General features: G+C 36.5%; 1 pseudogene; it reads right to left on the reverse strand.

Moving 5' to 3' along the window:
• Window positions 1–22,854: 22,854 nt before the first annotated feature.
• Window positions 22,855–47,491, reverse strand: LOC118618123 (annotated as a pseudogene).
• Window positions 47,492–72,089: the final 24,598 nt, after the last annotated feature.

Below are 72,089 nucleotides of genomic sequence, written 5' to 3' on the forward strand. Positions count from 1 at the left end.
ATGTTTTTCTTAGATGGTAATATTCATTGAAAGTACCAGAGCTGAAATGTCTTGATTCATAGATGCAAATATCTTGCATTTACAGAAGTGATTATTATTTAAGATATTTTTGCTCAGTTTATGGCATGTAATTTTTTATGTGAAACATACTATTATTAGTAAGATTGTCAGATATATAGAGGAATAAAATATGTTATACAGATGGTGTTAGAGAAGTATAGAGAAGACATTTGTCATAAAAGAGGATATTGGCTTTCTCCTAAAAGGATAATCAGAAGGTAAAATTAAACAACACTGAAGAAAATTCTTGGCCAATGAGAATAATTTAATGAATAAAATAAAATAAAATAAAATAAAATATGATCTATTTCTGGGTTTAAATCTACTATTTGGAAAGGGAGAAAGAATACAAGTAAGTCCAACGTGGAGAAAGATTTAGATAGACTTCAAAATCAAACTATTCAAATCATGTTTGAGAAAATAACTTCAAAGTTTTGGGGAGATTTATTTTTAACTAGTTCTTCAATGTAAGTCTCAAATTATTTTTGAAATAGTCAAAGTGCTAATTGTAAAGATACTATTTGGTTTGTGCAGAATAGTGGTGAGGTACACAGTATTAAAATAAGTTTGTGCCAAATTAGAGAAAACCTTAGCACCTTCGAAGTATTTTTTAAAACTACATTCAATGAGTTTCTATTGAAAGATTTGACCATGCCTAAGCATGACAAAAGTAAAATCTAAATTTAACTCAAAGATTAATCTGTCAGAGGCAAATCTGTTAAGTGACAATGAAACCTAGAGAATTAAAAATAATAATATTAATAATTAGAGTCTGAAGGATTGTGCTAGGAGACCGATCTGTCAGCAGGATGCTTGACCAATTTATTTAAACTACCATTTAGACTAAAATTATTCTTTCAATGTTAACATCAAATGGGACAGTATATGAGGGCACAGTCTGTGAAAATATATTCTTATAAAAATATAATTATTAGTTTTATGGAGATGAAAAATCCATGACTGGGAATTTAAAAGATTAGTTTGTTTTGGGGACCATATCAATAAAAGGCTACATGAGGATAAAAAGGAAAAAAAAAAGATGGAAAGAATATTAGCAAATTTATTCCTAGATGTAAAATAAGAATTTATATTGAATAAAATTGTTCAGTTATCCCTGAATACTAAATGTAATGTACACTGAGTTCAAGAGCATATAACACTATGAATGAGATTGTGATTTTCATCAATATGTGAAGAAGTTATTATGGCCAGGCCATAACTGGACATTTACAGAATTTACAGACGTAGCTTGTCAGAAGGATAGAAATGATTTAGACTGCACTGTTGAGAATGCAGTGATTTGGAGGTCATGTTGGATACTGGAACTCATCTGACTTGCTTACTCCTTCTCAATTCAAGTTGGCCTCTTCAAGCAGATATTCTTGATTGAATTGTATTTTCTTTCTTTCTTTCTTTCTTTCTTTCTTTCTTTCTTTCTTTCTTTCTTTCTTTCTTTCTTTCTTTCTTTCTTTCTTTTTTTTCATTAACATTGGTTTTAATTGAAAAGCATATTGCTGCCATGGCTGGTTTGGCTCAGCAGTTAGAGTGTTGGCCTACAAACCAGAGAGGCCTGGGTTCGGTTTCCCCTAAGGGCATGTACCTTGGTTGCAGTGTGTCCCCAGCCCTGATGGGGTCTTGTGGGTGGCAACGACTCGATGTGTCCCTCTCACATCAATGTTTCTTTCTCTCTCTTCCTCTCTCTCTCCCTCCCACTCTATCTGAAGATAAATGCAAAAATGTTCTCAGGTGAGGATGAAAAAAAAAAAAAAAAAAGAAAGAAAAGCATATTGCTGCCAAGAAAACTTAAATATTTTTTCCATTGGTCAGTCTTATAGCATTTCACCTTTTAAAAAAATTATTATACATTGCCACTTTTCCAATTTAATCACCTTTTTCACAATTCAAATTTGTCCTTAAGGCATAGAAAGTTCTTCATAATTTCCTTAAAAAACAAACAAACGAAAACTATGAAATACCTTGACAGCGAAGAAGGAAGCTTTGAGAAGACCGGCTTAAACTGAATGCCCTCGTGCTTCCCTATGCCTTTACAACACTCTCTGGTGGACTGACAAGGTAAACAAAATGAGGAATACTGATTTTATAATAGGTTAGTATAAAATTATAAAACCATGGCTGTAAAAAAGTAGAAATTTTAAAAAATTGTAAAGGTTGCATATTTTATCACAATCTGTGAATTTACAATTTCTTATGAATAAACTTATAATAAAAATATATCTTGAAAATTCTATATACATATCACATTTACATAAACATATTAATATATAAATGTACCATACATATATAAAACAGAGAAAATTGTAGTGTTAAAGTATTGAATCTATAAATATACATATAATGGTGACATGTCCACTTTTAAAAACTTTCATGGAAATTAAAATAACATTAATAAAATTGCTTATCAAATCATCAAAAACTACAATTTGCTCTGGTAAAATATTATCATTGACTAACAATATTTATCTGACTAAAATATGTATGAACAAGAAAATATATTTTGCTACTTAAATAATTATGGAGATTAAAAAGTATAAAATCATTAGAAAGAATAAGAAATATCTAATTATGGAAAATATGAAAGAATACATTTTGGGACAAGTGCTACATCTAACAGACAAAATTAACACTATCATAGGGTAATCAAAACCATCCTGTTTTCCAATTGAATATGCCTAATTTATTTTATAAGAATTTTGTAGATTCCCTTTCCATTTTGAATGAATGAACAAATCAGATAATTGCTTGGTGGTTTGTTTCACTTTGCTTGTACAGGCAAAAGATATGCAAATATGAAACCACTATGTAAAACAGCAAAGTAAATTATATCCTTGGTTAAATACTTCCTATGCATTTAGTAGCAGAACATTATCATAAGCATTAATTCAGGGACAAAATACATATTTTGTAACATAACAAATAAAAGAATAAAAATGCTAAATACTGAGAATTTCTTAGTTTTGTAACTGTAGAGGACTCTCCATTGAGGGAAAAACCATATGTATATTTGACACAATCATTTAAAGGTATAAACCAGATATCAGAGATACAGTGTATATCTTCTCAATGGCAATGACATTTAAGCAATGAAGATACAAAATTTTGGAGATGGTTACAGTAGTCATTACACCATAAGTGATAGGTAGTTTTTGTTCTCATAGAAAATTACTTTTGGCAGCAGCAACACCCCATTTTAAGTTAAGTCTGGTGAGCTGAGTGAAATGCCTACAATATTCTAGGTCCAGGCTTCATGAACCAACAAGCAGAAGAGCTCTTCAGTCCATGCTACTTTTTCAAAATAGTTTATTTTTTGATGTTTTTTTAAAAATATGTTTATATTGATTTTTTTTTAAGAAAGAGTGAGAGAGAGATAGAAACATCAATGTGAGAGAGAAACATTCATCAGCTGCCTCTTGTACGCCCCCTACTGGGGATTGAGCCCACAACCCCGTATGTGCCTGGACTGGGAATCGATCTGGGATCTCTCAGTCCATGGGGCAATGTTCAATCCACTGAGTTACACTGGCCAGGCCTTTCTCAAAATCATTACCAAATCCAGCATTTTCCAACATATTCTTCTTCATGAGACTTCACACAAACTAAAATAGAATAAAACAGTTCATAAAAATTTGGAAGATATTCATACGCCATTCTCCTTTCGGAAATCTAAACAGGAGCACACATACACACATCTAATTATAGGTATAGCTTTATAACTACATATCTATAGTTATATACAGTAATAGTTTAGTTATAGTTATGGTTATATGCATGGCCTACAGTAAACAAACCTCCTGATTTTTGTTTTACCAAAATTTCTCAAACTTTTTTGCTAACATATTCTTTCTGCTACCCCAAAAGTACACTTAGAAATTTGGCAAATGTTCAAGTAAACATTAATAACAGCCAGTGAATCCGACAACACTGATGGAAACAAACTTTTAATTCAGGCCAGGATGAACCGAAACTGCCCTGCTTGGGGGGAAATCCTACTGAGAGACCAAAGTGACCTCAAGAACACATTAGAAGAATTCAGAAAAGTTTAGCAGCTTAGATGGTCACATCCTGCTTCTTGAATCCTAGCAGTCTGTACATAATGGTTGCTCAATAAATTTAATTAATTTCATCACAGTAATTTAATTTAAAATAATGAATATATTAATCTCCTGAATTTGTTCTGAATTAATGTTGAAAAAATATATCTTTCACCAGAAATTTTATCAGCATGTGTCCTAAAATAGGTAAGTTTAATTAAGATCAAAGACTGTAAAAAAACTTAGCAGATTGTTTTATTTCATTCTTACCTAATACCTATAGCAAATATGTTACATTTCTAACTTGTTAAATTATTTTAAAAGTATTTACATAAAGAGACAATTCTCTGGAACGATTATTTATAAAGTCATTTCATCCGGCCAGTGTGGCTCAGTGGTTGAGCATCCACCATGCACCAAGAGGTTGCCGGTTCAATTCCCAGTCAGGGCACATGCCCAGGTTATGGTCCTTGAACTCCGGTGGGTGGGTGTGCAGGCGGTGGCCAGTCTATATTCTCTCTCATCAATGTTTCTATCTCTCTCTCCCTCTTCCTTCTCTCTCTCTAAAAATCAATAAAGAAAACTAAATAAAATCATTTCATCTTTCAAAGAAGCTGGAGCTGAGCATGTTGCCTGGCATGAGGAACCACAGAGAGACAGTGCCCACTACTGTGCAGTCAGCTATTAGAATGGCACTTCCCCTGTACAGGCGAAAGGTTACATTTGATAACATTGTTTGACTTTGTTGCTTATATGGTTTTGGAAAGTAAGCCTGTGTTTTAGACCTTTTCATGTGAACAATTTCCTCACCAATATAGAATCTCAAGAACTGACTAGTTAAGAATCCTTAAATATAAGCTTAAATATTTGTCTGTGTACAAATTTTAGAGAAAATAACCCCCTTCCCTGAATATGAATGACCTCCCTTCAAAAACAAATGCTTATATTTTAGATTTAAGCTTTCATTTCATGTATATAAATTCTTATTGACAAGCGGTTTCCGTTCGAGTTCAGCGTGCACCCCTCTCCTGGCTGAACTGAATAGATGTCGAAGAATAAAGAACCCAGAGACTGAGCTTCAGGGCAACGGAGGTCAATTTCATTACACAATATTGTTAAGAAAGCTGTTAGTTTTACAGGGCAATTCTTATCTATGACACACTGTAGGCAAAAGGTTAAATACATATTGTAAATTAAAAAAAAATAAAATTGTTTCACATTAAGATAGATTCATATGATGATATGTGCTGTTATGAATTTTAAAAAGTGAAAGAAAATTATACAGGTAATTTGTGCTTTAGATTAATTCATTTTACCACATTGAACTTCCAAGATGGAATAAATGGTATTTTTAGCACATTTAAAGTAAAACATTAAGTCTACCACTGCGTTCTTGCTGGATACTAACTTTCATTGCTCCTATTGTGCGCTTTGTTCTGAAGGATCTGAAATGATCATGGCTATTATCACAACATGATTACAAAAGAATATAACAATTTTAAAAAATCATAGGCAATTTTAAAGCAGCTTTTAAAAAAGTGTTGAGTATTTGTAAGCATCTGTATCTTCACCAACTTGTCAAGTTGTGAAATGCGGAATTATCTATGTGAATTATTTCTTGGAGATCAGGAAAAGAATGTCACCAAAATTGTTCAGATTGCCTATTTATTTTGACCGTATTTAAATTGACCAGTTCAAGTAGAAATCAGCTTGACTTTGGCCTTAGTTTTATTGACAGAGTTTGAATATGCAACAACCTCTCCATAAAAATAAAATTTCTTTTGAACACACAAAATACAATCTATACATAATCTATTATATTATGCTGGAATATAATGGATTGCTATGTATATAGTAGGTAATATTTATAAAAATATAAAGAATTATAGATTTGATATTATTTGAGGGGCATAGAGTACCTTAATTTTGGAATTGATGTTTTTAGATAAAATGAAAGCATTTACACTTAAACAAAGTCTTGTTGAGAATGAACATTTTGCATCCATTTATTTATCTCATTTATTGCATTTAAACCACTGCATCACACCTGTTTTTAGCACCTGGCATTGGTTTCTTTGTAAAACATAACTACCTATCATTTTTGAACAAGCAAAAAGAAATGATTTATTAAGCATGATGAAATTGTAGTCTGTATCTAGATTCATCATGAAATTACAGGTATGTCAATATAAATTTGATGTTGTGAGTTGAAAGGTTTAAAATGCCACAAGCTATTTTCTTGATGTTAAGAAAGAATAACTATCCAGGTGTGGTGATATTTTCAGTTAACGTTTCTGCAGAGGTAATTAAGGGCTTATCAAATTATGACAAAAATTTAATCATATGTTAGATCACAAAGAACTAATCTAAATCTTTCCTCAAGGAAGTTTGTTAAAGTCAGTTTGAATGAACGAGTGTTCAAAACTGAGCTTTGCCGTGTGGGTTGTATCTATCACCATTTTTCTTAATGTCACCAAGCGCTTCTCCATGATGCTGGTGTTTGATAGATGGTCTCTTACACACGACTGCAATGTGCACGTCAATTCATTTGGCCAACCAATCAGCTAATCCTTTCATGTGACTCAAGTTTATTTTCAGTCTAAGTATGTACCTTTTGTTCTCATTGAAATGCACAGTGAAAATGCAATATTCTGTTTTGGTTTAATACTTCCAATGGAAGTCTTTATAGAAGGAAACACATTGCTAAATATTAAAAAGGATTATGATCATTTGAGATACAATTTGATATTAATATATTCATTTAGGGTGCATTTAAATTGTTGGAATTGTGTTGGACGGCTGGAAACAGGTCAATTGAGCTCAACCTTGTGAAAGCTCTCTGGACAGGATCACGGATCACGTAGCAGGTATCTGATCATTTGTGCCGAATGAAAGAACTAGGTAAACAATAATTCAATACAATTTTAAAAGATGTCTATGTAATGACAAAGATCCCAATTATTCAGAGGAATAGCAAATTTATCAGAATTTTTGTTACTTGGCATAAAAATACATACTTTGGGAAATAGCTATTTATTTTACCAAATTTTTCAGCTTAGATTTCAATATTTAACATCATGTGGTGGTTACTTGTGAAACAGCATAATTAGGCATTTCAGTTTTATATAACATGAGACTCTGGAATTAAAAAAGAAGACATTAAAATCAATGACCATTCCCTTTGGGGGAATTTAGTAACGACTAGAAATTTTAGTTATATCTCCCACTCTAGAGCATCACTGGGAGCTGAAATTATTCCTTAAAGGCAAAGTATTACATTCAATTTGGATCCTAATTCTGGTCAGCATTTTGCTATCAACAATATGTCAGAAAGGGGGTAAGTGAGTGGACTTTCCTTTGTATTTTTCTCCATTTTTGCTTGAAGAAAGTTACATTGCATGAATTCTTGAAAAGCATGGAGGAGACAGAAGCTCCTCAGTGTGATGGACAGCAGTGATTCCAACAGTTTTATCATATTAATGTAAGTCCTGAGAGACACTCTCCAAAAGAACAAAATGTCTTCTTAGAAAGCAGTAGATGCTACCCCATTTGAAGATTTAAATACACATTAACATATTAAGAGTTCATTGCAGGCATTCAATAAATTATTGAAAGGTACCTGGGAAGTACTGATGTAAATAAATATACAAAGGATACATTTGGGGATCAATATTAAGTTATGACATTTATTAAGATATCATTAGTATTCTAATATTTTCAAAAGTAGCTGTCTCACAAATAGCTGCCAGTTTATAATTAACTAGAGTGCTGTAAAAAAGCAAAATACTCTAAGTCTGTGAACTCCTTCCTATTGCTGTTTTATTTATACTGTTTATGAAGGTAAATTACTTGTTTGAAGTACTACTCTTGAACCTGTCTGGGTCTCTATGGGGAAGTACTCCTGTGAATCCTCTTTTATTGGTACTGATTGATCTTTCGTCCTGGGGATGAGATCTGCAAGGTTAAAACGTTCTGCTTTCTAAGGGCAGAGTCAATCTGATTTGAGAATAGAGGGAGAGCTTGTAGTAAGAAGCAAACCTAATGAAAATTACCTCTTTTAAAACCAACTCTGAACAGCGTGCCCAGGGCAGCTGCATTTCTATAAGGAGCTGTGTAATGCTGTCCATTCTATTTCAGCTCCGAAAACAATTCCAAAGATAACATCTAACAGGAGTTTGGATCCAGTTTGTCATCAGGGAGAAAGTTTACTTCCTACTTCCCCTGCCCAACATTCAGTTTTGGTTAAGAAACAAAAGTTCTGTTTATTCTGATGTTATTTTAATTCAGGAGAATAATTCATTTTAAGTTTACAAATAATGTTTTCTGAACGTATTTCTCCGCTCTGATGGGAATGCATACCATATTTTCTGATCATCATTTTAGTGGGACCATCAGAAACTAAAGGACAAAATATATCTGATTTTTACGCCTTTAATAACATTGAAACAGTAATCTTTAGCCCTATTGAAAAATTGTTTTGAAAACTTAATGAAAGTTATGATTATTCTTTCTAAGGGGAAAAAATGCACTTGTAACCCAATTTCATGAGTTACTAAGACCTAAGATTAAGAAAGAAAAGAGGAAGAGAGGAGGGAGTGGCATGAACCCTACTCATTCTATTTTCTCTTTCTTATTTCCATCCTCAGTAGAGGGGAGAGAGAGAGAGAGAGAGAGAGAAAGAGAGAGAGACTGATGGATGTACAGATAGATACATATATAGATACATACATAGATATATACATAGATAGATATGTACACATACATACTCCCCATACTTACCAGTTTTTCTAATTAATATTTACAATATTAATTATAAATACATAGCAGAAAATGTCCCACCTCTCCCCCATCTTTCTCCTCTTTTTCCCACTGCTAATTTCCACTGAATCCAACCCCACCCCCTTATTGATCTCTGTTCAATTTGGGACATTCAGTATGAAGGCTTTTTATAATAATAATAATAATAATAATAATAATAATAAATAAAACAGGTCATCATTTTCAACTTTTTTTCTATAATTTAAAAATCTCATTCTTTACTCTCAAGTGGATACATTAATATATTTTCCAAACAATTTTCCTGAGTGTAAGTCTTTTATGTTCAATGACACTATAATGTTCAATAGAGGCTATGAGCACAGTTTGCTTTATAGCAATGACTTGGAGGTAAAATGAGGAATTGAAGTCTGATCCTGGAATTCAGCCATGACTATCAGCTATGGAAATCCATGAAACCAAATTCTCTATTCCATTATCCGTAGTGAGGTTCCAATTGGGAAAAAAAAAAATAAGTGTGCTAAATTTTTCTTTAAACAGTACATTTCTATCAAATGTTTATATTTAATGTAAATTTCAGTGCCTAGCAGACCATTTCACAAGACATTTGGATGGGAATTTGATCTCTGCTATAGAGGTATATAAAATTCTTTAGGGATTGGTTTATTTCCTTCTCTTTCATTTGTTGAAAGGTATTTCAAAATACCTTAGGTTATTTAAAGACAATAGACACCTCTTAAAAAGTGAAATAGGTTCTGGCCAGTGTGGCTCAGCTGGTTGGGTACCATCCCATGTACCAGAAGGTCGCCGGAGATCAGTCAGGGCACACGCCTGGGCTTTGAGCTCAACCCCCAGTTGGGGGTGTGCAGAAGGCAGCTGATTGGCCTTCCACTCTCACATCAATGTTTCTCTCTCCCTCCCTCTTCTTTCCTCTCTCTTTACCAATCAATTAAAAATTGGCTATATCTATATATTTTCAAATCTTATTGTCAAATTTACACATATTTCACATTTGACATGACTTCTCGTAAACACTTGACCTACTTAACCTTAATCTTCAAACAATTTTTGACTTGAGCATTACTGGTCTTCTAATTCTTCAGTTGTTCTGCTATTTTGCAGTTTCTATCTAATATTACCACTCCCAAATTGTCTTGTTTTAATGCTGTTGTCTTACCCCTAAGTGGCTCTTTACTCCCAAAGCAATTTGTATTAGTTTTAAAATGCCATTTATCTTCCTGATTTTGTTATTTCTGCAAGCCAGTCCTATTATCAGTTATTTTTCTTAAAATGCATTTACTCACTTCAGTCACCTATTAAAAACCTGTCTATAACTTAATGGGGATTAGTTTGTTTAGTAAGTGATTAGAGTGATGAATATATTATTAGACTGGTATTATGTTTTCTTTTATTATTCTTTCTTCCTCTTTAAAATTAATTGAAAATATAATCTTTTCATGGATATTTTCTTGATTTAATAGGGTTAAAGAATTAGATTGTTTTTCACTTTGTGATTTAATATGAATTGCTAATGTTGCAACTGTAACCTTGTAGTGATGAAATATCACAGTGGTTGAGTACAGGAAGTCCTCCCTTAAAGTCATTGAAAGTTTCTTGGAAACTGACTAAGCGCAATGAAATATAATGAAAACAATTTTATCGTAGCCTAATTGCTATACATTAAGTGCTAAATTTTACTACATATTTCTGAACATGAAAACATCACCAAATTTCTAAACAAAGATCCAAAACATTTCTCATATTAAACATTAAAATAAATGTGATATATATATATATCTATATATCTAGATAGATAGATGATAGATAGATAGATAGAAAGATAGATAGATAGATAGATAGATAGATAGATAGATAGATAGATAGATACTTAAGAAAGATTAACAAAAAGAAGTAATTGTTTTCCAAACTTGCTCCAGTTCAGAGTTCAGGGGGCCCAGAGCCCATCCTGCAACTCAGGGACACACTGGGGACACAAGGGCCCTTCTGTCCCAGGACCACTCACACCGCCTCCCCCCTCACTCAGACCGGGACAAGGTAGACACGCGAGGCACAGCGCATGCACAGCTTTGGGAAGCGGGAGGACACTGGAGTCTGTGGAGAAAACCTACACAGAAGTGGGGAGAACGTGCAGAGCCCACACAGGCAAGGACTCCTGCTGGGAATTAATTATTTTTTCCTCATCAACATTATAATAAAATGTTCTTGAACAAAATGACGTTATTTAAGGACCTCTGTATATTGCACATTCTATCTGGTTAAACCACACATGTTAATGATGATTCACAGAGAAGTTGATGATAATCACAGTAAGTCACTAATCATGTGGCATGTTCTTGCCTCACTGAACTAACATCAGTTATCCGTTACGAATTCATAAATAAAAATAAACTAAAACTTAGGTCACTAGTAATTTAATAAATGCCCTTTTATAATTCTTTACTCTTAATTATCATTATAGACTGTTGCATTAATTGTAGTAATGTATATGAAATAATATATCCATTTCCAATTTAAATTCTCAATTAAATTATAGGTAAAAAATTATATAACTTTTCTTAATAGAAGCAAGAAAGACCCTCTTTAGGGGAGCACAGATCCATCACCTTTCCCTGAATCTACTCCCACGTATGGCCCATATTACAGATCTTCACTTTATCCCCTGAAATGTGTAATGGAAGGTAATTCACCCGTAATTAGATGCCAGGAAATATATAACAGAAAGTATTATGGAGGAAAAAATGTCTTTTCAAATAGGTACACCTACTTTCTAAATGAGTAAAGTTAGGGAACTTCTAACTCTCAGGTAAATCAGAAAACATGCAAATTGCTTCTTTAAATTCTTTTCTACTAAAATGGATAGTAAGTGTCAGAATAACCTTGTACTTGGAGAAAAAAAATTATACTGAGATAAAGTGTTAAATTTCAGAGCAACTCATTTCTAAACATTTCCAAGTACATCAGCATGCGTTGGCTGAAAAATACCAGCTTATATTTAGTTCTTAATAATACAAAGAGTACATAAATAACAAGGAGACAAATAATACATATAAATAAATGTGATTAAAAGTTTTTCTTTTTAACCCTAGCCAGTTTGGCTCAGTGGTTGGAATGTTGGCCCATGGACCAAAGAATCTTGGGTACAATTCCAGTCAAAGGAATGTACCTGAGTTGCAGGTTTGATCCTCAGCCAGAGTTGGGGTCTGTGGAAGGCAACCAATCGATGTCTCTCTCTTTCTCTCTGTCTCTCTCTTCCCTCTCCCCTTTTCCCTCCCTCCCTTCCACTCTACTTAAAATCAATGAGAAAAAAAAATCCTCCAATGAGGATAAATAACAACAAAAATGTTTTCTTTTTGTAAATAAGAGTTAAAATGTGTAGGAATGAAATGACCTTTGGAATAAGACAAATGACCTTGGGATTGTAAACCTGTTTCTAGCAATCATTAGGCATAACATTATGGGTTAAATATTTAAACACCTAGAGATTTTGTTTCCTTAACTATAAAATATACATAACACCTACCTTTCAGAACAATGTGAGAATTAAATATTATATGTATATATGTCCTCAAAAACTTTCAGTTATTATTATTTAGTTAATAGAAATTTCAAGAATAAGTATTTGTGAGTGAAAATATGTATCCCCAAATTGACAAAAGCAATGATCATTATTTGAACGTACATAGGTATGTATATGTTGAGCAATGTGTGTTTAAATTAAATTTTTTTTTTTTCATAGAGTGAGAGAGAAACAACGATGTGACAGCCAACACTGATCAGCTGCCTCTTACACATCCCCACCAGGGATTGAGCCCACAACCCAGGCATGCGTCCTGACTAGGAATTGAACTGACAGCTCTTTGGTGCATGGGACAATGCCTAACCAACCGAGCCACACTGAACAGGGCAACATACTTGCCTTAAAGTATTAGGAAAAACCCCAGCTGTTAGCAGTGAAACAGCATCAGAATGTTACTGCTGATTGGACCTTGGTTCAACAACCTCCGTACTTGAGTTCTGGCAAAGAAAGAATTCAGAACCATGATTCAGATACAAGCAAAAATTTATTTTGAAGGTCACAGAGGAAGAAGCAGCGAACTGTGGGAGAAGTGAGCCACCTGGGCTGCATGGGCTCAGGAAACAAGTTATAGAGGCAAAAGAAGAGCTCTTGGAGCTTAGGAAAAAGAAAGTCAGAGAGAATGCCCCCGGGGAAAGGAGGGGTGGGCATCCTCTGGAGAGAAAGAAAGAGTGGGTCCCAACAGTGTTTATCTCCTCTTAGGGGAGGCCCCAGGGAGGATCTCAATGGAATATTTATCAGCTTTCCAGGTATGTCCTTTCAGCGTTGTGGTCTCTACTGATTGGTCAGTGCAGGGCAGGGGTCATAGCAATTGCAGCTGGTCCTGATGTCAACCATGATGTCATCTTGCCTGGCATTGCTGCTTTTCTGGGCCTGGAGCTGAAACACAACTGAGGCCTAGACGTTATCTCTAGTTTGACCAAACCTCTGTCTCTGTGATCAATAGACCTAAGGCTTTGTTCTAAAGATTTTTTGAGGGTTCATGCAAGGGCTTGTGTGGGAGTCATGTGAGGCTATTCTCTGGCCCCTCTTTCCTCCTCTAAGGCGTCTACCACATGACCGGCAGCATGCTAGGGCACCAAAGGTCAGGAAATGGTTTGAACTGCATGACCAGATGTATGAAAGTTCAGGGGGTCTAACTTGCATTACCAGCAATGTGCTAGGGGAGGAAAGGTAACTCTAGGAGTGAGGTCTTTGTTTTCCCAGTTTTGTCTGTTGCTAGGTACCTGGGGCTTTCTGCTCTGATGACATCCCATACCTGGCCGATCGATCCACTTCCGATGCCTAACTGCCTGCTGCACAACCATCACGCCAACGTATATTTTTATAAAAGATTGCAGATTTGAAAGTAGCTGGTTGTTTAGATTCAGAAAAAATGAAATGCCTGTTCAATCTATCTAAAGCTACTTAGAATAAAAAAGAAGATTTTAACAGGAAAAGAGTACTTCATGAAGAAAATTCACATTGTTCGCAAAATTGTCTCACAAAAATGGATTAAGCTATAAATGTAGGCTTTCTGGTGGTTTAGAGAGATATATGTTATTTCATGAACTAGCATAGTAGGGAATTGAATATAATTATAAACTCAGACTAGCAAAATATTCTTTTCAGATGCCTGTAGGGCTTTTCTGTGTCCCCCCTCCACCCACCCCAGTATAAGTCACAAGTATGGAAACAGAAGAATTCTAGTAGCCAGTACAATCTAATGAATATGCCTTTACTGTACATGTTCAGGTACATGTTACTACATTACGGTCAATGAGAGCTGAAATATAACAGGATTCACAGACTCTGGTTAAGAGGTCAAAGTGTGCAGACTCAAAAATGCTGATTTGGGGAGCTAAGGGTGAGGGCAAGCCTGTTTTGCATGTGTGTGTGTGGGTTGGTGGTATGGTACATGGTGTGCTGCTATGTGTAAATTAAATAACAGAGGCATTTTCTTTTTTTTTTTTTATCCTCACCCGAGGACATTCTTCCATTTTTTTGCACAGATAGAGTGGGAGGGAGAGAGAGGAAGAGAGAGAGAGAGAGAAACATCGACGTGAAGGGACACATCGAGTGGCTGCCACCCACACGACCAACCAGGGCCGGGGACAAACTGCAACCGAGGTATGTGCCCTTAGCGGGAATTGAACCTGGGTCTCTCCGGACCGCAGGTCGATGCTCTAACTGCTGAGCCAAACCGGCCAGGGCAACAGAGGCATTTTCTAGACTCTTCCTCAGATTATGATGTGCCCTGAAGAGTGGGGTCCAGTATCCAGGATACTGGAAGTTACCAGAGATCTGAAGAGCAAAGATGAGGTTTGGGCAATGTTGGTTAAACATGCTGGGTGGCGAGTGGAGCATGGCTCCAGAGAGAGATGAATCTACTTAAAAACAAGACTGTAACAAAGGAGCTCAAGGAGGGGAAGAGAATGGCAACTAGAGAACGCTGTGGGGAGGGGTGACCCCTCACATAACATTGTTGGAGAACAGGCAACAGCCACTCAACTATCTGTCAGTTAAAATACTTATCCAAAAGAACATTTTCTTTGTTTATGCCATAGCAAAGATAACTTCGTGCTACTTTCTTAGGTAAACAGAAATATGCATCTTATGAATAAGGCATAACTTAATTATTAGTATGGAAGTTTAAACTCACTGTGCTGAAGAACTAACTTGGGGGAAAAAGCATTCACGTCTAATCTTTTACTATATCAACATAGTACTTCCACATTAATTTCGGGCTGTGAAAAACCCAGTAAATTATGACTCAATAGGAAATAGCAAGATGAACACATTGTGGCTCAAAAAATTTTTTTAAAAAAGGGAAAAAGAAGGTAATACTGTACAGAATATTGACAAATTATAATAGTTTAATAGCATGGTGCAATTTAGGATAAACTGACCAGAGATCTGGAATAAATCTAATAAATAAATTCAAATAGTTTTGAAAACATCTTTGCATGTATCTATTATTCATGTGGGGATCAATGTACTCATCTACGGTTTGTCGAATTATCGTGAATGCCACAACTAGAAATTAATGCAACCCCTACTCAAAGGGGTTACATTTTGGTTTCTAGATATGTTTCTATGTTGGCTTGGAGTGCAGTCACGTTTGAATGTAAAATTAGAAAAAGTAGATAGAAAATATGTTATATATGAGAGATTTGGACTTTTACACTCAAAATGAATTGATCTATATGGTTTTGCTTTTGGAATTTGAGTTAAGTATGGTAAATGAGAGGGCTTCGGCAGGTGCCTGTTAGCTGGATAGCCCACGTCCCATTGTTCTGAGTCTCCCGAGCAAGGACCCCGCTGCCAGGTGTGTTTCAGTCTTCCTCACGCACCTGCAAATCGCCTGCTCTCACTCCTCACCTCTAACCCTCCCCACTTTCTCCTTTGTCCATAAATGTCGTACATACCCAATTTTGCCTCTCTTTTTGGATTTTTCATGGAACTATCATGCCTATGTGAGTTCCCCATGCACATATTATTAAACTTTGAATTTCTCTTGTTAAAAAAAATTATGTTTGATGTTAATATTTTTGGACATTATTAGGACTGTATGGGTTATGATATTAACATGAAGTTAGTAAACCAGGGTTAAATAACTGTCAATACCTGGAATTTCTAAAGCTGTAGATAATCATATCATTGAAATAATGGAGCATGCACTCAGATCTATTCTATATGAAATGTGTCCAGTAGGACAAAGATTTGTATTCTTTGATTTCTCAACTACAGAGTTGATGTGTCATAGTAACAGAACATCTGGAAACAATTGCTTCTTGCATGTATTACACTAATTGGATGGTGCTTTTATGATAATTAAAGGTAATCAATATTTTCTGTTATTGAAAACCATGATGAAAATGGCATGTTGTATGTAATGATATGTGGTATGTCATATGAAAGAGAAGTGAGGCTGGTAGCTAAAAAGACAAGGGAAAAAGAAAGGGAGAGATCTTCAAAGAAATTGGTGATAAAAGTGATATAAAGCAAGTAAAAGGACAATCTTAGACTTAAGAGCACTTGTAGCATAAAAGTAGAAAACAGGAAACTCTTTGCATTGGGACAGTCTATATATGCAGGAAAATGGTAGCAAGTACATTCAAAGGTGCATAATTTCAAATACGAGGTCACTCATGGGATGGGTCCTAAACATGTCTGTTAGCAATTGATTCTCCTCTTTGTGGCTATGCGAAGACAACAGGTTCTTTCATCTTGAGGGGCTATTGTCCTTGAGAACGTTGTTATTATCAGCACCCTGCCTGTGGAAGGAAAAAGGACATGTGGAGGTGTGACATCGGCTTCTTAACCACCTTGTCCAAGAAAAATCTCAGCAGTGTCCTCATAGTCCATCGACGGAACCCAGAATGTGGTCACACCTAACTGTGAGACGCTGGGAATGTGATTGGGGAGAGTAATTGGGTTGTTCGTGAAAATATAAGTTTCAGCCACAGTGACATAAAAAGGGCAAGTACCTTGGAGATGTCACAAGGGTAAAAACTACATCAATCAAGACCAGATGGACCTCTATAAATACAAATGAGGAACAACTTTCCGATATGAACTGGACAATATAAAAAATGACACAGGTTATAACAGGAATGGATATGGAGTCTGGTGATCTGAGTTCAAATCTAAACTGCTTAGATTATTATTTGTTTTTGATCATCTCAGAACCTATATGTAACATAACAGTTGTCTATAATTTTGAAGTGTTCTCCAAATCAAATCATTGATACATCCACGTGTTTGCTTTTCTTTAAACAAAAATGTGATATATAAAGATAAAGTTTTAATGAAAGTGAGATTAGGGAAAATATTGTCAACAACTGAAGAATTCTCTCTGTCCTTGGAGCACTGATACTTCCTCACAAGTGGCCTTAAAATAGTCCTGCTTGATGTGGATAAAAGTGGACCCGAGTAAATTTTGCCTTATCGCAACATGTTCTCTGAATGTTAGGTGTTCCCCGGTTGCATCTGAAATGATACAGGCATGAGACCTTCTCTTTGCCTGTTTTCCTCTGTGCCCATCATTCAGGTCTTTATACTATTCCTCACTCAAGAATCCCAGGGCCACCTGAGGGGTGGCAAGTCCTGGGTTTGGGGCAGGGAAGAGGGTGTGCCTGAGACATCCTGCTATTTCCAGAAGGCAATGTGTCTCTAAAGAAACATTTCCTTTTTTAAAGAAAAGAATGGCTAAGGTTTAGTCTGAGGAAGGAAATACAAAATGTGAATTAGCAAGGTCTAAAGAAAAAACTGAAGTTCAATGATATGTGCACAAAATATAAGAGGCATTCAGATCAAACTGAAATCCACGTAAGCTGAAATTCATGCTAATATGTTATGTAAGACAAGATGTGTAAAAACACAGAAGTTGAATGTGAATGTGTGTGTTGTTTAGTAATATTACAGATTGTTAGAACAATGTTACTTTCTGTAAAAAATAGGCTCCAGAACATGTGTGTTCTTAGAAGGTGAGATGGGAGGAGCGGACCATGAACTCGATGTAGACATTCAGGACCTTGGATGATGGATCATCTTTTTAATATTATTTTTTAAAATTTTTATTGTTGAGAGTATTACAGATGTCCCCTATTTTCCCCCATTGCCTCCCTCCTCCCGGTTCCCATTGCACCCCAGGCCTTCACACCCTATTGGTCATCTTTAATACCTGGCTTCCAAAATTGCCCTAGAGTTTATCTCCATTGCAGTCAGTGATCAGGGTAAACAAGGATGGATGAGGACGTGGGGAAGCTTATATGATCCATTCCAATCAGTGGTAGATGTGACTTTTATTTTAAACCCACCGACTAACGATGCAAGGGAAGCTGGGAAATATAGATTTACTCCATGCCCAGGAAGAGTAGGGCATTATGAACAGCTAAGAATCTTTGCCACATTATGATCTACATAATTGGAAGAAGAGGAAGCAGGAGGATGAAGGGAAGGAGGAGGAGGAGGAGGAGGAGGAGAAGGAGAGGAGGAGGAGGAGAATGAGAATGGTGATGATGCCGCATATTTGTTCTAGATAAAAACATTGAATGTACGACATTGCTAATTATTGGTATTATAAAAAAGGTGTTGAGTAATTAATATTTTTGAATTTTGAATTATTTGGAAATAATATATATGGTTATAACTCCACAGAGTTAATGTACCCATACTATTAAGATTATGAGATGTTAAAGTTTTTCAGGGGAAAAATAAAGACCAAATAAAGGTTTTAAATCAATTAAACTGTAATTTTAGAGTATGATGACCCAAGATAAAGTAATTTCTGAAAGCAAGCTATGTGCTATTTACCCAGGAGCCACGAGTTAATTGTAATTAGGAAATTTCACATTGGCCATGCAGGTGGTAGAAGGGCGCCAGATGGAGGGATGTGGGTAGCTCATTAAAATGTGAAATCATAAACTTGCAAGATTAGTTTTTTTGTGTGAAAAAAACTGAAAACTCTTTACTGTCCTTATTTTTTGTGTGATTATTTTGTCCTATAACATAAAGTTTAGGAAGCAGATGTGTTTTTGAATAAATACTTACAGTATCTACATTTAAACCATGCCTCTCCTCATTTCTGCTTTTACAGGATTTGGGCTATGTAGAATTCCTGTGAATGACACTTAAACGTATGCATCTGATCAATCATGAAAATATATCCCACGGTATTCTATTTATTCTTCTTCTTGACATCTTTTATTCCTTCCTCAATCTGTCAGCATAATCCTCTAGATCCCTTTCAACTAACCCTGTCAAAACTTGTTTTCACCTGAACACATTTGCATTCATTAGTGAGCTCTCTTGTATTCCTAATTAAACTATCATCTCCTTCAGGGAAAGAAACGTATTTCTATGTTAACGCATGGTTCAACTGTCCAGTAAAATGCCACCAATCCTCAAAGATTCCTCTTTATTCTGATTGATATTTTATTGTTTGTACTTTCATATTATTGACTCAGATGTTTGTGTGGTATCTCCAAGTCTTATTTTATCTGCAGAGAGGAAAAATATCAAGCTTTTGTCCTAATAATATTTATGTATATCCCTAATAAAATAACAAAATCTTATAAAATAAATATACAAATGAAACATTATGAAAATTGTAACTAAAAGTAACTTTGTGCAGGGTACTGCCAAGGATATTTGCATTGCTCTGTGAAGTTTCAAAGCCATGTCATCTCTGACAAACCTTTATCCTTCTATATCGTTTGATCTTTACATGCAACATAGTTTGACAATGTACATAGAACACACTCATTTTAATCACACAATATCTGAATATATTTGAAATCTAAAAACAAAACAAAATCAAAGGAAAGGTCATTTAAGACAATAACTTGTTTTGTAAGTTATAGAACATTGGTTTATTTACAAAATACTTTGTGACTCAAATTCTATCATGAAATGACAGAAAAATTAAGTTATTTAAACTATATATGTGTGATAATACCATGCCTGTTTTATCTTTAATTTATACACTATCAGATTTAATTACCAAAATTTTAAGTATTAATAATTATTGCAATGACTGTTAGTCTTTAGAAAATTTTAAATTGTTGTGTTATCTAATTAGATAATTCTAAGTTATTAATTGTACTTGTAGAAATTCTTCTTGGTAAACTTCTCGACTTTATTGGCCAATCCACATATGTATCAGTCAGTGTGCAGTCACGAGACAAAAATGTGCCGTTAATTTAAACATTTAGAATTTAATGTAAAGAATGCTTAGCAATAAAAGGAGGCTAGCTATTAAAGGGATAAAAAAGGACTCTTGGGATAAATAAATAGCAAATACACATAGCATGTACTGCCTTGAGGACAAGTAAATATGAAGAAACTTAGAACTGAAACAAACTAAAGTATCAGACCTCATTTTAGAAGGCAAATCTAATCCAGGAACACACAACCAGTGATCAAGAAACTTGCCAGAGGGTGTGGTGTGGCCCACTGGGAGCAGAGAAACTCATTGGAGGAGGCCAGCAGGGTAGAGACTTTTCACTCTGTTCTGGCTGAGGTCAGCACCACTTGGTCTCCAGCACAACCTTCTGCTTACAGCAGCCCTATAGGAAAAAGGCTACCAGCCCACTCATTTGCTTTGCCTGGTAGTGTCCCTTCAGCGCCCTCTTTTGACAAAAGCCAACATTGCATGAGTAGGGCAAAAAGTGAATTTGCAGCTGTGAGGAAATATAAATGAGCACAGATCACTTCTTTGGCTACTAAGCTACTCTATGCACCTTTCTATACCCACTTAAGTTTTATTTAACATTCTGCTATCTTTCATAGAGGTGAAGAAGCTCTCACAGTCCCTACAGTCACCAGATCTATCTCTGACTGTATCAATTACTCTTCAAATCCAATCACAGTCCCATTGAATATTTTAAAGTTAACCTCCAATAACTTATTTATAAAATAGTAGGGAAGAAAGATGACAGAATACATAGTTGACAAAGATGTACACATACACCTGAAACTAATATGAAATAATATTGAATGCAAACTATGATTGAAAATTTTAAAAATATATGTACACATAACAAGAAAAGAGCAAATAAACTGTTGCAGACTTTGTTTATGACTTTTTCTCCTATTGAGTCCTTGTTTCTCTTGCCTTTAGTCAGGCCCTCAGTGGGACTCAACCCAAACCTTCATTTCTGAAGGGTTTGAGTCCTTTATAATCCTGAATTTGGGATGCTGTAATTTTTTATCAGTTGTAATTACTGGGCACAGAAGCATTAAGAGGAAGTCCACAGAATTCCCTGGGTTCCAGACATCATCCTTTGGTCTTTGTTTTTTTTTTTAAACAAACCAATCAATACCCTTTGGTAATTGTGGTCAATCACTTCAGCTAGTAAATTAGTACTTTGTGTATGTATGTTGGTTTAGGAACACAAGGACCCTGAAATGGCTAGTTGGCAGTCTCACTTTATTTTAATTCTATTTATTTTTTATATAATTAATTAATTTATTTTTGTTACAGATGTTTCTCCTTTTCCCCCCACTGATACCCCCCTCCCCAACTCTCTCGCCCTGACCCCAGCTTTGTTGTCCATGTCTATTGTTCATGGATACAGGCATGTAATTTCTGTGGTTTATCTCACCCCCACTCCCTCTTTTGGGGATTGTCAGTACCCCACTTCCACATCTCTGGGACTACCCCGTTCCTCAGACTGTTATGTTCATTATATTCCACAAATAAGTGGAATCATATGACATTTGTCTTGGCTTGTTTTGCTTAGGATAATACTCTCCAGGTCCTTCCATGTAGTCTCAAAGGATAAGGGATCTTTCTTTCTTACAGCTGCACAGTACTCCATTGTGTATATGTACCACAGCTTTTTTATCCATTTGTCTACTGATAGATATTTAGGCTGATTCCAGATCTTAGCTATTGTAAATAGTGCTGCTACAAACATGGGGGTACATATATTCTTTCTGATTGGTGTTTCCGGCTTCTTAGGGTATATTCCTAGAAGTGGGATCACTGGGTCAAATGGCAGCTCAATTGTGTGTGTGTGTGTGTGTGTGTGTCTACACATTTAGTTTTATTGTAACAAAACAACTTGTACACTTTTAACGTTTAAAACTGAGCATCATCTTTTCTTTCCAGTGAAACAAAAAGAAATTTGAAAAACAAACAGGAACAAAATTACAATAGAGAAATGTCAATTCCGAATAAGATCCTACAGGTTCCGCTGATTCTCCCATCAAGTGGCAGGGCTCAAGTCATCATTAGGAGAGAATTTTAAAAGTGTCATCTTAGCCTGCAAGGATGTCCGTTAAACATCACAATTAAACATGCCAAAGGAGAAGCCATGTTGTCAAAATGCCCACTTAACCCACCCAAACATCTCAAACCCACCCTTTGCTGACCTTCTATAATCCCCAATTTTTTAAAGTTTTTTTTTTTTCTTTTTTTAAACAAGAGAAAGTAGACAGATGCATGTTGGTAAATGCTCACTGTCCATATTCAGATAGACACAGTGTAATCTCAGAGCCCAATGTACAGAGAAAGGAGGGAAAAGCTAGAAATCTGTGCACTACTGCACAGGGCCCAGCACCCTCCAGCTTCCAGCAGAGCTAAGGGAGCAGAAGCTTTTTCTTTTTTTACCACAGAGCACAATGGTGTTGATTCCATAAACTTTCTTGAGACAAGAAGGTTTAAAAATGAATTTGGAACAGAAAGGGGCAGAGATTCTTTTTCCACTGTATTCTGCTCAAAGTACATCCCCCCAAATAAGGTAAGAACCATGATGTAAAGCAGAGAAAAGAGACCTCAAAAACAGGGTGACTGAGCACAGGAAGGGGCAGGGGGGGAGAAGAGGCTGCAACTTGCTCCCAGGGACAGGAGAAAATTAAAAAAGGTTGGAATTCATCAGTGTTCCATTAGTCATCTTCTTCATCTTCGTCTCCTTCCTCCCTCTCATCATCCTCTTCATCTTCTTTACCTTCATCCTCATCACCTTCTTCATCAATATATTCCAACCCTTCCTATTCTTCATCCTCCTCCTCCTCCTGTTCGCCTTCCCCTTCTTCATCATGCATGTCAGGAACCAAGTAGTACTGCAATGGATTTGGCCAAATGTCATCTTTGATGTCTTCTCCTAACTCACCTGCACCTGCAGCAGAGTGGTCAGTAAACCAGGTAAAGAAGCTCTGTTCCTCATGCTGTCTCCTCCCGCTGGCTTTACTCTGTGTTTGACTTGAACGTTTCATCAAATCCTTTCCAGATTTCCATTTGATTTCAGTGGACTTTGAAGATGGATCACTACTCTCATTCAGATAAAATTCTTTGGAGAGAACTTTATTTTTGAAGTAAGGATTTTCATCAAAATAAAAATCTCTTCTGTAACCTGATTTAATATCTTCAAATTCTGTCACTTCAACTCTTGTCAAATAAAGCAGCGCCTCTTCATCTTCTTCCCCAAGCAGTGCAGACACTTGTGGATGGTTGACAAATGTTGTTACCCCAAAATTTGAGATTTTGGAGATCAATTCTGACCTCTTCTGAGAAAATGGTTGGCGGGGTTTGTTATATTTCTGTTCTACTTTCAAAATCTCCTCACTGGCTTGTCCATTAAGTCTGTCTATTCCATTTTGTACTTCATCAATATGTTCAATTGCTTCTTGCTGCTCTTTTTCTCCCTTGGGCAATTCCTGAGGGGCTGACTTCTTCCCTGCTTGGGGGCAGGAGGCAGTCACGGTTTCTTCCTTTGAGCTGGCAGCGAAGACTGGCGTTTGGGGCCATGCTCTGAGGAGAGTCGGAGAATGAGAAGAAAGGGGAATCCCACGGCAGGAAGAAGCTCTGAGAACCAGCAGTTCAAATTTTAATTTTTTGAGGTAGCACCATATTGTTTTCCACAGCGGCTGCACCAGTCTGCATTCCCACCAGCGGTGTACTAGAGTCCCCTTTTCTCCACACCCTCGCCAACACTTGTTTGATGATTTGTTGATGGCGGCCATTCTGACAGGTGTGAGGTGATACCTCATTGTTGTTTTAATTTGTATCTCTCTGATGATTAGTGATGTTGAGCATTTCTTCATATGTCTCTTAGCCATTTGTATGTTCTGTTTGGAGAGGTGTCTATTTAGCTCCTCTGCTCATTTTTTAATTGGGTTATTTGTCTTCCTTTTGTTGAGCTTTATGAGCACTCTACATATATTGGAAATTAACCCATTATCTGATGTATTATTGGCAATTATGCTCTCCCAGAGAGTAGGTTACTTTTCCATTTTGGTGGTTGTTTCTTTTGCTGTGCAGAAGCTTTTGAGTTTGATGTAGTCCAATGTATTCATTTTCTCCTTTGTTTCTGTTGCCTTAGGTGATGTATCAGTGCTGCGTATGGTGTCTAAAATTTTGATGCCTACATTTTCTTCTAGGATTTTTATGGATTCATGAGTCACATTTAAGTCTTTTATTCATTTTGAGTTTATTCTTGTGTATGGTGTAGTTTCATTTTTTTTGCCTGTAGCTGTCCAATTTTCCCAACACCATTTATTAAAGAGGCTGTCTTTACTCCATTGTATGCTCTTGCCACCTTTGTCAAATATTAATTGAGCATATTGTCTTGGGTCCATTTCTGGGTTCTCTATTCTATTACATTGATCTATCTGCCTGTTCTTGTGCCAGTATCAGGCTGTTTTGATCACAGTGGCTTTGTAGTATAACCTGAAATCAGGTAATGTGATCCCTCCAACTTTGTTCTTCTTTTTCAAGATTGTTGTGGCCATTCGAGGACTTTTTTTGTTTCATATGAACTTTTGAGGTACTTGTTCCAGTTCTGTGAAGTATATCATTGGTATTTTGATGGGGATTGTATTGAATCTATAAATTGCTTTGGGTAGTATGGACATTTTAATTATGTTAATTCTTCCAATCCATGAACAAGTATGTGCTTCCACATTTTTATATCTCCCTCTATTTCTTTTTTCAATGACCTATAGTTTTCTGTGAATAGGTCCTTTATTTCTTTGGTTAAGTTTATTCCTAGGTATCTTAATTTTTTTGCTGCGATGGTAAATGGGATTGTTCTTTTAATTTCTCTTTCTATGACTTCATCATTGGTATATAAGAATGCCATCGATTTCTTGACGTTAATTTTGTATCCTGCTACTTTGCCAAATTCATTTATTAATTCCAGTAAATATTTGATGGAGTCTTTGGGGTTTTCTACGTATAGTATCATGCCATCTATGAATAATGACAGTTTCACTTCCTCCTTTCCAATTTGGATCCCTTTTATGTTTTCTTCCTGTCTGATTGCTGTGCCTAAGACTTTCAGGACTATGTTAAATAAGAGTGTTGAAAGCGGGCATCCTTGTCTTGTTCCTGTTCTTAAGGGAAATGCTTTTAGTTTTTGCCCACTGAGTATGATATTGGCTGTATAGGTCTTTCATATATGGCCTTTATTATGTCGAGATGTGATCCCTCTATTCCCAGATTGCTGAGCATTTTTATCAGAAATGGGTGCTGGATTTTGTTGAATGCTTTTCAGCATCTATTGATATGATCATATGATTTTTATCTTTTATTTTGTTGATGTGGTGTGTCACATTTATTGATTTGCAAATATTGTACCATCTTTGCATCCCTGGGATGAACCCCACTTGATCATGGTGAATAATTTTTTTTGATGCATTGCTGGATTCGATTTGCTAGTATTTTGTTCAGGATTTTGGAATCTATGTTCATGAGGAATATTGGCCTGTAGTTTTCTTTCTTTGTAGTGTCTTTTTCTGGTTTTGGAATTAGAATTATGCTGGCCTCATAAACGAGTTTGGAAGTCTTCCTTCTTCTTGAATTTTTTGAAATAGTTTGAGGTGAATGGGTATTAGTTCTCCTTTGAATGTTCAGTAAAATTCCCCCATGAAGCTATCTGGGCCTGGGATTTTGTTAGCTGGGAGAGTCTTGATTATATCTTCAATTTTTTTTTGTTCTTATTGGTCTGTTCAAGTTTTCTATCTCTTCCCAGTCCAGTTTTGGGAGAGTATGAGTTTCTAGAAATTTATCCATTTCTCTTAGATTGTCAAATTTGTTGCCATATAATTGTTCATAATATTTGTTAACAATCCTTTTTATTTCTGTGGTGTCAGTTATTATTTCTCCTCTTTCTTTTCTGATTTTGTGTATTTGGGTTCTCTCTCTTTGTTTCTTAGTGAGTCTAGCTAAGGGTCCATCAATCTTGTTTATCTTTTTAAAGAGCCAGCTCTTTGTTTCATTGATAATTTGAATTTTTTTATTTTATTTTTTTTTTGGTCTCCATGTCATTTATTTCTGCTCTGATCTTTACTATTTCCTTCCTTCTACTTGCTCTGGGGTTTTCTTTATGTTTGCTTTCTAGTTCTTTAAGTTGTGAGGTTAGATATTCTTTTAGAGGTTTTCTTGTTTCTTGAGGTAGGCCTGTAGTGCTTTGAACTTCCCTCTCAGAAGTGCTTTTGCTGCGTCCCATAAATTTTATGTTGTTGTGTGTTCATTTTCACTGGTTTCCAGGAAGTTTTTAATTTTTTCCTTGATCTCCATGGTAACCCACTCATTGTTCAATACCATGCTATTGAGCCTCCATGTTTTCAAATGTCTTTGCATGTTTTGTTGCAACTGATTTCTAGTTTCATGCCATTGTGATCTGAGAAGGTGCTTGATATGATTTCAATCTTCTTGAACTTGTAGAGACTTAGTTTGTGCCCTAACATGTGGTCTATCCTTGAGAATGTTCTATGTGCACTTGAGAAGAATGTGAATTCTGCCGTTTTGGGGTATAATTCTCTGTAGATATCTATGAAATCCATTTGATCTAGCACTTCGTTTTGAGTCTATGTTTCCTTGTTAATTTTTGTCTACATGATCTATCCAGTGATGTCAGTGGGGTGTTGAAGTCTCCTGCTATGATTGTATTGATGTTGATTTTTCCTTGAACTCCTCCAGAAGATTTTTAATATATGTTGGTGCTTCTATATTGGGTGCATATATGTTTACCAAGGTTATAACTTCCTGTTGGATAGATCCCTTCAATATTATGTAGTGGCCTTCTTTGTCTCTACTTATGGTCTTCATTTTGAAATCTACTTTATCAGATATGAGTATTGCTACCCCAGCTTTTCTTTGCTTTCCGTCTGCTTAAAAGATTTTTTTCCATCCCTTCACTTTCAACCTATGTGAGTCTTATGTTGTGAAGAGGGTCTCTTGCAAGCAACATATATATGAGTCATACTTTCTTATCCTATCCGCTACTCTGTGTTTTTTTTTTTTTTTTTTTTTATCAGAACCTTCAATCCATTTACATTTAAAGTGATTATTGATATGTACTTATTTATTGGCATTTTTGTTTAGTGTGGTTATATATTTTTTCCTGTTTCTTCTACTAATTACAGCAGTCTTTTTAGCATATCTTGCAGTGCTGGTTTGGTGTTAATATATTCCCTTAGCCTTTTTTGTCTGGGAAGCTCTTTATTTGACCTTCTGTTTTGACTGATATCCTTGTTGGATAGAGTAGTCTTGGATTCAGATCCTTGTTTTTCATGACCTTGATTACTTCATGCCACTCCTTTCTGGCCTGTTGTGATTCTGTTGAGAAGTCAGCTGAGAGCCTTATGGGGGTTCCTTTGTAGGTAACCTGTTGCTTATCTCTTGCAGCCTTTAGGATTCTCTTTTTGTCTTTAATTGTTGGCATTTTAATTACTATGTGTCTTGGTGTGGGCCTGTTTGGGTTCTACTTACTTGGGACTCTCTGTGCTTCTTGAACTTGAATGCTTCTTCCTTCACCAAGTTAGGAAAGTTTTCTGTCACTATTTCTTCAAATTTATTCTCTAACCCTTCCCATTTTCTTTCTCTTTGGGGACTCCTATGATGCGAATGATATTACATTTCCTGTTGTCCCACAGTTCTCTTAAACTATCTTCCTGTTTTTTACTTTTTTTCTTTTGGTTTTCTGATTGGTTGATTTTTCTTCCCTGTCTTCTTATCACTGATCTGGTCTCAGCTTCCTCTACTCTGCTGGCTAGTCCTTCCAATGTGTTCTTTATTTCTGCTGTGTCATTCTTTATTTCCACTTGGTTGGTTTTCAATGTTTTTATATCTTTACTCATGGTACTAATGTCCTTACTCATGCTGTTGAGCTTCCTCAAGATCATGGCTCTGAACTCTACCTCTGATAATTTGCTTAGCTGCATTTCATTGATCTCATCTTTGATAGAGTTCTCTTGTTCTTTCATTTGGGATTTGTTTCTTTGTTTCACCATTTGGCTATCTCAGTGGGTTTTGGAGCCTGCTAAATATTCCCTGTGGGTGTTGGTATTCTGCTATTTGTGGCTCCCTCTACTGAGTTTGCATGAGCCTGGGCAGGCCCACGTTAAACATGACTGTCAAGTCTTACTTTCCTGGGTAGATTTGCAAGCCCAGGAAAGGTTCAGTTATTCTCTAGCTTTTTCCTGGAGGCTAGTAGTCTCAGTTACTCAATGCCTTGGAATGTAGCAGTGGTGTTCTGCATAAGAGGATTTCCAGAGGGTGGGATAGATGCTGGTTTTTAATGAGCCTCAATTTGCATTTCTTCTCCTTACCTGGGAAAGGCTGAATCTCTGACTGGGGAGGGGCTGCTTCTTTTCCCCACAGCTCTGGGAAGGAGAACACTGGCCACTGTCATCTGTGGTCACAATTCAGCAAGAACTCTGAGTGCCCTCCCTATTCTGGTTGTCCTCACAGAATTCCAGCCCAGTCTGTCCTCCCTCTGCCATAGCCCCCAGGTGAGTGGCTGTGGCTATTTTAGTGCAATGTCTGGCTCTCTGCACTGTGGAGCGGGCTTGGTCTTTATTCCCCAAGGGCGCTGCTCACAGCTAAGACTGTTGCTGTCTGGTGGCTCCCAGCCTGCCACCCTCTCGCACTTCTGCAGATCCTACCAGTGTCCCTTGTTATATGGTCCTGTCCTGCTGTTTTTCTGTTGCCTTTTTCCTGAGAATTTGTCTTTATTTCAGTTGTGATTCCCATTTGGTCCTGGGAGATCGTCTGTGTAGCTTCTATTTACTCCGCCTCCATTTTCACATCCTCTAAACCTATTTTGTGCACAGCTGGGTCACACAGGCCTCTCTGTTGCCTCCACACCCTGCAGGTCCTGGGGGTATCTGGATTGCATAGTCCCTTTGGGGATCCTGCTCTCTGACTATGTTATGGGCTACTGGGTCACACAGGCCTCTCTGGTGTTTTAGCACTCCACAGGTCCCATGGGTAACTGGATGGTACAGTTCCTGCTGGGTCGCACAGGCCTCTCTGGTGCCCCTGCACCTTGCAGCTCCTGTGGGCAGGCAGCTGGATCGCACCAGTCCCTCTTGGGCTCCACCTTCCCACTGCTTTTGTGGGCTGCTGGACTGCAGAGACCTCTGTGGAGCACCAGGTCTGTTGCTGGGGGTATATCTCGACTCTGATCGGGCTGCTACTATGGGGGATGGTGCTGGGCTCTGGGTTGTTTGCGGCTTCCATGGCCAGAATCTTGGGAGCTCCACTACTGTGCACTGATCTGTGTTGACACAGAGTGTCTACTGGTCCGATGGTGCCAGGTGCACTGGTGGGATCAGGTTGCTGGGCCCGAGCTGCTCCCACTGCCTCCTCCCAGGAAAGACCTGGGATCTTTGAAAATGGTGGGACCTCTCTGCGGCACAGGGAGAAGCACCCTAAAGGGCTGCTTACCAGGGTAGCTGGCTGCTCCCGTCCACAGCACAGGAACCTTCTGCTCAGCGTCTCTGCACTGCTTGGGTTTGGTCATCCACCTTCATGTCCACTCACACCCTCTCACACACTAGCTCACTCTCTCACACACTCACCCTCCCTCTGGTCCTGCCTGCCACCATCTTCTCATTTTATTTCAATTCTTGACACTATTACAGATGTCCCTATTTTCATTCCCTTCCCCCCCCTCCACCCAGCCCTTGCCCCTTCTTCTCTCTGGCCATCACCAGGCAGTCCAGTTTTAAAATTCAACCCAATTGTTCTTAGACATCTAATGCTAGCATTTTTCTCATTGGAAGCTAAGAGGTCTAAACCAAGAGAATACAAATTTACCAGGATGGGAAGAAAAAGAAAAGAAAAAAGGTGCCTGGGTATTATAGTTAGATAAATCATTTCTCTTTAATAAAAACAAACAAACAAAACACTGTAATAGTTTAATGTTTGATAGAGAAACCATTTCTACTTCTAGTCCTAGATTTCTATACTTGTGTATTTGTCTACAGGTGAGCGTTATAGTTATCTCTGGTTCAAAAGTATGCAATGTAAGAATGAACCCAATTTTTTAGTCTTTCTTCCAACTGGTGCCAAAACTGAGTTTTTAAAATAAACCATTAAATATCTGTGTTAATCCATCAGACTGTGGATTGTGGGACTGAAAGCAAAGGTAGTTAATCCCAGAGACACGTGACTATCATTGTACTTTCTTCATCGTAAAATAAGTTATTGATCACAATGCTATAAAAAATGCTATAATGGTGGTGAAGACCATCCATAAGTTCATGGGGAGAGTTCCACAAAGAAGTATCTATTAGTTCTCTCTTACTGTTAGTAGAAAATTGCCATACATTTAGTGATTTAAAAAATGAGATTTCTTACCTTTCCAGTTCTGTAGGTCAGAATATGAAATAGATTTCACTGGGCAAAAAAATTAAGGAGGTTCTAGGGAGAAATCCATTCTTGCTTATTTCAGTTGTTGGCAGGAATTAGTTCTTGTGTTTCTGAGACCAAGATCCCCATTTGCTTCCCAACTCTAGGGTCATCCATGGTTGCTAGAGGCGGCCTCCGTTCCTGCGCATGGTCTCTGCCTCCAGTTCTAATGCCAGCCATTCTTATGGCCCATCCTTTCCACTCTTCTTCCATGGCCACATCTCTGACTGCAGCTGAAGAAGTACTGTGCTTTTGAGAACTCATACCATTAAATTGGACCTAACCAGATGCTCCCGAAAAGTCTCCATCAAAAGGTCTATAAATCTAATCATATCTGGACATTCATTTATGACTGAAAATTCTATTATGATCTTGTAGTCGGTTGACTTTTTTTCAATGTCCAAAGTAAATATAGGTATCTTTTCTTCCCTCTCATTAAAGCTACTATTCTTTCTCTCAGTCTATTATCTGATGACCTATTTTATGTCACCGAGGAAAGAGAAGCTATCAAATGTGAGTTCTCTCCTTTAATCACTCCCAAGTCTACAAAACCAGCAACTTTTGAACACATCATTTTGTACTTTATACCAGGTACAATGGAGAACGTATTTTTCCTCTTAGCAAGACATCACCCCTACTCATACCCTATATTCAGAGACAACGAGCATATACTTCAGATGGTTCAGATAATGGGATCTTATTGATCTACTTTGAGAATAGTTAAGGGGATAGTTATCTATATAATTCTAAGGAACCTTTGGTAAGGTGTGTATAGATGTATGGAAACAAACAGTGAATGTTGAGCCCTCCCCCACCCCCCACCCCACCCCACCTCACCATGTGACCAGTAACAATAAAAAGCCATGGCCACTCCTAGAGTCTAAGGGAAAGAAATCATGTCACTCTCCTCATTAACACTCAGTGAAGAAGGGTCCACACTGCAGGAGCTGTGATCATAGAGGATTAAAGCCTCTTCCAGAGGTACAACAATAAAGCAGGGAGAGGAGAGAGGAAGAAATATCCTGACTTCTCTTTCCTCTTGTTTTTTGATATCTTAAAAAGCTTCTCATTGGCTGAATCCAGTTTGAAGTCTGTCAGAAAGGGAGTCTAGGTGATAGACTTTGTGAAAATATGCTCTTAGGGTACAGAACAGTATCAGAAAAAAAGAGAGAATGAGTAAGGATGAAGAAAATTAGGAATAACAAGCACCATACACTTGTTTGGCCATTCAGCATTCATTTCCTTGTGTTAAGAGAAAGATATACTCGTTGTTAATATAAGATAAAACCAAGTTTCTACCAGCCACCATATTATAAATGGCAATTCACTCGCATGCCCAGTTGGAATTAAACTGCAAAATGAGTCACCACCAAACATGGGTTTCTAGAAGGAAGAAAGTGGGAAAACCAATTACTATCAAATACATAGCACAGCTACATTTTGTGCTTTAGTAATTCATCTCGAAAGTGAGATTAGCATAACTTGCTCCTATTACCAAGTCTCTGTTCTTTTACCATTTGCCACGAAGTAGGTTTCTTTACCTGAGAGGGTGATCTAAATGGTCCTCCTGAAACAAAGTAGATATTAAGCTTTCTTGCTTATATCAGTAAGATTACCTTTGCCTTTTATTCTTTGACATGGAAGTCCTATGAAGCACTTCAATGAGTTACCTGATTTCCAAGCATGATTCCTCTTCCCCACACCACCTAGCAGCACAGCCAGCACGTTCAGCCAGCAGTCTCAGCACAACCCACTACTTTATCAGCGACTTTACATTAAGGAACATGTCTTTTTGTATATCTACAACTCTCCCTCTCCCTAAAGTTTAAAGCAATATTTGCTTGGTTGGTAAACTAAACCAAACAATAGTTGACATGAATTGATGATACTCAAAATCTGGTTCTCTCCTGGGAGAGCCATAGATCACACGCCTGGTTGTTGTAGCTTCACATCCAGATAGTGCATTTTACAAACAGACAGACAAACGCAAACTGGGAAGTAGTTTCAAATTAGCGTTTTGTAAATATATTAAAAAGTGTTATCGTTAATTTAAAATAGATATTAAATTGCAGTGTTCACGCACTGTAAAATAAAAGTGTTGGATCTATAAAAGGAAAGTTAATGTTTACATTTTTATATCTCATAAATTATTTTCAAAACATATTGGACCCTGTTCTATAGTGTTGCTTGCTTAATTGCTGATCATAGAAACAGCTTTGGAAACATAGGCCTTGAAATCAGCAGGACCTTTATTAAAATAGAAGTCTACCTATGTGTGTAAAGACACATTTCAAAGACAGAAATAGTACTTGGGATTATTCATTTTAAGAAAGATTCCCTATAAGATTATTTTAGTCAATGTAGAGTAAAAATAAATGTGTTAATTTAATTATAATTCAATATTTTGAGCAAAGAATTCATTGTTTTGTACAGAATTATTTCCTAATACTTTCTGAAAAGATGATATAAATAGTACACAATTTCTTGCTTTTTAGAAATTAGACATTGCATTTAAGTACTTATCATTTTTCTCAGTCAAAATATATATGCAGGTGCTTTAAGCAAACCAGAGATATGCAAATCTAGCTTTTCTCAGAAAAGATAAACCAGGACTATATTTTTAAAAAGTAACTCCTAATCTTATAAAAAATTAGAAAGAGGATTGTTTTAGAATTTACTTTAATATCATTTGATTGGCATAGTTTAAATGTCAAATTTTTGTTTAAATATAGCATTTCAACCCTTTTGCTAAAATGAAACATTATGATAAATACTGCATTGTTTGATTCTCTTTTCTTCTGTTTACTCTGTGGAGCTCCTAGTAATTACTTCAAATCAAAAGCAATGATGTGAGGCAGGAGAAAGAGGAAAGGAGGAGGTAAGTGGGGGGTGGGATATCTGTAATACTTTCAACAATAAAGATCTAAAAAAATTTTTTTCTTTATTGATTTTAGAGAGAGAGGAAGGGAGAGGGCGAGAGAGATAAAAACATCAATGAGAGAGAACGTTGATTGGCTGCCTCCTGCATGCCCCCACTGGGGATCATATATGTACATATACATATACATATACATATACATATACATATTCCTATTGTATTTTATCTGTTACTAAAAGGAAATAAACTACTTGATACATAGATAAATCTTGAAAACACTACAATAAGTGAAAGAAGCCAGACACAGAAGACCACATATACTATAATTCCATTTACATGAATTGTGCAGAATCGGCAGAGCTGTAGAATAGAAAGTAGACCAGTGGACGTCCTGGCTGAGGAGGGTTAGGCAGAAATGGGGAGTAACTGCTAAGGATGATGGTTACACAAGGTGGTGAACATAATAAAACCACTGAATTGTATAATTTAAGTGGGCGAATTGTATAAGTTAATTACATCTCAAAGAAAGCTGCTATTACAAGGAGAGAAATGGAGAAGGGAGCAGGAAGAGATAAACCAAAGAAGTTATATGCATACATGCATAATCAGTGGACACAGACATCAGGGTGCTAAGGTCAGTGGGGCAGTGGGAACAGGGAGGGGAGGGGGATCAATGGAGGAAAAAGTGGGGGAACATCTGTTTACTTTCAACAATAAAGATAAATTTTAAAAAAGAGAGAGAGAGAGAAAGCACAGATTTCGTATGGTTCTATGTCTTTCATTGCTCTTGGGTGGTTTTTCAAGCCACTGGGCATAATTAACTTTTATTTTCATATTAATTCAAGTTCTGCAATAAATTCATTTTTATTTTCATATTAATTCAAAGATATATGCATTCATAAGCATTTGAATTTTTTGCCCTCATTTGGACTGACTCATAATTGTCATCCACTTTTATGTCTAACTCTGAGTTCTCTTCTGTATCATATTTCAATTGTCCTTTGAATATAAATTTCAGAACTCTACATTTGACAGTCTTCAGATCTCCTATTTGGCAGGTATTCTCAGTCTAGCCAACTTTTCAAAAACTGGAAGCTCCTATCAGATACAGGAATGATTTCCCCAGATGTCAGCTTCTTAAAGCATCTGAAACTCCTACATTTTCTCAGTTGGTCTTACTTCACTGACTTGCCTGTGTGAGGATAACGTTAAACCTCCCCTTCCCTAAGCCCCTGATTGTATAAATGTATATGTTACTGTATGTGCTGCAGCCACTCCTGAGTTTTAAAAATAGAAGTAATTAGTTATTTAATTAACTAACAGAATTTTCTCATAAGAATTTAACATATGTTATCATAATAAAAACAGGATGAGAACAAAAAAAAAAGGTCTGTAGAGGTCGCAAAACAAAACAGAAGAAAAATCTCACCGGAGACTGCCATCCAGCTAACACGTCCCTCCGAGTCTGTGAATACTTTTGTGTTTTGGCTTGCTGATTAAGAATCGGTAAAACTGTGTTCCGTCACCGTGCTTCCTCACAAAATTATTTCAAGCAAAGTACCCAAAGGAGCCAGAGGAACAATAAGGTTATTCTCATAACAGGACTGACTCTCAAACCTGAGAGTGAAGTTAAAACTGAGTTAATACCGCGAAGACTCTTCACAAAGCATGTGTACTGTCTGCTGTCCCCTTTACATCCCTACTATTCAATTTTTTTTTTTAACAGCAAATGGTCATCATTATCCTGTTAGCCAGAGAGGACTCTAACTTTGATCTTCTTCCTATTTACTCCTCTAAGCTTTTATCAAGGGAAATTACAGCAACATAAAACAAATGTATGTACTTGAATTTAACCGGTTGTTTCTATTTACACTGCTTCAGATGTCATCCAGGTGAATGTCACCTTTTGAGACAGTTTCATCCTATACATTGGAAGACTGACACAGCCATTCTCCTCTTTATTTCTCTCTGTACTAAGAAGAGGTACACATGAGCATTGTACACATGCTCACAGACAGGCTCAAATTTGGAAATTCAAATGCATTGACAGTAATGCCTCTCTTCTGTGCAATATTAATTCTCCTTCTCCAGTACAAAGCTATATCAACATTAATTGAAGGACATAGAGGAATACATCTCCAGGTGATTTGTTTGCAATAATTGTATTACATAGTAGAGAATCATTATGAACAATGGCTTAATAAATATCCTCACTCAGCTAAATATAGAAATTGACTGGTCTGTTTTTACCTAATGCTGGAAAAGAGAGAATTGATGGCTTAAAAAATATCAATGGCCCTGGCCAGTTTTGTTCAGTGGTTAGAGCATTGGCCTGTGGTCCAGAGAGACCCGGGTTCGGTTCCTGCTAGGGGCACGTACCTCGGTTGTAGTTTGTCCCCAGTCCTGGTTGGGTTTTGCGGGTGGCAGCCACTCGATGTGTCCCTTTCACGTTGATGTTTCTCTCTCTCTCTCTCTCTCTCTCTCTCTTCCTCCCACTCTATCTGAACAAAAATTGGAAAAATATCCTCAGGTGAGGATAAAAAAATATATATATATCAACTGGCATAATACAATTTGTGATACCACCATTTTCCCCAAACCACTGTATTTGAGTTGCTTATGCTTGTTTGGACACTCTCCCTGTGACTGGAACAACTGTTCTGATGCCATATTTAATGTTGGGTATTGGGTATGCTCATTTAGAAAATCTAAGTATAAAAAAACTGGAAAGCATTAAAACAAAACCATTTATCAGATTGATAACACGGATCTGAAATTTATCTAGGGAAGAAAGCTTGCTATAAAATTTTAAAGGAAAATATTTCAGAGCATTTTTTTGGAAAAAAAATTAATGAGTTATTGTTGTGGTTTTGTTTTACACATTGTTCAATTTTGGGGTTTTGTATTTTCTCTTCTCTCTCTCTCTCTCTCTCTCTCTCTCTCTCTCTCTCTCTCTCGTGTGTGTGTGTGTATAAACTTTCTCATCATCATTAGTGGCTCTGTTTAAATTTAATCTCTGACTACAGGAACTGATTGAAAAAAGAGGGTAGAAACTGATGAATAAGATACATTTTGCCTCTTATCCCATGCATCCAGTTTTTAAAAAATAATTATGAAAAATATAAATACCTTTTAGAATATCTTGGTCATTGCTGTATAAGTGAATATGTAAAGATGTGACATTGCATCTTCCAATCTCATTAATGACTGACCCATTAGTGATGTGTGTATATATACTTTTGGTATATTTACTCCACATACCACGAGTATAAGCCAGAAGAAGTTTCATCACGATGATAAGAAGCGATTCCTAGGAAACAGTATTATTAATGGCACTGAATTTCCTGTCATAGCTTATGTTTTTAGAGGTTAGGCAGCTTAACTGATTGCTATATGGCTACAAATTAAGAACACATACCTTTAACATATGATTTAGTTTGTTTCTGTAATTAAAGAGAAAGTCTGAGTCAACGAAGCCTGTTTGAATTAAAGAATCAATTTAATTCAATTTCATTCAGACCCTATAAATTGAGACTTTTATGTGTCTGGCTTTCTGTTCAACACCCTGAACGAAGCACCACTGTTTGAACCTCTGTCCCTTTCTCCAGGAAAGTACAACTCATTTGGCGACAACAAAACATCAATATATAAAACAATTTGAGTTGACCAAGGAGCTGCTTTTAATCAGCCTAACACAGTTGCTGGAAGCATCTACTGAATTAGTTTTGTTCAGCCATAAGTTCAGTCCCAAACTTAACATCATTGCCCTTGCTGATGTGTCTCTGGGCCAGGGTAGGCAAGAGGCTAACAAAATTTGTCCAATTTACTCTAGGCAATTTGATTTAACTGGCAGTTGTTACCTCTGTGTCTCATCTCCTAACAGGCAGATTTAGAACTCTGCAATATCCAGTCCGGCTTCCTGCCAGGGTGTCAGGACCTCGCTGCAACCGCCTGGCTCTCCCTACTGTAATCTCTATCAACAGCAGTCCGATCAACATGTCACAGTCAAAACACAGGGCAGGAGGACAAACTCCCAGTGTGGCGTTATTGTGTAAAAGAAGATCTTCATTCATTTGGACAACGAGAGGACCTTGCTTGTGTCCGAAACTTGGCACGAGGCAGCTAATTTCTCACTGAGTTTAAGGGGATGTATGCAATGTATAAATCCAAATGAGCTGTCATTTTAAATGAGTGGCAGACATGCATAAAAGCAAAAATCCAAATCTCGAAACACCAGTTGTGTTGACTCTAAGAGTATTTTATGTGTATTCAGAAGGCATTTGGCGACCAACTGCAAGCATAAAAATATACTTGAGAATGTTCAGATGAAATGGTGCATGGATGGTTATTCTTTTGCTTAGAAGTGTGACATTAATTTATGTTTGTCTGTATTTGCACTAAGGATGGGGTGTTTAGTTGTGTTGTAAAAACATGCAGCTTTTTAAAGGGATATTTCTGTTCCACAGGCATTCATCACTGATAAAATGATGATAAACCAATACATGCTCTGTGGAATTATTCTTCTTTCCAAAAAATTAGAATTGGCTTTCTCTTTTTATCTATCAGAAGAATTTAGTCATAAAGATCTATGGGCCGGGAACATAGTTATTCCAAACATGAGTGAGTAAATCATTGAGTATAGATTTTTGCAACCACATTTACTAAAGATTTTATATCATGAACCAAAAAAGCCTACTCTGTTATAATTTCCTATCTCTTTTTTGAATTTATATAACTTTCAATTTCCCACTAATGTTATTGAATAAATATGTAAATACATATATTTTTACTGTTATAATTGTCAAGTAATTGAATATTAATATACAAAAGTCATTTTAGAAACAGTTCTTTGCCAAGAATCATGGTCTGAATTTTGGTCATCATTGTCTTTAACATATATATTCAATCACAATCATTCAAAGAATCTGTACCTTGAGTGGCAATATATCCTAAGCTTGCTGTAACATTACTACAAAATTAATGGCTTAAAATGACAGACATGTATTCTCTTATAGTCTGAAGGGGGCCAGAAATTCAAAAGCAAGGTGCTGCCAGGGCCACACTCTCCTCCAAGGGCTCTAGGAGGGAATCCTTCCTTGCCTTTCCAGAGCTGCATGTATTCCTTGGTGTGTGGTATCAGAAATATAATCTCTTCTTCCTTCTTCACATGCCTTTCTCCCCTGTGTCTGGGTCTCAAATTTTCCCCTTATTGGGAAACCTGTGATTGGATATTGGGTTTACCTTAAATCCAGCATGATCTCATTTCAAGTACCTTAATTTAGTTACTTTTGCAAAGACCATTTTTATAAAGAAAGTCACATTCCCAAGTTTCTTGGTGGACACATCCTTTGGGGGAACCACAATTTAATCCACTACAGGCAATCAAGAATATAAAAAGATATACATTTATTGCCAGAAGGATTTTAGTAGCAAAAAATGGGCTGTGTTTGTAAATACAGAAAATGTCTATAGGTCATACTACGGGGGAACATGAGGGAAGAAAACACTGTAGAGAGGGAAGTAGAAACTACATTCTTGCAGCTGTGTGAGAGAGTTAACCCTGGAACACAGTAAAGGTTTGATGACACTTTGAGGTTCCAACAGTCATTGCATCAAGCAACAACTCCTGATTATTTAAGTTATTAGAGCCTTTTTCACATCCTATGATAACATAATGAGAAAAAAAGCACATAAAATCTATTGTAAGTAAAGAAAAAGCAATATGTGGTTTAGCTATCTTAAACTTGGAAGAAAATTTAGATATGTGTGTCAGACAGGCGTGTACAGCAAAACATGAGACCACCGAAGATCTTGAATAATGAATTTTCTGGGCAGGTGCAAAACCGATGCAAATATCACTGACTTTGTTTATATTTATTAGAAACAAATGAAATAGTTGTGGACCTAAGTTGACTCATTTGTCCTGTCTGATAATAGACAAAACAAACAAAGAAAACAGCTAGAGTGTGATGATTAATTAAAATGACAATGTTGAACCTGAAAAAGTGGTTGCAAATAGACCATCTTATCATCCCCAGATTAGGATTGTTTGGAAAAGTAAAAAGACTTGCAAAAGTAAAAACCTTCTTGCATTTTCCTCTACATCTTGATTCATTTGCTGTAAGACTAATTTTGCTGATTGACTTTCCCGTTTTAGGAGTTGGAGCCCTGGCTGGTTTGGCTCAGCAGTTAGAGCATTGGCCTACAATCCAGAGAGACCCGGGTTTGGTTCCTGCTAAGGGCATGTACCTTGGTTGCAGTTTGTCCCTGGCCCTGCTTGTGTTGTGCAGGTGGCAGCCACTCGATGTGTCCCTCCTTCCCACTCTATCTGAACACAAAATGGAAAAATGAGTTGTAACTCTGCTCCTCCACCATTCCGATTGACTCAGGTATAAAATTTCTTAGTGGAATCTTAGTTCTTGATTCTCTCAGGAAGGTGTTGTGGAAAAGAAAAAAAAGTGAACTTTTTCTGGAATGATTACAATGGTGTTACCTCTTGCAGTTCATAATGTAACATTTATTGAGAATTCAATGGCTCCAATCTTTGCACAATAATTTGCTCAATGATGATATACTGACTACATTCCTGGCCTAGAAGATTGTAAATTAAATTCTTATGATAGCCACTTAAAGTGAGAAAGCCAATTCTAACTTTGCTAAGCCTATAACTATGGATTAGGTCAAACTAACATTTATATGAAAGAATCAATGATATAATTAGAAAGTAAAAAAAGAAAGAAAAATATTAACTCTTATAATAGTTTATTGTTAAAATCCTATTATGTGATGTTAAAAGGACTTATACAAATAAGAAAAAGTGAAAATCCATTAAAATTAAGCAGAATAAACTCATGACTTTGAAGTTCTCAGTAGATGAAATGATAAACATCATTTAATTTGGAAATTTGAGTTAAATTTGTTTTTCCTTATAGGCTCTTCATTAAAAGAGCTATGTAATCTCACAAATTTTGTTGAAGTAGACAGTTGCTCATTAGTAATACTGTTTTCTGAAAATCTCTTTGAAAAAAATGAGAGCAAAGGAGAGAAAAATGGCAGTGGATTGAATGGAAGCTACACTCACCTTCTCCTAGGACCAAACTGGTATTACAACTAAAATATAGAAAAATCAGCTGGAATAACCAATTTAAGACTAGCGGGAGAGAACCCTTATAACCAACGATGTAAAGAGGAGCCCACATCAAGTCTGGTAGGAGCCGTAGAGATGTGAGAACACTGGCTGGACTCTTACAGGCAGCAGCTGAAGTTCCCAAGGGATATCTCAGCTGTGGAGTATTCCATCTGAAAAATCTAGGGTCTAACCCCAAGCCAGCAGCCTCAGACCAGAGTGGTGGATCCAAGAAAGGTGCCCACATAACACCTGGCTGTGAAAAGCACCAGAGGTTCCAACAGTGAGAGATGGCTGGACACATGGGCACTCTCTTAAAGGGCACTCATCTATAGCCACTCACCTTGGGCTTCTGCAGAGGGAGAGTTGAGTAAACTAGAGCTGCAAAAGAAGAGTCTGGGACTTGGGGCTCTAGGGAGTGAGCTGGGAAGGCAGACACCAGAAGCCTTGTGCTGTCATTCCCCTAAACTGCAGAATCCATTGTTCCAGGCACAGTGTTTCCATCAAAGCAACTTTAACCTAGGGGGAAGCAATTGCCCCAACCATTGGAATTTCCCTCACCATGCCTGCTGGGTGGAGCTTACATGTAGGGGAGGGCTACAACTTGAGGTTCATTAAGTGACTGAGATTAACAGTCAGCATGCAGGCAGAGACTGATCTCTGGTGGTTTGAATCTTTTCCTGGCCTGTGACCGGACTCTGCCCTTAGAGTGTAAAGCCAAACTTAGTGTTCAGCTTGGTCCAGTCCATGCATAGCCAGCCTCAGCAGAGGGAACCACAAACTGCATTTCATTGATATCCACAGGGAGATTTTGGCAGGCTCCAAATCCTGATGAGGTGAATTGTGTCTCATGCGATAAACAACTACACAGCAGCCTGCTCACTGTGTTGGAAATTGAGCATCACTGTCAGCTCACAAGAGGGTTGAGTCAACAACATGAATGGGCCAATAGCAATTAAGACTCCATCACAACAGGAAGGCCCACACAAAGTGCACAAGGGACATTATTAGAGCATCCAGGTCTGGTGATCAGGGATACTGTGCCACTGGGTCCCATAGGTCATCCATGACATAAACTCACCCTATCCAGATTAGGAGTCAAGGCAGATCTACATAATACATAAAAACAAACACAAATAGGCAGCCAAAATAGTGAAACAAAGAAACATGTCCAAAATGAAAGAACAAGGTAATTTTCCAGAAAAGGGGCTAAATGAAATGGAGATATACAAGGTATCAGATAAAGAGTTCAGAGTAACAATTCTAAGGATGTGCAGCAGCATGAGAAAAAATATAGAAACAATAAAAAAAAAACCAATTGGAAATCAAGAATGAGAGAAGAAGAAAAAAAAAAACACAACAACATTAGCAGGAATAACCAGAAGATTAGAGGAAGCCAAGGATCAGATTAATGAATTAGAAGACAGGGTAGAAAAGTCACTCAATCAGAGAACCAAAAAGAAAAAACAATTAAAAAACAGAAAAGTTCAAGAAAGCTGTGGGACAATATGAAACATAAAAATACCTACATAATAAGGGTACCAGAAGAAGAAAGTGAGCAAGGGTTGGAGAAATAGTTTAAAAAAATAGTGTAAGGAAACTTCCCTAACACGAAGAAGAAAAAGGCACTCAGGTTCAGGAAGTACAGACAGTCCCAAGAAAGAAGAACTCAGAGAAGCCCACACCAAGACACATAATAATTAATATGCTAAAATCACAGAGAAAAAGAGGCTCTTAAAGGCAGCAGGAGAAAAGCAACAGATTACCTACAAAGGAGCTCTCATAAGGCTGTCAATTTATTGCTCAACAGAAATAGTACAGGCTAGAAGGGAATGCATGAAAATTCAAGGTAATGAAAAACAAGGACCTGAAACCTAGACAACTCTTTCCAGCAAAGCTATCATTCAAAATAAAAGGTGAAATAAAAAGATTTCCAGAGAAAAGAAATTTATTACAACAAAACCAGCATTTCAAGAAATGTTAAAGGGGTTGCTATAATAATAAGAAATAGTGAGAGAGAAACATAGGCATAATGAATTAAAATGCCAATTAATAAGTACCTATCAATAATAATCTTAAAAGTAAATGGATTAAATGATCCAGTCAAACGACAGAGGATACCTGAATGGATAAGAAAACATGACCCATATATATGCTATCTACAAAAGACCCACCTCAAAACAAAAGATGCAAACAGAATAAAAGTGAGGGGATGGAAAAAATTTTTATGCAAACTGAAATGTAAAAAAAGTTAGGGTAGCAATGCTCATATCTCATAACATAAACTTTAAAATGAAGGCCATAACAAGACAAAGAAGGCCACTACATAATATTAAAAGGATTGATTCAATAAGAGGATCTAACCCTGGTAAATATGTATGCACCCAAAATAGAGCACTAAAAGTTATTTTAAAACTTCTGGAGGACTTCAAGGAAGAGATTGACAGTAATACAATCATAGTAGGGGACTTTAATACCCCACTGACATCATGGGATAAATATTCTAGAAAGAAAATAAATTAACAAGGAAACAGAGACTAAAAGATGCACTAGACTAAATTAATTTAATTGATAGTTATAGAGCATTTCACCCCAAAACTACAGAATATACATTTTTCTCAAGTGCATGTGGGACATTTTCAATGATAGATCACATGTTAGGACACAAACTATGTCTCTACAAGTTCAAGAAGACTGAAATCAAATCAAGCATCCTCTCAGATCGCAATGGCCTGAAACTAGAAATAAATTATAATGAAAACACTCAAAAACATTCAAACACATGGAGGCTAAATTGCATGTTATTAAACAGTAAATGGGTTACCAATGAGATTGAGGAAGAAATCAAAAACTTCCTGGAAACTAATAAAAATGAACATACCACAACACAAAATCTATGGGACACAGTGAAAGTCTCAAGATGGAAGTTCATAGTATTATAGGCTTACCTCAAGAAACAAGAAAAGCTGCCAATAGACTGTCTAACCCTACAACTTAAACAATTAGAAAGAAAAAAATATAAAGAAGAACCTAGAGTAAGTAGATGGTGGAAAATAATAAAGATCAGTGTGGAAATAAATTACACAGAAACGAAAAAAATAAAAATATATAAAAGATCAATGAAACTAAGAACTGGTTCTTTCAAAAGATAAATAAAATCGATAAGCTTTAGCCAGCCTCACCAAGAAACAAAGAAAGAGGACCAATATAAATAAAATTAGAAATAAAAGAGGTGAAGTAACAACTGACACTACAGAAGTACAAAGGACTATAAAAAAAAAAAAAATCCTATGAACAATTTTATGCCAACAAATTGGACAACTTAGGAGAAATGGACAAATTCCTAGAATCACATAATCTTTTAAGTCTCAACAAGAAAGAGTCAGAAAACCTGAACAGACCAATAATAACTAAAGAAATGGAAGGAGAAATCAATAAACTTCCAGAAAACAAAAGCCTTAGGTTGGATGGCTTAATAGGGGGAGTTTTACCAAACACTCAAAGAAGAAGTAACAATCATTGTCCTCAAACTATTCCAAAAAATTCAAGAGGAAGGAAGATTGCCAAGCTCTTTTTATGAGGCTTGTAAAATCCTAATTCCAAAAGCAAATAAAGACACAACAAAGAAAGAAAGTTATAGGTCAATATCCTTGATGAACATAGATAACAACATCCTAGACAAAATATTAGCAAATTGGATCCAGCAATAAATAAAAAAGTATTCACCATGACCAAGTGGTATTTATCCCAGGGATACAAAGATGGTACAATATTCACAAATCAATAAATGTGATATAACACATAAATAAAATGAAAAATAAAAATTATGTGATCAAATCAATAAATGGAATCCAACTCCCATTTATAATAAAAACTCTCAACAAAGTGGAATAGAGAAATTATACCTCAACATATTAAAGGCCATATTTATAGCCAACATCATACTCAATGGGCAAAAACTAAAAGCATTTTCCTTAAGAACAGGAACAAGGTAGGGATGTCTGCTTTTATCACCCTTATTCAACATAGTACTGGAAGTCTTAGCCATAACAATTAGAGAAGAAGAAACAAAGAAAGGCATCTAAATTGGAAAGTAGAAAGTGAAACTATCATTATTCACTGGTGACATGACATAGAAAACCCTAAAGACTCCACAAAAACCATACTAGATTTAATAAATGAATTTAGCAAAGTATCAGGACACAAAATTAACATCAAAAATTGATAGCATTTTTATACACCAATAATGAACATTCAGAAAGAGAAACCAAAAAAAAAAAATCCCATTTATGACTGTAACAAAAAAATTAAGATACCTATGAATAAACTTAACAAGGAGGTAAAACACCTGTTCTCAGAAAACTGCAGGACATTGAAAGAAGAAATAGAGGAAGATATTTAAAAAATGGAAATATATACCATGTATATGGATTGGAAGAATCAACATCATTAAAATGTCCATAGTACCCAAAGCTATCTACAGATTCAGTGCAATCTCTATTAAAATAACAAGGGCATATTTTACAGATCTAGAACAAAATACTCCAAAAGTTTATATGCAATCAAAAAAGACCCAAAATAGCCACAACAATCTTGAAAATGGAGAACAAAGTTGGCAGGCTTTTGATACCAGATATCAGGTTATACTACACAGCCAATGTAATCAAAACAGACTGGTACTGGCACAAGAATAAGAATATAGATCAGTGGAATAGAACAGAGAACCCAGAAATGGACCCAAGACATTATACTCAATTATTATTCAACAAAGGAGACAAGAGCAAGAGAAATAAAGGAAAAAATAATAAATGGGACCACATGCAACTAAAATGTTCCTGTACAGCAAAAGAAACCAGCACCAAAATGAAAAGGAAACCAACTGTATGGGACAACATATTTGGAATGATACATCAAATAAGGAATTAGTATTCAAAATATTTGAAGTTCTCATACAAGTCAATGAAAGAAGGACAAACAATCCAATTAAAAATGGATAGAGGACCTGAATAGACACTTCTCCAAAATGGCTAAGAAACTTATGAACACAATGCTCAATATCACTAATCATCAGAAAGATGCAAATTAAAATGAGTATGAAGTATCACTTCATACCTCCCAGTATGGCTGCCATCAACAAATCATTAAACAAATGCTGACAAGAATGTGGAGAAAAGGGTACTCTAGTACCCTAATGGTGGGAATGAAAATTGGTGCAGTCACTATGGAAAATAATTTGGTGTTTCCTCGAAAAATTATAAATGGAACTACCATTTGATCCAGTGATCCCACTCCTGGAAATATATCCTAAGAAGCCTCAAACACCAATCAGAATGAGTATATGCACGCCTATGTTCGTAGCAGTGCTATTTACAATAGTTAAGATCAGAAAACAAGTGTCCATCAGATGAGTGGATAAAAAAGCTTGGTACATTTACACAATAGAATACTATGCAGCTCTAAGAAAGTAAGTTCTGTTACCTTTGAGATGACATGGAGGGACCTAAAAAGTATTATGCTAAGTGAAATAAGCCAGTCAGAGAAAGACAAGTATCATATGCTCTCACTTATTTGTAGAATATAATGAACAAAATAAACTGATGAACAAAATGGATCCAGAGATATGGAAATGGGGAACAGACTGACAAACCTCAGAAGGAAGGGGTTTGGGGGGCAGAAAGAGATAAACCAGTGGACACGGACAACAGTATGGTAAAGGCGGAGAGTGGGAGGTGGGAGTGGAGGAAGAGAGTCAATGGGAAAGAAAGGAGGGACAGCCGTAATGCTTTCAACAGTAAAGATGAAAAAAAAAGACAAAAATGAGAGCAAAATATGTTTCTGGTCTTTTTGTTATTGAAATAAATGCATTAATTTATTTCTGCATATAATCTCATTCAAAATTGCATTTACAGGAAAGACTTCAGAATGTGCTATATTGCAGACTTTGCATTAAGGACTATGAGAGCCCAGCTAGTGTGGCTCAGTTAGCTGAGTGTCATACCATGCTCTGAGAGGTCACCCGCTGGTTTGGTTCCTGGTCAGGGCATATGCTGGGGTGCTGGCTCAATCCCCAGTAGGGGGCATGCAGGAGGCAGCCAATTCAATGTTTTTATCTCTCTCTACCTCTTCCTTCCTCTCTCTCTAAAATAAAGAAAATATTAAAACAAAACAAAACAAAAACAAAAAACAACTACAGGAAATGGAGATTAGAATATAGATAAATCATTTCCTCTATTAATATTCTAGTAACTTAACTTCTCAGGACACAAAACAATTTATTAATAGTAAATGAGTAGCATGTATAGTAAAGGTACATAAAAATGTGATAAATGCCTAAGGAAATAGAATAAAACATGTTGTTACACACATGTACATTTTTTTGAATAAAGTTTCTAATATATTAGAAACACACATGTACATTTTTTTGAATAAAATTTCTAATATATTTCTGACTAATAAAAGTATTCCTTTAATATAATTAGTATGAAGGTGGTAAAACATATTAAAATGCAATATTTGGTAGTTTATTTACAAATATTTATCTAAAAATTATTAAGAATTCATTCTTACCAGGTGCTTCTCTAACTGCTTTATAATACTAACTTACATAGTGCTCAAAACAATACTATGAAGTAAAATTATTATCCCTATTGTGCACATGAGGCTAGTGAAATATAAAAAGTGAAACTAATTTCCCCCAAGTTGTGTAAATAACAAGAAAGGGTCACAGAAAAAAGAACACATTTGATAAAAGTGTAATGGGATAGGAAAGAAACTAATTCTATTTTTTTAAACTTTATTAGATTTTCATAAAAAGAAGCAGATAGACTTAAATAAATTACATACGTTTTTCAGTATCTTGCACATATTTGCGCTTTCGCATACCCCTTACTTATGAGTCCATCCAAATTAAGTGACATAAATAACTAATATACCTTTTTTTCTTAGTATCATCATTTTATATGTACACCTTTTCAAAACTGAAATAGAAATAACTTTCCTGGCCAGATTTCTGTTAAAATACATGCTGTTAAAACATATTAAATAAAATTATAAATTTTTTTCACAGGGATATTTATTATAAATCATTATTTTTAAGAGTTTTAAGCCTTTTTGTCCCCTACCGTCATTGACTCTTTAATACTGCCTTAAACAAAGCAGGGCTTTAGTATTCATTTAAAAATGATGGATCACACATTTAGAGAAGATAAATGGCTTCCCCAAGTCATGCAAAACAAAAGAAAACAAACAATAAAAGGACCCCAAAACAAGATTCTTGATATCATATTTAATTCAGAATCTTTTAGACTTAACTCTTCTGGGGAAAATGTGTCTGCTTCAGCCATGGAAGTTACACAATAATGTTTTTCAGAAGGCTGCACAAACATTTGGAAACTGTACCATGTAAGAAGTACGTGCTGGAAGAGGACCAAGGCAAGGTGTATTTTATGGTGAATTATAATTTAGTATTTGAAGAAAACATTATGAACACTAGACTATATAATTTCCCCAGGAAGGAAATAAAATGAAAGAGCTCATAATGTTTGAAGTCTATATAAAAATAACAAAACTATACCAAATACTTTCCCGTTAATTAATTCTGATAAGGTAATTCTTTATACATGATTTATTAAATGTTTATTATTTTGGGAACTTGGCAAAGCACAGTATCAGAAAATAAAGCCAGATACATATATACACACTCATTATCCCTCTGGATGCTATTATATTACACAGAATGTTATAAAAGTGTTAAATCATAACAGATACATGATTGTTCTAGGACTCTGGGTCTTTAAATTTTCTAATATGCTTGTTCATAAATAATTCACCAAGTCGCTTAAACCCAAGATTATATCTTAGATCCAATAGATATAAGTCTCTCTCCTTCCATTTGTAATGAAGAACAGATTAAAGATTTTGCTAGTGAAATGATTGAGATTAATCCAGAAAAGCTAGGACAGACCTTCCCAATAAATAAGCCGGCTTTAAACACTGTTAATCTGATGAAACTAGGGAGAGTTTAATTAAAATTCTGTCTCTCATTTATCTAATATTCAAGGGTAAATTATCTGTTAAAACGGCTTTCTCTTTAACATGATTATATTTTTCTTCTTTGGTGATGACTGAAAAAATTTAAATTGGAATAGACAAATATTGTTCCTTCAACTTTATTTATTATTATTATTATTATTATTATTGCTATAGGAATCAGATCAGTGAGTTTGTAATGAAGACAAGAATTTGCTCAGTGACTGTTGGGTCTCATGTGAGATTGAAGGTAACAATATATATGAGAATGTTATACATTTCAGTGTCTGGGTGACTATTGAATGTTAATAAGTCCTTTAAAAGCCATAAGATTTAGAGTAACAAAATCAACTTGATTACTAGATTCCCAAGTCAGTGATGACAGTGATGACATGCAGGAAGCAGCAAAAAAACAAACAAACAAAAATATTACTACACTTATACTCAAATGCACATTAAGTTCAAAGATGAGATGAGAAACGGAACTATTCCACAAGTAATCCAAGTCTACAAAGATAAAATTCTACTTAAAATAACAAAACTTAGGTTTTTATTAGCTGAACTATCTAGCTGTTAAATACTACACTATCCACTAAACCACTAACAATTTATTTTAATCTCTTATTACAATCATAGAATCTTATCAATAAACAATATTGATTCATAATAACACTTTTCAAATTCGGGAATTCCTAGAATTTTCTGGGGGAAAAAATGTGTGAACTTAGTGTTTATTTACTGTCCACAAAACAGGCATTGTGTGTTGTTTTTTTTTTTTTTGGTGAATTTGGCATTTAAATATGACGCAATCTTCATTAAAGAAAATATTTATACCTAAATATAAATTTACTACAGACCTGTCACAAGTTAGACAAGTAATACAAAATACACTTTTAATCTTTGGGATGGGAGGTTTTCCCATACTCAAGTGCAATTCTTATTCATACTGTAGACACTGATTAATATGTCCGTCCATTATCTCTTCTCTCTGTTACTGAAGAGTATTTTTATCTCTACCGAGTTCAAATGCTTAAGTGAACTTAATTAAAAAAACAAAAAACAAAAAACAATGAGAAGTCTAACAGAAATCCTTCCTTCAACCTGCATGTTGTCTAATTTATATGATCTTCCTCTCCTTCCTTCTCTAGCCAATCTTCTTGACATGTAACTTAAATCCACTTTTCTACTTCTCTTTCTGTTCTCTTTATTTAGCTTATTGTTTTCTTTCTCAATCTACTGCAATCTGGCCTCTTCTTCTACCATACCAGTGAGACTCTGCTATCAAGAGTTTCCAGCCCTGGCCGGTTTGGCTCAGCGGTTGGAGTGTCGGCCTGCGGAACAGAGTCCTGGGTTCGGTTCCCGCTAGGGGCACGTACCAAAAAAAAAGAGTTTCCACTATCCTCCTGATTGACAAACAGGTAGACATTTTTAACTACTGTACAGTAAGTCCTCAGTTAATGACGTTCAAAGGAGCTTTGAAACTTTGACTTCAACATATAACATATAACAACATATAACAAATATATAACAACATATAACAAAGCCAACTTTACAATAGGCTATTTGATATAAATAAGAGTTAAGTTTCTACAGCATATTTCTGGTCATAAAAACATCACTAAACTTCTATCATCAAACACTTCTATCATTAAACATTGAAATAAATGTAAGCTCTATATGCATCCACGCTAGATTAAAAATTAAGCAAGCTGATTCTTTTCAAACCTTCTTATTCCAGTTCAGGATGGTGGGTGGGAAAAGCCCATTCTGCCTGCTCAGGGCACAAGGAGGTGCCCTCTCTGGACAAGGCATCCTTCCATTTCAGGGACACTCACACCCACCCACAGACAATTTAGACACACCAATGAAAACCTAACATGTATATCTTTAGGGTATGGAAGGAAATCAGAGTCCCCTGAAAAAACCCTGCAGACATACGAAGGATGTGCAGACTCCACACAGAAAGTGGTCCATGCAGGGAATCGATTTTTTCCCACCAACATTGTAACTAAACAATATTGAACAAAATGCCGTTATTGGAGAACCTGCTGTACTTTGCTTCAAGCACACGGTTCCCTGTTCATGATACTGAATTGCGTTGACCATGGCAGACACAGGATGATGTTTGTGATCTGCTCTGGCCCTTACTTCTCGGTGTATTTATCAGATTCCTTCTCTTCTGTCCATTCTTTACACTGTCAATATTCTTTTGGTTTGTTCTCATTCTATGGAATTTTACTGGACAAATGTATTCATGCTTGTGGTTTTGACCATACACATAACTAAGTTTAATACAGTCATTTGGATAACATGGAGATACTGCAAATTCCAGAAAATATTCACTGATGTTCATTATAGCATTGATACTAAAAACCCAACAACCGTTTATTTCATCCAGACCATGTTGAAACCAAGCAGCAGTGTTCAGGTTTGTTTTCTAGCAAAATGGAAGAATGAGTTCACAGACCAAGGGTAAGCGACAGGAAAGTTTATCTGAAAGACAACAGACTCTCCGCAGCAGGGACGGGACCCAAGTGGGTTGTCTGTGGGGCTCTGCTGTCTAGGGGTAGATATATACTTTGCTAGCCTCTGATTGGTCCTTTCAAGGAATTCTGCCTTAGCAACATGCACACATTTTAAAGCTTGTGTTTCCCACCTGACTAGGTGCAGCCCTAGGTCATGTATATGGGCCTTGGTGGCTTCCCTTTTTTGATTATTTCAACTTCTCCCAGGATATTAGTGAGGAGAAGGAGAAACACCCTTGGAGAAACCCTATGCTTGCTTTTGGTTTCTTCCCCAAATCCTACCTTGGTTTCTTATAATCCTTTCTAAGGTTACCTAGCTTTCTGCAATAGAAACACACTCTATAGTTTTACAACAGAACTCATTCAGCAATCCCGTTGCCTTGATTGAAACCAGACCTTCTGGATTTTTTGCCATGTAATTCAGCTGTATTCCTTCCAGGAGCTCCTAATTTGCCTTTCCATAAATGGGGGGCTGGGAATTTCTGGCCTTGGGGGCAGAATTTGCCATGCTGATTTTAGTTCTATTTTGAGATCTATAGAGTTCAAATAAACCTCCAGGTATGCCCTGGCTGGTTGGCTCAGCTGTTAGAGCATCAGCCCACAGACAGGAGAGTCCCAGGTTCGGTTCCCACTAAGGGCACGTTGCAGTGGTTGGAGTCCTGTGGGTGGCAACCACTTGATGTAGCTCTCTCACATCCATATTTCTCTCTCTCTTCCTCCCTCTCTCCCTCCAGCTCTATCTGAAGATACATACAAAAATGTCCTTGGATGAGGATAAAAAAAAAAAAAACAAAACTTCCAGATATGTTGTGTACTGGGTTGCCTGCCTGTGAGCTGAGCCCCGAGTCATCACAAATTCCACCCGTGTCTCAACCTCCCCTTTCCATGGTCCCTCCCTCACTGCCAAACCTGCCTCTACCTCTTCAATGTTCTCACTTTCATATATGTACTTCCTTCTAATCTTCACAATTATCCACTCAGCAGATTATGGTCAGTGTTACGTTTGAACAGTGAAGGCTACATTAGAGGATTACCAAACAAGAATGTCTATTAGTATATAGCATTTTCATTACTGTTTTTTTTTTTCTTTATTATTCCACTGAGATTTTTATTTTTCTTTGACCTCAGGAAAAAATGACTTTTAAAAAGTTATTCATTTAGCCCTGGCTTGTTTGGCTCAGCAGTTAGAACATTGGCCCACGGACCAGAGAGTCCTGGGTTCAGTTCCCATTAAGGGCATGTACCTCAGTTGCGGTTAGTCCCCGCCCCAGTTGGGGTTATGTGGGTGAAAGCCAATTTGTCTTTCTCACATTAATGTTTCTCTCTCTCTCCCTCCCTCCGTCTCTCCCTCCTGCTCTATGTGACGAAAAATGCAAAAATGTCCTTAGGTCAGGATTAAAAAAAAAGTTATTCATTTATTATTTATCTTATAATTGGTAGTTGCCCTACCACACCATCAAACTATTACTTTTTGAGAAATTTGTTAAACACCTCTGTGTAATTTACATCTACCTATCATCCATCTATCTATCTATCTATCATCTATCTATCTATCTATCTATCTATCATCTATCTGAGTTTCAGTGAGACCTTGATTAGCAGGCTCACTTCTTCATTTTCAAATTGTAATGTGCACCAACTATCCTTTAGTCAAATCATTAGTTAGTCTAATGTGTTTTGTGTAAACAATCTGCCAAAAACTGAAAGATGTCTTAGAATGTCTTTCCACTGCTACTGTGTTTATTACCTAAAGTATCTCCAAGAACAATCACAGTATATATTTTAAAATAGTTTTACTGGGATTAAATTCATATGACATAAAATTTACCATTTTCAAGTGAGCAATTCTGTGGCATTTAGTACATTCACAATATTGTGCAACTGCTGCCTCTGTCTAGTACCTAAATGCTTTCACCGCATCACAAGGAAGCCACGTGCCCTGGAGCAGTTACTCCCCATTTTTCCACAAGAACCCAGCCTGTAAGGAACACCAATCTGTTTTCTGTCTCTCTGGCTTTCTCTATTATGAATGATTCATGTAAATGGAACCATACAGGATGTGACCTTTGTCTGACATTTTTCTCTTAAATGGATGTTTTTGAGGTTCATCTACATTATAGCATGTGTCAGTACTTAATTCATTTTATAGCTGAAAAATATTCCACTAAATGCGTACACCATAGCTGGTTTATCCATGCATTTGGCGTCAGACATTTGGATTGTTTTTATTATTACATACTGTGAATAATGATGTGATGAATATGTGTGTAGGTGTGTTTGTTTGAGGACCAGTTTTCAATTATTTTGGATATATGCTTAAAACTGAAAATGACTGAATCATATGTTAATCCTATGTTTAACTTTTTGAAAAACTACCAAACTGTTTTTCATAGCTGATGAATCATTTTTCATTCCCATCAGTGATATGTATAGGTGCCAATTTCTTCTCCTCCTCACCAACAGTTATTATTTTCCATTTTATAAAGAATTATTATAGCTATCCTATTGAGTTGAAGTGGTACATCATTGTAGATTTGATTTGTATTGTTGTGATGGCTAATGCTGTTGAACATCTTTAAAAAAAATTTTTTTTTGTCCTCACCCAAAGACATTTTTTTTGCATTTATCTTTAGATAGAGCGGGAAGGAGAGAGGGAGGAAGAAAGAGAGAGAAACAACGGGGGAGTGAGACACATTCAGTGGTTGCGACCCACACCATCCCACTGGGGCCAGGGACAAACTGCAACCGAAATGTTCCCTTAAGTGGGAGCTGAACCCGGGACTCTGGTCCACAGCCTGATGCTCTGACCTCTGAGCCAAACCGACCAGGGCTGTTGAACATCTTTTCATGTGCTCATTGTCCAATGGTATATTTTCCTTGGGGAATTGTCTAACCAAGACTTTTTCCAATCTTTAAAATTGTGTTGTTTGTCTGTTTGTTGAATCATAGGAGTTTTATATAACCTAGTTAAATACACTCTTAGCAGAATTATAATTTAAAATTAGTTCTCCCATTTCACAGATTTTTTTTTAACTTTCTTGATAATTTCCTTTTGTTATTGGAGAATTGTGTGGATTGCCCTTCTCCATTGCTGGTGGAAGTGGGGCTCTTGGGGAGCCACTGGAGTAAGCATTTCTGGAGGCCCTCATGGGAGGATGAGATGTGGTCAAAGCTTTATTTGCATGATGTTATATCCCTCAATTTGCAAAGTCCAATTTTCTTAAACCGGTCCTGGAAAACATGCAGTTGGGGGTTCAGCAGAGCTAGAAGCAAAGCCAGTGCCCAAAGTTTGCATTCCATGGTGGCGTTGAGTCTGGTGTAGCATCAAGCTGCTTCCAGTCCATTAATCTATTGTGTGGAGTCCGCATGGCCATGGGCCACGTGGGCTAATGCCGGGGAGTACTCCCCCTGCAACAAGAGAGCCAGGAGCAAGCAAGAGACCAAAAAGGGGTGAAGCTACTTTGTTCAGGAGCTTAAATGTCTCAGATTCTGCATCCTTGCAGTGGCCATGCCTACTCCGACCAGTTACCTGTTTCCAGGTGTGATTGATAGGCAAGTGCCTTCCTATATCACCCAGACCTTACTAGGCATGCATCTATTGTCCAGTCCCTTCCCCCAGAGATCTTTGGGGAACAGACTGAAAGAATGTTAAACTGTAACTTTCTGGTAAAGTTTTATAAATGGCATGCCTGTATTATCTAGCCTTCCCTTTGTTCCATTCCTGTTATTAATTAATAGTCAGGTTATTGCAATAGTATCACATTGTCACTTTGTTAAAGCCATTTATTAGTTCTAGTAGTTGTGTTTGTGTGTTCTTGTTTTTTTTTTTCAGATTGCTTTGCTAATTGGGAGCCCCTTGCAATTCCATATGAATTTGAGGATCAACCAGTGTTGTGTCCCCAAAAAATGCACTCAATTAGCTGGGATTATGTAGAAATGCAGATATTATTTTAGTAGGCATATTGTGGAGCCAGAGATTATACATTTCTAACAAGTTCCTAGATGGTGCTGTTCCTTTTTCATATTTAGAGTAGGAATTCCTGCAAAGCAGAGCCTGCAGCAATGATTAAAGTGCCAACACATTACTTGTGAGCTCTAAGCCGTGGGGAGTTTGAGTGAGAAATAGTGAAAAATGAAGAAAGCCAGAAAAGAAAACCAGTGAGATCAGATTCTTTGCTACATTCACTGCAGGGAGTTAAAAGAGTCAACAAATTGCTCTGAACTGTATTCACAAGGCAACAGCTTTTCCATGAAAGGCTGCAAGAAGGAAATTAATTTTAAGAGAGAGAAAGCTGGAGGAATGATCTTCAAAGCTGGTCAATTCTCACTCTATAGTCAGTTGTCTCATTCATGTTTTTGAGTATTATCACCCAACCCCTTAGTGGCCGCAGAAATTCTGATCCTTTACCTTATGATAAGATATTTCAGTCAAGCCCAGAAGTGGAAGGGACCATGTACAGCAGGTAAGGTGTTGATTAAGAAAAAGGAAAAGAATTGATGTCCAAGAAGGCACCCGAGTTTGTACCCGTGCACACCCCATCAAATAAGTTATTTTTCTCCTAAGCTTTATTTTCCTCCGTAATGTGTCACCATGTGATGAGATAGATAGATGATAGATTAGAGAGAGACCCAGATAGATACACAGAGCTTGTTTGCTATTGGTTGTTCTCTTTCATCATCACGATGCATGGTACTTGAGATCAAAGGCTGTCTGTGTCATCTAGCCCCAGAATAATGCTCAACACATAATAAGTTGCTAAATAACTTTCTGGCAAATAAATACACATGTTTATAATTTTTCAAAGTGTTATATGAAGAGATTTAGTCTAAAACTGTACAATTAAAATGACCTTTTAAAAATCTTCATGTATAATGTTCCCCTGTGGAGCACATCATGCCAGTTTTTCCAATCAGGGAGTTAAATGGAAATCGGGCTTATGAAAGCATTGGGATTAACATTTCATGAGCTACTGCAATTTAACTCACCAAAGCCAAAAATTAGCTAGGTTTGTATTTTAGGCAATTTGCAGTCAATGACTAGGCTTTTCAGAAACTAAAACCTCCCAGGTTAACAGAACGTATAAAATTTTGAAAGAAATGAACACATATATTTTACTGAATTTTGATTATATTTTTCTGTGATTTAAAAAGTAATTTTTTTAAAAAATATGTTTTACTGATTTTTTTAGAGAGAAAGAGAGGGAGAGAAAAATAGAAACATCAATGTGATAGCTAAACATGATTGACTGCCTCTTGCACGCCCCCTACTGGGGCTCAGCCTGCAACCTGAGCAGGTGCTCCGACGGAGAATCAAACCAGGACCTCTCAGTCCATAGGATGATGCCCAGTCCACTGAGCGACACCAGCCTGGCTAAGAAGTAATTTCGATCATTTTCAGTGTTGTCCCTGTCAGCACAGGTAGCTAGTTAGTTAAGGAAGGGAGCCAATGGAATTGGACATGAAGCCTGACTCACTAGGAAGACACGTCTTCACAGGCTCCCTAAGGGACACCTGCATCCTCTCCAAGGGGACTTAATCCCTAAGTGGTAAGGAAGAACTGGCTACTACTTATTAGCTAGCATTACTGAGAAAGGAATTTAAAACAGCTGGAGAAATTCCTCTGCTAGGGTGCACGCACAGTAGAAGCCAAAGTGGCACAGGGGGTGGTCAGTGCATGTGCAATGGAAACCAGACGAGGAGGCAACACTTTGCAGCAGGTGGAGTAGGAGCCAAGATGGTGACCATAAAGGACAGGTGTCTAGTCTGGAAAACCCAGGGACAAGACCGGATTGGATAGGGGGCCAACCCAGTACAGTCTGTGACGGATTGGGGAAGAGATGGTTAGTCTGCAAGAATGCCTGCTCTCTCCTCAGCCCCAGACAATATACTCAAAGCATAACCACGGCCCATGTCTGCAGCAGCACTCATTCATTCATTCACTCATTCATCGCTCGCTCTCTGCGGGGGCCACGCGGGCCTGCCAGCCACGCGGGCCAAGCACAGCGCGGTTGTGGCTCCAGGGCAGCCTTGTGGCGGATGTGCAGATGGGAACATGAGACAGAGAAGTTCTGCATCTCTGGGTCCCGATCCTCCGGGGCTTGGTGAAGACGAGTGCGGACTTTTGGCCTCAGAGACTGGACTTATTTCTTAGTGAGACAGAGCTGAGCCATCTGGTTGTGGATGAGACACCAGGCACCTGGGGACAGTTTATTATTGCTCCACTAAATCTTACCGTTATTGTCTTATTCCCCTGTGCATGGGTCCCCAAAATACTTTTCTCCTGACTCTGTGGAAGAATTCTATCTCCACTGGCAACATCACTATAGAGATTACTGTTATTACTGTATTTGTATATAAATTTACACAAATGGAAATATTTTCATTCATTTAAGATTTAAGTTAATATCAAGCTACAAACCTTTCCTTACAGGGGAGAAGGAAGAGAATTTTAAGGTATTTATTTGGCACTTTAAAGCACCCTGTTTTGACTTTATAAAACAGTATTTATTAGTATACTGGATATCGTAGTTTTATAATAACACCTCTATGAATCTCCTTTCATTTTGATTAATAGCCTATTTAAGTAATTATTTCATTCACACATTTTCTATTTCTCAGTAGTGACAGAAAAGTCAATTCAACTTTGTTCCGTTTTCGATTTTTATGCTTATATATTCTTTTTATCAAGTTCAATATGTGATTTATTTTGTCAATATTCTAGAATACATGATTAAGTCACAGATCATATTTCTACATTTTATACTCCTCATAGTAACAAATATAATTATTCATTTACTCACTTATTCTTTTATTCATCATTTATTAACTGATTACCATATAAATATTACTGTATAAATCACTTCTGGGCAGAATGAAAACATTTTATTCCCTTATACCTAAACAAGAGATTATTTGACATTTAATAAGTACTGTAATATTGAAAGATGAGTGTTTATTACTACCAAATAACATAGCTGTTTCAAAAAGTAAAATATTTGTAATGAAAATTCTTCTAGCTTGCTAAGGAACTTCTATTTAAAAATAACTATACTTAGTTTCATTTAATATGGTATACGTAATCTATAGCCATAAAATAGTCTAATTTAATAGTTTTCTCAGTTTTTCATTAATCTACATGAAAATATTACATATTTTAGTTCTAGATTGTTCCATTTGAATGTTTTAATGGTTTCTATCTCTCTGCTGAGATTTCTTATGTCTATTTTTTCTCTCTCCTCATTAAGCATAGTTATAATAGCTGCTTTAAAATATTTTTCTGCCAATATCAACATCTGGGTCATCTTCGGTTTTCTCCCCGTTGATTGGCTTTTCTTGAATAGGTTACATATTCTTGATTTTTAATGTACTGAGTACTTTTGCCTAATAACTTAAACATTTGGATGTTGTATAGTAGCTTCTATTGTATTCCTTGGAAGTGTCAATCATTTTGTCTAAAAGAAGACAATGGATGTGATTAGGCTGACACTGCTTATTCTCTTTTTTGACTGACATCTCTAACCTCAGTTTAGTTTTTAAAACTTTCTCTGGTATCTGTCTCACACAGACATAGCTCAGAGACAACCAGATTTGGTCAGAGTGTATGCGCAGACCTGGGCTCCATGTCTTAGCTCTCAGATGGTCATGATCCCCACCTACTTTCCTACGTTTATATAATGCTAATTATATCAGAAATGCGGCCATCTCGTTTCTGCCAACTGCTTAGTTTTTGTTCAGTCGCCAGTGCTTCCAAGAAACAGTTTTATAAGTTGTTCAGAGTTTATAATAGTTACCTACAGAAAGTTTGATCTGGTAGGAATTTAACCCATTACCCTGAAAGCAGAATCTATAGCTAGAACATTTTAGAAAAAAATTCAATAAATTCTAGAAAGTCCCAAACAAAACAAAAAAAGAAAGACAGGAAAGCTTCATATTAGAGGGGCATAGTGCACCCGTTGAGATAGAATGCAACTATTAGTAATAAATTAAAGGAGCAGTTTTTAACCTTCCTAATGCTGAAACCCTGTAATATAGTTCCTCATGTTGCGGTGATCTTCATGTTGTGGTGACCCTCAACCATAAAATTATTTTTGTTGCTACTTCATAACTGTAATTTTGCTACTGTTATGTCTTAGGCGACCCCTGTGAAAGGGTCATTGGACCCACAAAGGGGTCACGACCCACAGGTTGAGAACTGCTGAATTAAAGAAACATGAAGAGAACATATAAGAATATATCACAATAGAGAGGGACATACTATATGAAGAAAGAAAGAGGATGTTGATCATCATATTTTAAGTAAAAGTCTGACATTTAAAAATGTCAAATGCATTTTAAAATTTAAGATTTTGAATGCTAAATCCTTTTGTGTTCTTTTAAGTTCACTTGACTTTTGTTTTGGGACATGGGTTAGTCGCTCAGCAGCAAGGTTAGTCGCTCCTAACAACGCTTACTTTGTATCCTTGAATGGTAATGAGACCAGAGTTTTGCCACCCTGATGCTGCTTTTATGGGATATTAATCTTAAGCTGTTTATTAAGAAACAAAAGACGCAGAAAGAACTTTTGACTTCCCCCACTTTCTTGCCCCAAAGATTCAGACAGAGAAATCTGTTTGAAGAAAGAGATTTTAGGATGTTCACTTTAGCTCAATTTGAGTTAAGTGTGGTGAATAAGGGCTTCAGCCCGGAGCCTGTTAGGTAGATAACCGCGTGTCCCTTTGCTTCTGAGTCTCCTGAGCAAGGATCTCCCTGCCTGTGTGTTCTCCTCCTCAGCCACCTGTACATCTCCCATTCTCACTTCTGAAATCTAATACTCCATTCTTCACCTTTCTCCTTTGTCCAAAATGTCTTACATACTCAGTGGTGCCTCTCTGGAATATTCATGGATTCATCACATCTCTGTGAATTCTCCATGCTCATGTATTAAACTTTGGATTTCTCCTGTTACTCTGTCTCTGTTAATATGGTTATTAGCCCAGCCTTGAGTAACTCATAGGAAGGGAGGAAAAGAATCAATACGTTTGTCAGCACCCACGATGGGCACGGTGAGAGGACTCCTTAGGGTGGGCTAATTTCACGTCCGCTAATGAAGTACACTGTGTGATGGTCCACGTACTTAGCACAAGTGGGAACCGAGGCTCTTTCTACGCAATGAGCTCCGATGTTTATTCTTTCTCTTTTCTGGTGTATCCTTTCAACATTTCCTTCCTGGCCTTGGGCATGCTGATGAAGACCCACGTGGAGTCTAGCAAGATCTCCTGAGCTCGCTCATTGTGGGGATCGCCACTCCACGCCCTCTTCTCACATTCACAGGGGTCTACGCTGGGAACTCTGAATGTCTGGCCACCTGAAAATCTCACAACTATCTCTTCAGTTCCAGGAGAATTCTGAGTTCTCTTTGGATTCTCCCTCCCAGCTCCACGACCTGGAAAATCTCTCCAGGCAGGAAAGAAAAAATTTTAGAGCTCACTTTGCTTATTTTTTATTCGTTCATGGGTACTGTCCTGTGTTGCCTCTTATCCAAGTCCGAATCTACTTTCTTAAAATATATTTTGTCTATTTGAGATATATTAAGGCAGGAGATTAAATCCTGTCCATATTTCTTTACTATGGCTTAAAAAGAATGACTGCAGCAGCGATCACCTTTAAATGTGTAGTGGAATAGATATTGAAAGTCACTTCAGGACAATGGTTTACTCAAGTTCATCTGTTACTTCATTTTCCATTAATTAAAAGTAGAATAGTATACATACTAAAAAAGCTGATTCCTTTAAGGGGGCCTCATGTACCTATCAGATATGGAGGGAATTTTTACTGCAATTTGTGTGAAAGGTATCGTTGGTAACTCAGATCTTTAGGAGAGAGGCTGCCAATGCCCTGGAGCAGCCCTATGGTTTGATAATACTCTGAATCAAACTGTTCTCTAATTTTGGTAGAAAATGTGCAGACACAGCAAGGGCCTGTTACATTTATTATATTAGCTGAGTTGTCAGTGGAGACATTTTACTCTAGCCTATTTATTACAACAGTAGCTGGCTAACCTCTCTCCCAAAATTCCAAGTGCATCCTTCTAAATGTTTATCCAATCTTTGGGCAAGGCTTGGTATACTTCTTTTTTTTTAATATATCCTCACTCAAGGACACTTTTCTATTGTTTGTTTGGATAGAGTGGGAGCGAGAGAGAAGAAGAGAGATAGAGAAACATCGCCGTGAAAGGAACACATCGAGTGGCTGCCTCCCGCACAGCCCTGACTCAACCAGGGCCGGGGACAAACTGCAACCGAGCTCCATGCCCTTAGAGGGAACCGAACCTGGGTCTCTCTGGACTGCAGGCCGATGCTCTACCACTGAGCCAAACTGGCCAGGGCAAGACTTGGTATACTTTCAGGTAGCCACCAAATGCTATTTCTTTTTTCTCTCCTCTCCTCTCCTCTCCTCTCCTCTCCTCTCCTCTCCTCTCCTCTCCTCTCCTCTCCTCTCCTCTCCTCTCCTCTCCTCTCCTCTCCTCCCTTCCCCTCTCCTCCCTTCCCCTCTCCTCCCCTCCCCTCCCCTCCCCTCCCCTCCCCTCCCCTCCCCTCCCCTCCTCCCTCCCTCCCCTCCCTCCCTCCCTCCCTCCCTCCCTCCCTCCCTCCCTCCCTCCCTCCCTTCCTTCCTTCCTTCCTTCCTTCCTTCCTTCCTTCCTTCCTTCCTTCCTTCCTTCCTTCCTTCCTTCCTTCCTTCACCACAGACAGTCAGAGCACCAGGTAGTCTCCCTATTGGGCAAGATGGTGGCAGGTAGGAAGTTCTTAACATTGAGTCCTCCAAAAGCTAGAAAGATGAATGGATAAGGTCCCAAGTGTGCCAAAAGCTAGCAAAAACAAACAAACAAACAAACAAACAAACAAACAAACAAACGCCACCTTTTCCCTCCCTAACCCTGTAAGAATGGCAGGCTTGAGCAGGAAGAGGATGGCCTTTGAGACGGAAGTCCACCATTCGCCCAGGTTGTGCCACATCTGACTAAAACTTCTTTCATTTTGCACTAGCACCTGTCTCGTGAGTTTGATTTTCCTCGCAGCAAGCTGCCGAATCTCTAATTTTTTAGTTTTGACAACATGAACTTCAGCAAGTCTCAGAGGACCCTGGCTGGGGTCTCAGCTGCGTGTGCCAGGCCAACTCCGGAGAGTGGGACTGGGCGATCCCAGCAGTTCTGAGAGCTGTCTTGGGAAATTCCTCTTCACTCATTCTCAGGGATTCAGAAGCCCAAAATGCTTGGCTGGTGAAAGGAAATGGGTTTTGGGGAGCAGACAAACCCCAAGACTGGGAAAGTCAAACCAGCACGCACATCAGGGGTCTTCTACCCCTGTCTCTTGGGCTTTGGGCCATTTAGGCTTTCTACCACTTGGGTCTTGTTAGGACCATTGCTGGTACTGGTTGGCAGGTGATCCTTGTTGCTTGGGCTTTGTGCCACTTGGGCTTCATGCCCCCTGGGTCCAGTTAGGTCTGTTTGTGGTACTGGTCATCAGGAGATAAGACGCGCAGGCTTCCTTGGGAGCACTCATTTGAAATAACGGAGTTATGTATCCGAGGTTTGTTTATATGTTTCCACTTTGTCTGGGGTCTTGCCATGATTGTGGTTTTGGGTTTGCACTTTCATGCTATCAGGGGTTGTTCTGTTTCGAATGCTGAAGGGAGCCCACTGGGCCTAAGTTAGGAGATTGGTCCATACATAGCTATGATCCAACGACTAATAAGGAATTATTTGTAACACTGCTTGGTTTATGTATACCTAAGACTATGGGGATAAATGGCTCCTAAATGGTTTCCTAAATTACTGTACCATCATACAGTTGGAATTGTTTTGCCAATGGTCAGAAAAGAAGAGAGGAAGAGAGAGAAGGAGAAAAGAAAGAAGGAAGGAAGGAAGGAAGGAAGGAAGGAAGGAAGGAAGGAAGGAAGGAAGGAAGGAAGGAAGGAAATGACAGTCCATGATTGTTTTAAATGCTGTAAGGAAGGCCAAACCTAGGGATTATTTCTTTGAATAAAAGTTTTGCTACCTCAGTTGTCTCTGTGTTCTGGTGGGGTATGTATGCCTTGACCCATCCAGAAAAAATAAAAATTTAATCTCCATTCATAGGCTCATTCCTCATCTTGTTCTGTTCCATCTACAAATAAGCATTATAAAATATGCGAATATATTTTATTTTTAACATATTTTCAGAACCTGGGAGAAAAAAATTACCATATTATTATTATTTTTAATCCCCTGAGCTTCTTTGAAGTGACCCTGCCAACACCTCTCAGGGTCTCAGCACTTCAAGTTGTTTCTGGGTCTGTTGCCAAAGGAAGCACTGGAGGGATTTGTACTGCAACTTCTTTAAAAAACTATATATACAGAACATTTTAGAAATCAGGTATAACTTGGAGCAATTCAAATCATTGTGTCACTTGTAAAGAAAAAGCTTTGTGTTCCTCTGTCATTATACTTTGTCTTAGGGCTGATAATTGGTAAAGTTTGACATTCAACGGACTAGTGAACCTCCAAGATGGGATGTCAGTGGACATCACAGCCAGACAGTAACAAGTCCTGCAGGTTTTCAGTCAAGGGTTGCAGATGCTCATGGACACATGACATGAAATCTGAAGCATGAGAAGAAATGAAATAAATGTTTGCCAAGGCATATCATCAAAAAACAATTCCCAAATCTACTTTTTTCTCTATATAAATTGTGTTTTTATATTCATTATTTTTATTTGTATATATTTGCATGTATAGCCTTCTTATATACACATATATGCTCAGTTCTTATTTCATAAAGCAATTAGTTTTGGGATTTTAACAATAAATTATGATATATCTCAATGGGATTGTTTGAGATATAACTATCAGGAACCCAAATTATCAATATTTAGAGACTTTCCTGATGATGTCATAACCTATATGGGAAGAAATCAGAAAACTCTGAATCCTTTTTAATGACCCGGCACCTAATGTTATATTCTTTTTGCATGTATAGGTTGCATGCAAAGTTTCTTTACACTAGAGTCTGATATTTCCACTTTATTTCATTACTTGTATAATTCTCTGAAATGTATATCTATCAAAAGGACACAATCTAAATTAATGTGCAAATTGGTAATCGGGCAAAACAGCTCTCTCTGGAGAAAAATATTTAAAATTAATTAATGACCTAAAGTATTAAAACGATTGAAAACTAGAAACATGCCAAAATTGAAAACTTTTACAAAGGAGCAAAGTCAGAACTAAAATAAATGTGATATCTTAGCAATATAGACTATTGCTTATAGATTTTAAACTCTATTGTAAATGTAACAATTATAGCCTAAATAATATAGGAAAAATTTATACAAGCATTAATTCAGGTTGAATATCCTATAACATCTGTAGAGAATTTGGTAGTATGATGATTAGGCATGGAAAAAAAAAAAGTAGATAATTTTCCAGAATGACTTAAAAAAATGTTGAAGAAGCAAGTAAAAAAATTATATTATATTGGTAGACTATCAACTTATCCACCGTCCTGACTTTCATTGGGCCAAATCTTTCATAGAATTCTACCACAAGTATCTGGTGAGCACTCTGGGATTCAGGGCAGTCACTTGTTTAATTTTTTTTTGGGGGGGGGGGGCCACATATTCCCCTGATCAACAAGGTTTTGATGATCATTTAGAGCCTTTAAGTCTATGGCTTGACAAATTATCTCCTCTCCTGGGAGAAAGCATGAAAAAAAAAATGTAGCTTATATCACCGTATTTTGTATAGAAGCATTGGATTTTTAGGAATTTGGAGAGGGCAAAAGACAACCAAATATATCTCAAAATATTTTTGTCTCTAAGATTTGAAACAATTACTGAATATCTCTGGGGTCTTCCTAGTCTATTAAGCGAGGTTCATAATGTCACTCACAATGGGAATTTATGAAGATTCAAGAAATATTTCAAGTGTCTCTAATTGGTTCTCCAATGCTATAACTAGTATTTTTGTTGATTGCAGTTCATTATCTTAATTATATCCAATTTTATTTAAAGTTTGGATGAAGACAAAGCATGAAGAAAATGTTTAGTGCAACTTCAGTTATAAAAGATAGTAATAACAATTAAAATTTTCAGATTGTTTTTATTTGATATGTTTGTGTAAATGTTAAGGTTTACACATTTCATAGACTATGTCGTGTTTGATAATTTATTCAGTCCTCACATGATAAAACTAACATAAAACATTGTATTTTAAAGTATAATTAATATAGTAAGTATAAATATCATTAAATTTCCTATTTCTAAATCCAAATTTGAAAGTGAAGGGCACCTAGTCTTAATTTTACATACAGTGAAACTATAGCTCTCAAATCTACCCTGGATATATCTGAAAATTAAAATAGGTTTTCAATTTTTTAATACTTTGGAACTCATGTGAGTCTTCATGAGAATGAGGGAAATATTGTGAATTGATTGTTAAATATAAGTATCATTTTTCTTAAGGTAACTTATGAAGTTTATAATATAAAATACGAACATAACCAAATCCATAGTTGATTGAATAATCCTTGGTAAAATTAATATAATTTTCTCTACCAGGGAAAATTGAAGGAAAACAAAAGTTAATACAAATGACCTTTGATTTAAAATGTCAGAATAGTTCTCTACTGGATGCAAAGGAAGACACTGAAGTCAATGGCTGAACCAACAGCCCAGCATGGAAAGCAAACAGACTGAGTTCCTGGGACCAGCTCTAGGTTTCACACTAGCTCCTGCAGAATGCCCCGGCACGCCATGGACATTTGAAACCGAAAGTTGCTGTTAAGTGTTGTAAGATCTGGAGGCAGCCTACTTGGGTACCAATCCCAGCCTTTTCACTTATCACTGGAGTAATTCTGGGAAAGTTCTATGGCTGTTCTGTGCCTCGCTTTCCTTTTTGTAAGATGAGGATAATAGTGCCGTGAAAACAAAGCTATTTATACTTAAAAAAAAAAACTTAAAGCAGTATTTATGGAAAGACAGTATTTAGTACATAGTAAATCTTCAATATATATTTTAGTAATAGTTTTACAGTATTATTATTATTATTTCATATTATCACCTTCTTCTGATCTCCTGTGCCCAGAAAATACCTATCATTTCAAAATTAAATTCCTCTAATTGTATTGAGAGTATTTTTACTGCTAAAAAAATGTTAAGTGCAAGTTCTACAGGGAAGCAGAGTTGTTTTTACTGATGACTTTATAGCTCTGAACTTGCTTTCTAGACACACAGGAGTGTGAGCCTTAACCTATGAATCAAAGCGTAAAATCAGCCTATCTATTCAGTCTTTTGTTCTGAGTGATATGAAAGGATCAATCAGGTAGAGGAATGATTAAAGCTGAGTTTCTTTCTGTACCTTTACCTAGAGGCTGAATCAATGAGCATCCCTAGTTAATAATAAGAACTGATAAGTGAATAAGTAATTACATAGCTTTTTGAAGGAAGTTATGTCTTAGCCTAGAGGTAGTTGTCGGTCAATTATTGAGAGCTGGATTCTTGCACATGAATATTTTTGAAGCATATCTTTAATACTCAAAATATAATGCAACTTGTTTCATTTACATTTGAATGAACATAAAACTGCCTCCTTTTTTCGCCTTCATACTGATAGTGTATAAAAAGTCTTAAAGAAGGGCTAGGAGGCCAGAGCTTATAGAATTTATAAAAGAAAATAACCCAAAATATTACCACATCAATCAGGTAAAGAAATGAATTCTACTTCCAAAAACTTCTTTTGTTTCCCAGGTGTGTGACTGGTTTTTAACATGAGCCCAGTGAAATTTTTACTGAAATCAAAAGCAAATGCGATTCATCTCTGCAGGAAAATATCAGGCATGTTATGGAACATGGGAAAGGTTAAAATGTCTGGCAATAGTTATACAGAGTTCTTTTTCTCCTGTCCACATTCATCCATTACAAATTGATCCATTAATATGTTTTGTGTGTTATCCCAATGAACAATAGTGACCCATGCTACAAATGGAAAATTTTTTTCATGTATCATATGTTACAAATGGTAATTTTAAATCTGAGAAATGGCTGCTCATCATGCGGAACACAAAAGAATGCTTTGAGATCTTGGATATCATTTTGGTGCCATATACTATTTTTCCTGATCCAAAGCATTTAAAGATTCTATTAATATTTTAGGCCAGATTATTCTAACATGTTTCAATTGTGTAGATTACATAAGACTTCATTGTGGCAAAATGTAATGGATACCAAAGACATAGCAAAAATAATTAAGCATGTTCCACTTCAGGAAACATACTCCCTGCTGGTTTATGGCAAGACATGGCATTGGAAACTAATTGGGATTGAAATAAAGTCTTTCTTTTTTATCCTCACCCTAGGACATTTTTCCATTTTTTATTCAGATAGAGTGGAAGGGAGAGAGAGGGAGAGAGAGAGAGAGAAACATCAATGAGAAAGAGACACATCGAGTGGCTGCCACCCACATGACCCAACCAGGGCTGGGACAAACTGCAACTGAGGCACGTGCCCTTAGTGGGAACCGAACCCAGGTCTCCCTGGGACACAGGCTGATGCTCTAACCTCTGAGCCAAACCGGCCAGGGCTTGAAATAAAGTCTTTAGTATCTGTGAATTTCTTACAGCTTTCTTAGTCATGATTATGATTAATATTTAAATCATATATGACTTGCAATTAGATATTCCAATAGCATTTTATTGACTAAAGCTTTTTTTTTTTTTGAGAAAGTGAATACTGAAGTTTTTTTAAAAAAGATTCCAAAAGAAACGTATTAGATATTATGAACGTAAAACCACAGAAAAATTAAGCATGGTATTTTAAATGTTTAGTCTGATCTTCATTTTCCCAAGAAGAGCTATTCTCTTGGACTTGGGAGTTAGCATATGTAGTATCTCAGTGAAATGAAAAACAAAGATGTAAGGCTGAGGGCTTAGGCCTGTGGATATTAGTTTTATCCATGAAAGAATATGTCATATGAACTAAGAGAAGAAAAGAACACGGAATAAATGTATCAGATGGTCTCCACAATGCATGGGCAGAGCAAAGATGCGTTATAAAGTGTGCTGATTTGGAGACAAAAGAGATAATAGGAAATGGGTATAGAAGGAAGCCAAGAGAAGAAAATTTGAAACCTTATTTGGGGTACAGGAGGAGTATGTGATTAGAAAGAGATCAATGGTGTCAAATACCTCAAAGTTAGAAGCAGGATGTCCACAGAGAGCAAATTAGAGTCAGCAATGAAGCACTTGGGGTGATATCGATGTATCGGTGTAGGTTTATCAATTTCAACAAATGTACTGCTCTGGTGGGAATGTTGGAAATGGAGAAGGCGAAGCATGCAAGAGAGCAGAGGCTCTATGGGAAATCTCTGAACCTTCTGCTCAATGTTGCTATGAAACTGAATCTACTCTATTACAGGCATCAACGTAAGGCATTGACTATGGGCTCAATGTAGGGATGGTCACCAGCAACCTGTTTCAGTAAAACCTTGTGGAAGAGAGTCCACTTAGAGTTGGCTTAGGCTAGAAGGGGGAAAAGTAAACTGAAAATATGGTAGATAAACAAATCTTTTAAGAAACATTTCCGTGAGATATACATAGTTTGGCAGTGTTACCAAGCACATAACTGGTTATGTTCAAGGTGTTTTACAATTATGTGTATTTCTTTTGACTGTGACACTAAATTGAAGATTATTTATTTTTTAAAATAACAGTGAGCATGTAAGTTGGTGTAAAAATATTAATAATAGCAAATATTTAAGAGCACTTACTGTTGCCAGATACTTCTCAAATCAATAGGCCCTCCTATCAGCACTATTTTTAGTAGTCATTGTTTTCCTGAGGAGGAAACAGAAATATTAAACTGGAGTTGCCAGTGTTTATGGCAGAGTTGCTAGTAGACATAGTTTAGGATCTGAGATGAGCACACAAATAAGAAGAGATGTTGGATGGAGGGTCCATGTATTGGATCCGAGGGGTTCAGAAAAGTCAGAATGAGATGATGTTCAGAATACATCTGACCCATTGCTGAGGGACAGAGACTAAAGAACACATCTCAAAGTTTGCACCATAAAGTAAGTTACAGGTGACAGAGCCAAACAAGGAGAAAGGATTCCAAAACGAGCAATACGAATATGGTAACACTCATACTGCAACAGGAACAAAAATATCCAGATAAAAAAGGATGTAGTTTAAAAGAAGATGCAAGAATTGAAAGCAGTGTGTCCAAGTTTAAAAATGGGATGATTCTTTTTTTTTTAATGTTCCTAATCAGCATTTACCTGACTGAGCCAGGTTTTTTAAGGGTCAGGAGTCGGGATAGATTAGACTGGAAAATATGAAGCAGAAATATATCAGTGATATAAGAAAGCAACAAAGTGTTATAAAGCTTAAAAACAGTGAAGCAGTACATAAAGGATGAAAAAAGTTTTTAAAGAAAAAATACCAGTTAAGATGGGCCTTAAAAGATGGATAGAGATTTCATTACTAGTGATTAGAAGGAAGTATACTGTAGACAGATAAGGCATCCTTAATATCTCATTCATTCATTTATTCATTCATGCAATATATACTTATTGACTTATAACATGTATAGCACTTTAAGGTATTGTAAACTAGATCATAAAAGAATAATGAAATACCAACATAATTTACCGTTATTACATGAAAGCCAATGTTTTATATCAGTTATTCAAATGATCATTACATTTTTAAAAATCAAATCTTAGAAAAGATAGTGTGATAAAATATACAGCATAATTTACACTGAGTAACATGGAATATTGTGTGTGTATATATAATATATATATAGCATGCATATTAGACATATGTAGTCTATAATGGAGTTAATATATTTAAAATGTGTATGTATTTTAATATTCTTTTAATGTATCTACTTCTATAAGAAATATTTTTATCTTTCCTGGCCTATGCTTTTATATTTATAAATATAATTAAATATGTAGCATAATTTAAAATTCATGATTTAACAAAGCATCTATTTACATAATAATCATTTCATATAAATGCATGACTTTTTATAGAACTCTACACATTAAGCCTAATTGCTACATCCTCCCCACAATATTTGAAATTCATTAATTTCAGCTGAGCTTTATGTGCAAGCTTACTCAATTCTTTACATTGTATTCAGTGTTTAATAATTGATTTTTTTAAATTAGATTAATAATCCACAAGCAAGGTTCATACCACACTACATAATTCTGTAATCTTATTTTTATTCATTTATTTTTTTAACTTTATTTTTATTGCTGACATTTTTACAGATGTCTTCACTGCCCCATCCCCCCTTCGCCACCTCACCTAGCATCCCTCAGCCCACACCACACTTTTGTCTGTGTCTATGGATTATGCGTACATGTTCTTTGGTTAAACCCTTCTCCTTTCATCTAGTCTCCCCCTCCTTCCTCCCTCTGACAGCTGTCAGTCTGTTCCATGTATCCATGCCTGTTTCTATTTTGTTTGTCAGTTTATTTTGTTTATTAGATTCCATATATAAATGAGATCATGTGGTATTTTTATTTCTCTGACTGGCTCATTTTATGTAGGATAATAATCTCCAGGTCCATCCATGTTGTTGCAAAAGGTAAGATTTCTTCTTTTTTATGGCTACATAGTATTCCATTGTGTAAGTGTACCATAGCTTTTTTTATCTATTCATCTACTGATGGGCATTTGGGCTGTTTCCAGATCTTGGCTATTGTAAATAAGGCTGCTATAAACATAGAGGTGCATATATTATTTCTCACTGGTGTTTTGGGATTCTTAGAATATATTCCAAAAAGTGAGATTGCTGGCTTAAAAGGTAGTTTTATTTTCATTTTATTTAACAAGGTGTTTTAACCATTTATCATATCCTATTCTTGTCTTTCATTACTGGTGCTTTGTTATCTTATACTTAGGCATATACATTACACATTATAATTTTTCTTCATTGAAAAAAGGATTATAACTTACATTGAGAAATATATTATGTTTTAACTAACTAGAATCATTGAACACCTTTGTGCTTCCAAGCAAAATATCAGGATCTGTATTTAAGTAATTAAAATTGATTATATATTAATCTAGATTTATCTTTTTTTTCCCATAAAAGTAGTTTATTTAAAGAAATAAATCACCTAGCTAACTGCCTTTAAACACCTTCAGTTTTCTCGCGTAGGGCAACTTAATTTGCAAATGTTGAACTTTGGTCACTATTTAGGGATTTGAAGTTTTCAAAACAATTGAATTTCTATTTTTACCTACTCCCTTAATTCTAACAACTGGGCATCAGCCTTCATCAATCAATCAGGCCCCTACTTTGTACTCCGTATCTAGTAACATGGGCTTTGAACTGCCATATGCCTGAACTGACTTGGTATTCTAATTGTGACCTTTGCCCTTCAGCAGGGTATCTTTCTTTTTATCATTCGACTTGCCACATCCTCAAATTCGACACCTTTCCCATATTCAGAACACAACATACTCTTGATCTCTGTTATTTTACTAAGTCTGTGCCTTGTTTTTGTCTTCTCTTTGTACAAATACATAAAACAGTGATAATAGCAGTGATTCTATGTTGCTAAGAATATACTTAGATATATTTTTATATGTTTTTATTGATTTTTTAAAGAGAGAGGAAGGGAGAGAGAAATAGAAAAATCAATGTGAGAGAGAAACATTAATCGGCTGCCTCCTGCATGCCCCCTACCAGATATTGAGCCTATAACCTGGGCATGTGCCCTGACCGGGAATTGAACCAGGACCTCTCATTCCATGGGACGACACTCAATCCACTGAGCCACATTGGCTGGATATACGTTGCTAAGAATATTAACAAATTAATTAGAAATATATTTCTATCTTGCAAGTGCTCATGTAATGTTAGCAGTTACGACCATAAATAATAGCATTTACA

The sequence above is a fragment of the Molossus molossus genome, unplaced genomic scaffold, assembly GCF_014108415.1.
Source record: "Molossus molossus isolate mMolMol1 unplaced genomic scaffold, mMolMol1.p scaffold_m16_p_1, whole genome shotgun sequence".
Lineage (NCBI taxonomy): Eukaryota > Metazoa > Chordata > Mammalia > Chiroptera > Molossidae > Molossus > Molossus molossus.